At 34.8% G+C, this 67,103-nt stretch overlaps 7 protein-coding genes and 1 pseudogene across 21 annotated transcripts; 5 read left to right on the top strand and 3 right to left on the bottom strand.

Moving 5' to 3' along the window:
* The first annotated feature begins 1,067 nt into the window (after positions 1–1,067).
* On the top strand, positions 1,068–3,115 carry LOC112325021 (uncharacterized; annotated as a pseudogene).
* A 350-nt stretch (positions 3,116–3,465) lies between these two features.
* On the bottom strand, positions 3,466–7,510 carry LOC7465391 (uncharacterized). Of its 8 annotated transcripts, XM_024590199.2 has the most exons (7): positions 7,388–7,510; positions 7,200–7,285; positions 6,996–7,036; positions 6,261–6,631; positions 6,071–6,162; positions 5,516–5,989; positions 3,466–4,594 (listed from the first exon to the last, which is right to left on the bottom strand). In XM_024590199.2, the coding sequence occupies exons 4-7, from the start codon at positions 6,621–6,623 to the stop codon at positions 3,631–3,633; spliced, it is 1,893 nt and encodes a 630-aa protein (XP_024445967.1). In that variant the 5' UTR covers positions 6,624–6,631; positions 6,996–7,036; positions 7,200–7,285; positions 7,388–7,510; the 3' UTR covers positions 3,466–3,630. The 8 variants fall into 8 exon arrangements, with proteins under 8 accessions (XP_024445967.1, XP_024445966.1, XP_006371751.1 ...); XM_024590198.2 differs by having other exon boundaries at positions 6,261–7,036; XM_006371689.3 differs by lacking the exon at positions 6,996–7,036 and having other exon boundaries at positions 7,388–7,509.
* A 6,603-nt stretch (positions 7,511–14,113) lies between these two features.
* LOC7465390 (ATP synthase subunit b', chloroplastic) lies at positions 14,114–15,120 on the bottom strand. The gene has a single exon (XM_002324265.4). The coding sequence runs from the start codon at positions 14,931–14,933 to the stop codon at positions 14,271–14,273; it is 663 nt and encodes a 220-aa protein (XP_002324301.2). The 5' UTR covers positions 14,934–15,120; the 3' UTR covers positions 14,114–14,270.
* Positions 15,121–15,758: 638 nt separating this feature from the next.
* LOC7458374 (UDP-N-acetylglucosamine transporter UGNT1) lies at positions 15,759–20,651 on the bottom strand. The gene is made up of 10 exons (XM_052448831.1): positions 20,288–20,651; positions 19,552–19,628; positions 19,228–19,389; positions 18,992–19,125; positions 18,378–18,508; positions 18,241–18,285; positions 17,996–18,093; positions 17,355–17,462; positions 16,443–16,499; positions 15,759–16,289 (listed from the first exon to the last, which is right to left on the bottom strand). The coding sequence occupies exons 1-10, from the start codon at positions 20,472–20,474 to the stop codon at positions 16,215–16,217; spliced, it is 1,074 nt and encodes a 357-aa protein (XP_052304791.1). The 5' UTR covers positions 20,475–20,651; the 3' UTR covers positions 15,759–16,214.
* A 1,524-nt stretch (positions 20,652–22,175) lies between these two features.
* Positions 22,176–27,663, top strand: LOC7458373 (uncharacterized). 5 transcript variants are annotated; one of them, XR_002978950.2, is made up of 9 exons: positions 22,176–22,368; positions 22,441–22,649; positions 22,813–23,042; positions 23,764–23,848; positions 24,002–24,056; positions 24,651–24,789; positions 26,177–26,329; positions 26,454–26,517; positions 26,956–27,663. XR_002978950.2 is itself a non-coding variant. In XM_024589830.2 (7 exons), exons 3-7 carry the CDS (start codon positions 22,866–22,868, stop codon positions 26,276–26,278), a joined length of 558 nt encoding a protein of 185 aa, XP_024445598.2. In that variant the 5' UTR covers positions 22,177–22,368; positions 22,441–22,649; positions 22,813–22,865; the 3' UTR covers positions 26,279–26,616. The 5 variants fall into 5 exon arrangements, 2 of the variants coding, with proteins under 2 accessions (XP_024445598.2, XP_052304771.1); XR_008057976.1 differs by having other exon boundaries at positions 22,177–22,368; positions 26,177–26,517; XM_024589830.2 differs by lacking the exon at positions 26,956–27,663 and having other exon boundaries at positions 22,177–22,368; positions 26,177–26,616.
* A 2,776-nt stretch (positions 27,664–30,439) lies between these two features.
* Positions 30,440–36,070, top strand: LOC7458372 (probable LRR receptor-like serine/threonine-protein kinase At1g56130). 3 transcript variants are annotated; one of them, XM_024589984.2, is made up of 20 exons: positions 30,440–30,675; positions 30,946–30,982; positions 31,085–31,241; positions 31,343–31,414; positions 31,499–31,570; positions 31,703–31,774; positions 31,884–31,955; positions 32,152–32,223; positions 32,320–32,391; positions 32,487–32,558; positions 33,173–33,244; positions 33,356–33,427; positions 33,504–33,575; positions 33,815–33,883; positions 34,157–34,222; positions 34,341–34,382; positions 34,588–34,652; positions 34,769–35,145; positions 35,278–35,473; positions 35,573–36,070. In XM_024589984.2, exons 1-20 carry the CDS (start codon positions 30,649–30,651, stop codon positions 35,749–35,751), a joined length of 1,935 nt encoding a protein of 644 aa, XP_024445752.1. In that variant the 5' UTR covers positions 30,440–30,648; the 3' UTR covers positions 35,752–36,070. The 3 variants fall into 3 exon arrangements, with proteins under 3 accessions (XP_024445752.1, XP_024445751.1, XP_024445753.1); XM_024589983.2 differs by lacking the exon at positions 30,440–30,675 and having other exon boundaries at positions 30,687–30,982; XM_024589985.2 differs by lacking the exons at positions 30,440–30,675; positions 33,815–33,883 and having other exon boundaries at positions 30,687–30,982.
* Positions 36,071–41,301: 5,231 nt separating this feature from the next.
* Positions 41,302–43,983, top strand: LOC7458371 (putative clathrin assembly protein At2g25430). Its single transcript, XM_002324828.4, has one exon. The coding sequence runs from the start codon at positions 41,713–41,715 to the stop codon at positions 43,726–43,728; it is 2,016 nt and encodes a 671-aa protein (XP_002324864.1). The 5' UTR covers positions 41,302–41,712; the 3' UTR covers positions 43,729–43,983.
* Positions 43,984–48,379: 4,396 nt separating this feature from the next.
* LOC7457190 (dynamin-like protein ARC5) lies at positions 48,380–56,173 on the top strand. Of its 2 annotated transcripts, XM_052449127.1 has the most exons (4): positions 48,380–48,416; positions 53,248–53,438; positions 53,863–54,020; positions 54,207–56,173. In XM_052449127.1, the coding sequence occupies exons 2-4, from the start codon at positions 53,343–53,345 to the stop codon at positions 54,388–54,390; spliced, it is 438 nt and encodes a 145-aa protein (XP_052305087.1). In that variant the 5' UTR covers positions 48,380–48,416; positions 53,248–53,342; the 3' UTR covers positions 54,391–56,173. The 2 variants fall into 2 exon arrangements, 1 of the variants encoding a protein (XP_052305087.1); XR_008058106.1 differs by lacking the exon at positions 48,380–48,416 and having other exon boundaries at positions 53,863–55,672; positions 55,773–56,173.
* The last annotated feature ends 10,930 nt before the right edge of the window (positions 56,174–67,103 follow it).

The raw sequence follows: 67,103 nt of genomic DNA on the forward strand, positions 1-67,103 counted from the left end.
GAAATTAATTAATTATTCAAAAAATAAGTCTTGCCCCCAAACAATTTGGATGTGTTGGGACTACATCAATAATTAAATTTTTTATTAAAAAAGAATATATCTTTTTATTATATATTAAATTAATTTAGTTTATGAAATCAAATTCTAGTTGTTTATCCTTTAAATCTTTGCAAGTTTATAAACAAGTTTATCTGCAAGTTTGCTCATACATCGAATTTACGAGCTTATTTGATTAGGTGATGGAATTATTGACTTCCAGGCTGAGAAAAAGTCTCAGTTTAGGCTCTAAAGAAGGTGGCATATTCATCACACCGTGGCCCATTTACTGCATGTTTTCCTGTATTCTTATATGGGTCGAGGCTTTCCTTTTCTTTTTCTAAGCCGAGGTCTTAGGCTCTCATTTCGGCCTCCATCCAGTGCATTCATGGAATTTCAATTTAGGGCAAGTTTGTTTTGCATGAAATATTTTATAAATAAAAATTATTTTACATATAAAATATTTTTTTATAAAATGCTATCCCATAAAATATTTTATATATAAAATATTTTTGAATAGTAGTGGCAAAATGATGATAATGGTGTTGAGAAGGAAGTGATAATGGAATAACGATGAAAACAACAACGATGATGAAAACAACAACGATAATATCAAGATAATAAAAAAAAAATCAAAAGAAAAGATAAAAATATAAAACAAAGGATACCTTAGGGACTATTCATGCATGGTTTTGCAGAAAAAATCCCATTTTTAACAAATCTAACATGGACTGGGCAGTCTACAGCATGTCCAGTCATATATTCCATCTATTTTAATCCTATTTTTAACCTGATTAATTCAATAATATTGGTTTATTGGTGGTGGAACTCTCTCGTACAAGGGAGATTAACCTGTAAATAAAAACATCAATATAAATTATAATATTAACCTTGAGATGATCGACTTCTTCCAAGCTAAAAGCGCAGGATTATTGATGAACAAGGCGAGATGATGTTTTCCTTCCATCACTATAATAATTTTAAGGCATTTGTAGTTAGGTCGAAGCAGGATACATACAGGGGAGGTTTATCGGTGGAAAGCCGAGGGTGATCCCTCTTGATCTTGTTGAAATTAATTAAGGGAGAAAAATAACCCTTTATCGTCAAGGTGCTGCTCCCACCCCGAATTTATTAATTATACATAGCAATAAATTACATCTCGAGCATCAACCGGCTTTCTCTATACATGTTTTCCACTCAATATCAGCCGTGTATTACAACAATCTCCATCTTGGCAAATATCCATCATTTAAGAAAAAAGAAAAAAAGAAAAAACATAATCTGAAACTCCATTTGGAACAATAAGTAGAGGTGTCTTCCATTAAGTACCTGAGATATTGATCGAGTTCAAGCAATACTTGAACTTAATTGTGGTAACAAGCTTTGCATTCTTAAAAGGAAAGACTTTCTCAATCAATAGTTCCCCAATTTCCTAATTCTATGAAACCTCAGTCTTGCATGATACACCCCGTTCTTCATCAAGTAAATGGCACTCCTACGAATCTAAGGAAATTTGAGGAAAAGAAGATAGAAGTTGCGGAGGCCAGTTTGGGGAATCGGACAAGATAATGGTTTCTAATGGTGGAAGAACTGAATGAATTGGCGAGGAAGCATCTAAACAAGTTGGAGAAACTAACAAGGCTTTAGAGGATCTTAGAAGAGTGAATAAGCTTCTTGCAGATGTGAGATCTGAACTGATTTCTTCACAAAAATCTCTAACAGAACTTGAAGAACGGAGGACAAGTATCATGTCTTACATGACTAGTTTGACTGATGCCGAAATAGAAGTGGAGAGTGAGACTCAAGCCTAGGGCCATAGAGGCTCGAAATAAGGAGCTTGGACGAGAATTATCCACGGAGAAGGAGCTCATAGAAGAGTTACAAAAGGAGTTAGAGAAGGGAGATTGTCTCTGGAGCAGGCTATCGAGAGGGCGTTTTTTCTACAGCAGGAATCGCATCAGAAAAATACTGAGTTTGGAGAAATGCAGCATCTTCTTCATGTTAAAGAATCTGAATTGGTGGAAGCTAAACTAGATATCCAGAAGTTAAAATCTGAGCATGCTTCTCTTCAGCTTGTCCTGGAGAACAAAGTTTGCAACTCATTAACGCGAGGAAGAATTTGGGGGAGAAGTAAACCAAGAGGTCGCCGAGCTGAAGACGCTAATTAGCAGTAACGAAGAACTTGTCCGAGCCACCGCCACCACGCTAAAGGATAAAGAGGAGCATGTTCAGATTATGCAAGATGAATTGAACAATACAAGGGTTAAAAGCAGAATCTATAGTGGAGAGGATCGTACAGCTTACAAACAAATTGGTTATCTCCATTACATATGAGAATGAACAAAGGCAATCTGACAAAATGACCATCGAATTAATTCAACAACCATTGAGTGAACCATGTGATGATTTTAGGTTGCAGTTTAAGCAGCTTGAAACTGAACTCAAGTTTACCATAGAGCTCAAGAGTGAAAGAAATGGAAGTTCTAGCTGCACAGAGAGCTCCCACAATCAAATACGAGGAGCTTAAAATAGTTCTTGAGAGATTGGATACAAAAGAAAAGGAACTGAAAAACTTGAAGGAAGCAGCAGTTGAAGATGCTAACGATCCGAGGAAGCTTTATTCTTTAGCACGAGAGAGAATTGGTGAGAGAAGCATTAGAAACTTGGCTATAAAGAAACTCAAATTAGAGGCCGTTCAACTTGAAGTTGAAGCTGCCACCGGTGATCCTCAAAAACTTGCAGAAACGAGTCGAGAACTTTTAAATAAAGCAAGCTTGTGCATTGAGGCTAATGCTGATAGTAGTACTTCCATGAAAAACGGCTCTGATCCTGACCTTGTTCTGTTAGAGAACAACTATGTTTCAAGGAGGTTAAAACAAAGTCATCGTTGACGAACAGCTGTTGAAAGATGCTGGTATTACTGCTGGTGCAGACTGATAGATTGTAAAGCTAGTGAAAAGATTGATAAATAGGCATCTAACTAGATTTTGTGTAGAGAACACTGAGAGCGTGTTTCTGTTACAAAGTTTTTGACACGATAAATAAGAGATTGCCTCTATAATTCGCTGCATATTGAATCTGGGCAACATGTCTTAGCTTGGTAACCAGCCTCTATTGGACAACATAGTAATTGCAAGCATGTATGGTTTTGGCTCATGCCATCAACATGATCCTAATTTGGGTTTTCTATGTTTCGAGTTCTTTTTTAAATTCTATAATTGGTATTAAATGGCTGGCATGGTCACCGACTTCTTCCATGAACGGGTGTCCTAATTGTGTTTCCATTAGCTTGCAAGCCATGCGGAGATAACACAGGAATACTGAGCAAAGACAGGTGCTTTTGATCCTCTTCGTAAAGGAGTTTCTTAAGTTCAAACAGATATTCAAGTCTAAAAGTAAATACTGCACAAGCATATATGCACCTTTGCATTACATTCATCAACAACCGGCTTTACTCCATTGAAAGTAAATAACCACCAGCAGTAGTGCCAGTTCCTATTACAACTTGGAAGAGAACGTTAAAAAGGTTCTATACAGGCTATAGATTAGTTAAGATGAATATGTACAGGTTTTTGTGAACTTAAAAAAGCTCCACTACCGGGCAGCAGCAGGGCTAACACCAAGGATATTTTTCACGGATGGTGGAAACCATGCTTGGTTGCTACCATCGCCGCTAGTCTGACCATCCGTATATTGGCCATTACTTTGCACTGCATTACCCCGCGGCCTGTTCACTCTTGATCTCCGTATTTTCTTCCCAGTGAAAAATCCAACCTTCATGGCTGTAAATATACCCAAAGCTATCACAAGAGGTCGTACAGCCCAGTGAAAATCCTCAAGGTGTTGATATTTTTTGACGACCCCAGGACAAGTATTAAAAGAAACTACTTCCACTTCAGCTGGATCAGCCAAGAAACTGCTATTTTCTTGTCCAATTGTAAATCTTCCAGGGAACTTGACAATGAGGCAACCATTAGGTAGGATCCACCAAATCTTCCCAGTAGCCCAGGCCCCACCTGTTTTACGAGGCCATTCAAATCGAGGGCTAAGAACATTAGTTTTCAGTCTCACAAACTGACCAACAAAGTATGATTCAGCCATTTGAAGCTCTGAATATTTTCCTTTCCATAGAGTTTCCACACCTATAAATCCAACAGCCACACTTCCATCACGATTTATGGAATGAAGAATGCCAACTGGCGAGTGCTTATTGTTTTCCTCCTTCAGGTGTACCCAATCCCCAGCTGCAAGGCCGAAAGAGACCTTTTCCAAGGTTGAGACAGGAAGTCTTAATGGGTCATGGATGCCATGAACACTCACCAAAACAAAACCATCTCGATCAGGGTTGCGTTCTAGACCCACTACAGTTCCTTCTGGGACATCCATATTTTCAGGTTTGCACGAATTAGGTGGCCTCCTGGAACGCACCATGTCTCCCACTTGCAGATGATCCTTTGACAGAAACCACTCTGTGTAACCAGCACCACTGGATTTCTCCAGGATTGTTCTGCTGCCAAACCCTGTCCAGCCTCCATCTACAAAAACTGCATTCTGCGAGCTGCAATTTGTGTTGCAAGGAAACACACATAAGTACAAGGTGTGAACAAGAGAGCTTCCATTCCAGTAACCAAAATAAGAAGCAGATAATCATCCTTATAACTGAAGGTGAAAATAGCAATTCAAAGGGGAAAAAAAAAACTCAAACAGGATGTAAGACCAGACACAGTGGTGCAATATCCACTAGAACAATATGCGAATATCTATGAAGGTTGAGCAAGAAAAGTAATAGTTATGTGGAAACCATAGCATATATAAAGTGAATTTATGGAAAAGGGGTGTCTAAGCAAAACAAAAGCAAAGGTCAACTGACTCGGAAAAAAATCTGCTCCCTCAAGCATAAATTGGTCTCTGAAATTTGATCACTTTGATGAGTGTGCAAACATATAAAATAAACAGCATCAGAGAGGGGGTGGGGGAGTGGCATCAGAGATTGTCCAATCCAAAGGTGTGAGAACAAGAAACAACAGAATCCCACAGAACCTGTCTCCTCTTCATATCAGAGTGATGGAAATTTATGAAAAAACAGATTCTGTCAACACAGAAGTTTGCTATCCTAAACACGGTGCCATCTAAATTGTGGCAAGGGAAGCAAAATTTTCCGTACAAACATAAAATTGAAAATATTTGAGGATGAAAGGTAATTAAAAAGAAGAAGAAAAAAGACACATATAGAATCATAGTTTGATGTCCAACAGGCTGCTAATCCAAACAGGGCATTTGTAAATCTAAAAATTAACGACAAACATATCACACAGCCCCACAACTCAATTTATCACATTCAACAGCATTTTCAAAGCAAGTGATATCTAGAAGCAAGTAATGAAAGATAGCGTTTTCATTTTACAAAAGATAGCAAAATATGCATGCCAACCCCCAACAGGATTATGCGCCAAAGAATAACATACAACATAGGACCAACCTTTTGAATACGCGTAATATGTCTGTCATCAAGGGGCGGCTCCTCAAGTCATATTCAAAACAGCCAAGAAGAATATTTTCAACTGGAGGAGGGAGGCCCTCGGGAATATGTGGTTTCTCTTGTTTCCTAACCACTGAGTCATAAATTTCTTCAATTGACTTCCCACACCAAGGTAGAACACCAGTCAACATCTCCACAATGCTGCACCCAAATCCCCACGAATCAGTCTCAGAGGATATTGGACCTCTTATTTCTGGCTGCCACTGTTCTGGAGCCATGTAGTTTGGGGTTCCAAGCCTCCAAGGCATATCTGAGCTTGTCAATGGAATTCCGAATAGCAGGTAAGGAATACCAATATCTCCCAGAACTGCTTGATCATTTTCATTAAGAAGGAAGCTACAAGGTTTAAGGTTAAGAACTAGGATTTCTTTTGCATGCAACTCTGCAATTCCCTGTGCCAACTCTATCCCATACCTGGAAATAAGTAAGCACTGAGGCTAGCTTGCCTTCGCCAATTCAATCACTTGGATTTTAATGAAAAATTAATAAATTCACCTCAACACATCGGGTAATGTGAGCTTCCCTCCTTTTAGGAGAGCCATTTTGTCCCCAATTGATCCCTCATAAAACTTCATAACAATGCATATCTACAATGACATACAGGCATTAGTCTTTCAAGATCGAAGGATTATTGAGAAAACGTATCCTCATTATAATATATATCAAGCATAAAGGCATCACTCACCTTTCCATTCATAACTGAAATTCCATGTAGAAAACACACATTTTCTACACCTTGACACTTTGAAAACAAACCATCAAACTTATCCAACACAAGCCTCATATGTTCCTCCTTAAGAGGTTGCAACATCTTGACAGCCACTTCATGATACTCATCGTAATCTTCAGTGGATTGATGATGAGTAGCCAACCAAACATCACCAAAAGGTCCCCTCCCAATTCTATGTCTAAGTTTCAATTTCGCAGGATCAATCCTGTGAGTTGACTGATTCGACGAGGCCATCACAGTTCTAAGGTGATCAGGATCCTCATAAAGCTCAAACTCGAAAGGAGTCACGGGTTGAGCAGGAACAACTTTGCTGGCCATTCTATCCCCTACAGAAAAAAACATCAGGTTGATTTAGAAAAGAAGGCAACTTGACAAAAACCCATCAAATAAAAATAATTGAACAGCAATAGTATGAACTCAAAACAGTAGAGTCTTTGATATTCCTACATACAAAACAACTAAATGCAACAAACATCTCATCAAACAATTACCACAAGAAGATTTAGGATCATAAATTATATCTTTGATTACGCAACCAGTAGCTGACTTTATACCAATTCACAAACTTTATGCTGTCTATGATTGCTAGCAAATTGATCACTAAAAAAATACCTCTTTTTTCTCAGAATCAAAACAGTTTCTTAAGGACCCTTTTGGCTTCCATTAAAGGAAAGGCAAAAAAGATCTAACCTTTGAATATCCTGCTTTCACCCTTTTACTTTTTGCTTCGCCTGACCAACAAAAGAACATGAAAAAAGCCCGAAACCCAGAATTCATACTTTGACTCTCTCATTAATTCTTAACAGTTTCCAAGCAACCAAGCAAAGTTTCTAGCTTTAACAAAATTACTCTTAAATTTAAAAACATACAAGGAAGAAGAAGAAGAATACTTACTCTTGAGGAACTGATTAAAGAGAGGCCTGAAGAGAATATATAGAAAAGCTTAAAAAAGCCTAAGAAATTTCGACGAATTGATCAAACTGAATTAGAAAAAGGTAAACTTGTTAACAAGAACAACAATAATAATATTGACAATCTAATAGAGAAGAAGAAAGAAATATCGAAAGTAAGAGGGAGAGCACCAGAGAAACAAAATTGCTGTCTGCAAAGAGAAGCAAATTATGAGACCAACAACAGACATAAGAGGGACTAGACTCTGTCTATGTCCTAGTTGATGTTGTGGAGATATTATAGTGGGAGAAGATCCACTGGTCATGCTATCTATTCTATGTGGGGCCTGGATTTGAGTACTCTTGATTATGATTGGGATATATATTACCCCTTTAAATGACCATTCAGTCCCACATCTGGGGCAACCGCCAAATCGCCTCTTCTCTCTCCCTCCCCCCCTCTTTCTTCTTTCCTTTTTCTTTTAATATATTTTTTAGTTGATTCATCTGAGTTATAATGAATTATACGCATATTTTTTATATAGCATTGAATTATGATCGAGTTTAAAATAATTTATTTATATTTAAAGGTTTTATTTGGGATTGGATTCGTAATTGGGTCATGGGTTTTTCCTTTCAAATAAATAAATAATGTTGAATTCATTGGACAGTATTTTGGAAGTATATCTACTGTAGTTAGAAATTATGATAATGGTTATAATTTAAAATGTTTTTTTATTTATAAATATATTAAAATAATATTTTTTTATTTTTAAAAATTATTTTTGATATTATTATATTAAAACGATTTAAAAATATAAAAAAATTATTTTTAATAAAAAAATCCAAATTTTCAGAATACAATTTTCACTCCCTTACTCAAATTATTTTGGAATCTGACTTTGCATTGAAGGCTCTTCCATGCTTATCGTCTGACATTAGGTTCTTTTCGTCCTCATTATTTTCTCATCTAGGACATTCTCTCTTTGTGTTCGTGTTGGACGGACCATTCAGTTTATTCATATCATTCGAAAAGAAAATCAATGTGCAGATTTCACGGCCAAGCTGGGTTCTTCTCAAAAAAGCAGGGCAGAACTAAGATAATTTTTTAAGGGAAAAAATTAATATAACAAGATATATATATTTTTTAAAATCTAACATACATGAATTGTAAACATAAAAACACCATATTAATTAGTTTTATGCAAAGAAAAACATAAATTTATTACAAACAATATAAGAAATGTAAAAACTTATTACAAATATAAAACAATCTTTGTATGGGTTAAGAGGCTAAGAGCAATACCAAATTAAATCAAAGCTATGAAATTAATTTCATCTTCATAATAGATTCACCGTTTTAATTTTATTGGTCTTCGTACCTATCAAATATAAATATACAAAGTTTTTAGGAAACATTAGCTAAAACGAAGCATTATTTTTGTTTTAACAAAAAAAATCATCCTTCATCCGATTACGAAATCTTGTTTTAATATTTTTCATTGCTGAAAAAGCTTGTTTAGTGGTTGCCGTCGAAACAAGAAGAGTCAAAATAAGCCTAATCAATCTATAAATTAATGGATAAATTGTTGATTTTCCAGTTTCTATCAATCGTTGGCATAAATCAGCGATCAATGATAAATTTTTTAACTCTGGATGACTGGGTATATTTATCTCATAATGTTGTAACTGGAATCTCAACTAATTTTTTTCCTGGTAAGAAAAATCTTCAGGATAGATGTTATCAACAAGCCTGCATATATCTTCAACACTGAATAATGTGTAGATATTTTTTGGATCCAAAGTTGCGCTTAACATAAAAATCTCAATTGCTTGCTCATTAAATCTATTATTTAGCTCTTGTAATTGTTGATCAATGGTAACTCGGTAGTGATGCTCAACTATTACTATTTTTTTTCCGGTGATATCATCCTATATTAAAAATACAAACTTTCATATTAGAAACTTCAATGTCTTGATGCTTACAAAATGATATCACTTTTTTTAAAAGAATTTTTTAACCATCATCTTTTAACTTCTGAATCAATGTATGTGGTAGACACCAAATGCATAGCATTTAAAATATCTTGAGATTTTTATTGCGAGACTTGACAAAGCAAATCAATAATCAAATGACATTAGCAATTTAACTGCAAAAACTGCATCACCATATGAGGTTATAAATGCTTTTCAAATTGAGGTTATAAAATAATTTTAAAAAATACATATTAATATTGATGGTTTTTAATTTAAATATTGTAGATGTAACTACTGCTATTACATCATGAAATAAATAATATTTTATATAAACTAATTTTTATTGTTCCATTAAACAATCTACAATTACATCACGTATGAAATACATCCAACAATGACTACAATTTTCTTGGTTTCTTAAGCGCGCAACAACATCAGGTAAAATATAATTAGGAACAAAATTGGGATTGCGATCATATTTTGCAAATGTTACGTCATCAAGCGATCTCCGTCTAATTTATGTAGTGATACTTTATAATGTTAAACACTAGTTTTTCGAATAAAACACAATTACAAATAAAAAATTTAATTTAATTTTTTTAAACACTAGTTTTTCGAATAAAACACAATTAAAAATAAAAAATATTTTTTTTATTTTACTGGGTTGGACCCCGGTTCAATGCATTTAGCTCTGTACCGGACCGATTAACACTAGTTTTTCGAATAAAACACAATTACAAAAATAAAAAATATTTTTTTTATTTTACTGGGTCGGATCCGGTTCAATGCATTTAGCTCTGCACCGGACCCGGTCCCGGTCCGACTGGAACAGTGGAGAATGACTCCACTGTTCACGTGAACAGTGGAGTCACTCTCCACGGGAAGAAGAGGAAAGCAACATTGAGCTGCTTTTAACGACCCTGCGTTGTAAACATAATTAATGGCGGGGTCCATGAACAGTAAATCAAGTTTCACTTATTACTAAACAATGATTTTCCCGCATTTGCTTCAACAGCAAACGCAATCACGGAAACAGACGGTCACTAAGAATAAGTAGATTCATCTGAGTAATTTTTTAAAGAATCAAGCAAGTTGCTTCTTATATTTTTTTCATACTGGAGATTGATTTGAAGTGTGAACTTTATCTACTATTTCCGGGTCACTACAAACCACCTACTTAATTAGCTAATTTGCTCGTTTTAATTTCACTAATAACAATTAAATGTTCAATTTAAGCTGATTTAAAAGCCTATAATTCACTATAACGCTTGCAAGAAGCACCAATAATATTGATAATAAAAATCAAATTCTGAAAAAAAAAGTATGAACATTAGATACTTCTGTAGCTAATTATAATTGATGAGCTAAACAATGTATATAACATGTATATGGATAATCTTTAATGAATAAAGCTTGCAAGTCATTCCACTCTCCACGCATATTAATAGCACTGTCACTCTTAACTTCTAATATTTTAAATATCAAAATTATGATGAGATAAAACATAGAAAATCTCTTCCTTAAAAGTTAAAGCACTTGTATCTTTAACATGCATTATATCAAAAAAATATTCTCGTATAAATCCACTTTTATAAAAAAAACTAATAACAAGAATGATTTTATCTCTTCTGAATTTATCCCGAGTTTTATTAATAATTAAATAAAATTTTACATCGTTAATTAAAAGATGAATATTTCTAACAAATATATGTAAAATTTAAGCGTTATTTTGTTCTTTGCGATGATTCGAAGTCTCTTAAACGGGTTATTGTGGTGTTCCTTAAGAGTCAAGGCATGGTAGGAGTTGACCACGAGATTATAAGCTCTAACCTTTATTTAATTACTCAAATTAGTTCTAACACAACTTGATTAAAAAATCAAATGGCGACGCTACGAAGCTAAAATATTTGCAATAGAAATCTAAAATAACAGTCAATGTCCTTATTACAAGACATTACTGAAAGATGCAATTAAACAAGTTTAAGAAACTTAGCAACAAGGCCATAGACATGTGCAAGCAGCCTCTAGCCTTGGTTTTTACAAGTTTAATATTATTATGGTAGATTTTGTTTCTTTTTTTTAACTTATAAATTTTTGTTTGATTGGGTAAAGAGTTTTTGTTTTTTTGCACAGGATTCGCAAATAATCAAGTTTTAAATCTTGGTTTTATAAAAACTAAAATAAGTTGATTTTTATTCATGGAAACTTGTTTTTCATATATTTTTCATGTAAAAATTCATTTCACAATAGTTTTAATAAACATGTTCTTTTTAAAACCACAATTAAAAATGTTTTTTAAAACCTATTTTTTTAAATGGTATAGAATTAAATTGAATTTATTGATTATAATATACAATTCCATTAATATACTATATGAAAATACTTCTTTTATTTTTTTAAAGGATTTTTTTGTTTGATGATTTTAAAGTTTTTTTGTCTACTTAACTCTATTTTATATCAATTTACAATCATTTTTATATGAATATTAATAACTCAATCAAAATACAATTACCTTTAAGAATAAAAACCACAATGACAAAAACACAAACTCAATTGTCATAAGAGGTGTTTAGTATAGTTATAGATATTACTTTTCAGAGTAGTTTTCGTTTAGAAATGCATTAAAATATATTTTTTATTTTTTAAAATTTATTTTTAACATTAACATACTAAAACGATATAAAAACACACAAAAAATTAAATTGCAGTAATTCTTTTTTAAAAAATTTAACAAAACAATGATTATACCACTACGCCAAACGAACCCGTAAAGCAATCCTTGTCCAAATTCCAATCCCCTCAAAGAATGAAAGCAACCCTTGTTGAGAAAATGAAATGTTAAGCAGTCCAACTTTTGCTCCGCTTGCTTACCCCTCAATTATTGGCAGTGGCAAACTTATTCAAGGAAGCTCTAGTTGTGAACCACAAGTAACCATGACCATCATGGCTAATTCTACACAAGTGTTTAGTCACCGTAGCGGGAGTTCCAAAGAGCTTGAATAAGTTTGCTACTTGCAGTTCTCAACCACATGTTTATGAACACTTCCACAACTTGGGTGCATCCACGTAGCTGGCTGACTGCTTTGATTGTTTGGTTTAGATGACAGTGACCCTTGGCTTCAAGTTCTGGATTTCATTGATGACTTTTTAGCATATTCCCAAAGGCACAACCACGGTGCCTTGTGCATGCAACCGGATCCATTCATAGTTTAATTGGCTGCTGATGAAATCCACTTGTGATCCAGAGTCGATCTTGGTGGATGCACACTTCTGGATCATTCTCCATCGTCACCGTACAACTAGGGTGAGGTGAAGGGAACAACAACAACAGGAGGAGAATCCAACATGACATGGCCCGGAATCAGCAGACAGGTAAAAAGATGGGCAAAAGATATTCTTCGGGGGCATTACTATTCCATTTCTGATAAACTGAATAGATTTTGAGTCCCATTGGTTTTAAATTGGTGACAAGAAATGGGCATGAAAGAAACGAAAGCAGATATTATAGACAAATTCACCATCCTCTTATAAGCCCTGTGACACCTGAACTAAAGATCAATATTTCCAAATTACCTTTTATATTTGTTTCAGTTTCACCATTGGCAATCAGCATTTAGCCAAATAAATGTTGGTTTAATGGTGTGAAATTCACACCATAAAACAAAACACAGGCATCGTATCATCATCTTTAGAGGCCAAGGCACCAAAACAGATACAGATGATCACAAGAAGCTTCCAGATACTTGTATCCTTTTAAGTTTCATGAATGACATACCTATGCTTTAAGTTCTGAAGATCTCTCTACCCCTGGAAAAACAAATTAGCACGGCCAGCATGCTTTGAATTCCAGTTCTCAAGGGAAGTTAACCCAATTTTTCCGTTGTTCACATACCCTCTTCATTGAAGCCTGCTATGTACTAAACGCCGGATTTTTCTTCATCACCTCAACCCTCATCACTCTAGGTTTACCTCTCCCAGTTCTTAAAAGCCCCAAGTTTTCATTACCTTACATATTTGCTTAAAAATAGCTGCGGCATTCCACATAATGTCAGATAAAATTATGGGTTAATAGTGGCAAATGGCAACAAAGCACAAGAAGAAATCACAAGCATCCCTTTAGCCTTCGAGGCCAAGTGACAAAAAACATGATGGTCAAAAGAGGCTACAATACAGTTTACATCCTTCTGTGAATGATAGCACACCTATTCCTTTTGTGTTGAAGATCTCTATAAACTTCAATTCTAATCTCTGAAACACAACTTTATACAGCAAGTTGGCTACAAATTCAAGTCTATAGAGCAATTCAACGCGGTCACCAGACTTTCATTAAAACATGATCAAGAACAAACCTAAGAAACATTGCATTAAAGGATTCAGCAAGTTAACCCAGTTTTCATTGCCTGATCTTGCCTCAATCCTAAGCTAGCCAGCTTGTTTACAAGAACCTACATTCTTCATTAATACCGGTACCAATTAAACTCATTTTTTTTTGTGATGCCTGGATCTCTCTTTATAATTTCAACTAATGTCATCTTTATGTACCTCTCCCCTCCCATTCCTACAAACTATAAGTTGTGATCACCTTCTCAAGTTTAGCAATGGCAGTTCACATATTGCCAGATGACCCTTGGAGCTGAATAGTTGAAATAAGGCACCACAGAAATCCACAGGCATCAGTTTTGGAGGCAAACTGACCAGAACAGGGTGTTCACGAGAGGGGAAAAGAGCTCTCTAAACTCTATCCTAATCTCTAAAACAGAACTGCATACTTTTGTGAGTGATAGCACACCTATGCTTTTAGAGTTAAATATCTCTCTAACCTCGATCCTAATCTCTGAAACACAACTTTATACTGCTATCTCACAAAGAATTCCAGTTTACAAAGCAACTCGACCCAGTATTTCCATAAAATAAGGAGGGTGAAAAGAGCAACAGAAACTATGCAACAAGAAAGAAAGGAGAGGGAAATTTTTTTCTACAATTCACTCCTTTCATTGCATAACATCAGTATATTTCAGAAAATATAGACATTAATAAATGGAATTCATTTCCAATTTCACAAAATATAAGAAGATACTAAACCATCAAGATAACAACTTTATTGAACAGGAAGCACCTTCTTAACAATCTCATCGCTAAGAGCAGCAATTTGTGAATCAAGTGCTTTAATAGTCTCCTCTTTCTGAGTATCCAATTTAGCCAATGCTTCTTGCAACTCAGCCTCAATTTTCTTCCTTCCTTCAGCCAACTTCTGCTCTACTTCACCCTGTGTTTCCTTCTTCATTTTATTCAACGCAGCCGATATTTCCGCCCTTGCTGCTCTCATAACAGCAGCAGCCTGTTCTTCAAGTTGCTTAACTTCTTCTGAAGTATCTTTAACACTGCTTAGCTTCTCCTTTATAGCTGCATCCCTTTCATCCATGAAATTACCAAGTGGGCTGAACCAGATTTTGTCCAAGGCAACCATGAGGACCAAGAACTCAACCATGATTATTGGAAGTGTTAAGTTGAAGTCAAAGAGTGCAGCCTTTTCTATTTCTTCAGCTAAAGAAGGTGGTGCGAAGGTTAAAGAAGTGGCTGCAATGAGAGAGAGGGACTTAAGAGTGGAAGTCGAGAGAGACAGGAGTTGGGGTTTGGTGATTTTGAGGAGTTTAGGGAAGGAAAGTCGTGGGATTTGGAGTTTGGGCTTGGAGTTGGTGGGGAGGGAAGAGGATGAGAGGGTGATGAGAGGTTTGGAGGTGCCCATGATCATGTTGGCCATGGCTGATGACTGAAGACCAAAATTTGGAGTCGTAGTGTCCTTAGGAGTGTGAGAGGTGATGACTGTTGATGGTGGAATTGGTAGATTTTGTGTGGAAATGGAGAGGGGGTTTTGGGAGGAGGGGTTATCTCTCTCTTTGCCACTCAAATTGATGAGGTTTGTAATGGGCAAGAGGAAGTGGTGGAGGGGAGAGGCATTGCATTACAATGTTGTTTTTTATTTAAAAATAAATAAGGTTTAACAGGTTAATAATTAGGTTTTAACCGAGTTAGTTACCGACTCATTCTACCATCAAGTCAAGTTTTATTAATCAAGTTTTATATATATATATATATTTAAAATTATCCTGAGTTATCTTCAAATATATTTTTTTTATATAATTTAATTTTTTAATATTAAATTAATTAAAAATTATATTTAATTTTTTTAAAAAAATTATCATAATCTCGGTACCGGAGACCGGATCATAAATTAACCTGATTTCCTTAGTTTTTTTGTTTTATTTTAATAAACTTTTTTGTTTTATTTTAGTTTGTTTTTAGATGAGATTATTAGAGCAGTCTAGGCACATATATAATTAGCCGTGCTTGCATAACTAGTTTTCTTCCCCGAGAAATTAATCAGAGCAGAAGTTTACAAGTCTGGTCTTATCCCACGTCCTACCTAGTTTTTGCTTCAGCGCTGCTCCAGTGAACTGCAAAATTGCCAATGGACATATAATGGAATTCACTGACACAAGGCATTCTCTGAAGTCAAGCACCACCACATATTGCAATCACATACACTGCATTTTCTACAGGTTGAAGCCACTGGAACATGCATGGCTTTTACAAGGAAAAATGGCTGGTTAGGACAGTATTTTATTCATATTCTAATGTAATACAACAAATTGCTTGCAATGTTACCGGAAAAAAAATTAGATATAACTCTGAAAATTGTAGTCAGTTTGCCTAAGTTAATCATATAGCTTCAGCTTTTTGCACCGAACCGCACATATAGCTAAAACTTGGTTTTCATTTATTTTACAGGCAAAAATCCATCTCATAACTGTTTTAACCAAATATATTTTTTAAAATCATAAATAAAAGTAATTTTCTTAACCCATAACTGCCAAAACCACTGCAATGCGAAGTGTAATCAAGTTGGGAGCTGGTGGTTCCCGGAATATGCATATATTGTGAGCCCGTGACCTTCCACCAAACAAAAACCTCCTCGACATTGTTAAATCTCTTCCAAGAACCTGCAAAAGGCTGGAACATCCTGGGAAGTAAGTCTCTATTGTTACCTCCCTATGAGCTTATAGTACGCATACAAACCGGAGCCAACAAAACCAAGGGATTGCCCAATGACATTGAACTGTAAGGAAGCAAAATAATATTCAATAAGAGAGTGAAATCACAGATGCAGAAGAGATGTTAGTAGTACATGTAGAGAACAGTTGATAAAAAAAAAGTACATGTAGAGAAAAAAGTACATGTAGACAACAAATATAAGAAGAATTTAACTCACAATATCGAAAGGAAGCCCACCAAAAATAGCCCAGCCAAGTGCAATGGTAAATAGATCCTACACCAACATAATAACCAAAAGATCAAAAAAATGTATACATAATGGATGTTGCAAGGATGGAATCTTCAGTGCTGTGATAGATCCCTTGAAGTGTTTCATCAACTCAGGAATTATACCAATGAACTAATGAAGTTAATCTAGTTGATGTTCCTCATTGCTACTTCTTTAACTCATTATATGCAACATTATTGCCATTTCAAAGCAATTCAAAATGACAAAATTTCCAGCAGCTGACAATATTTGAAAATTTCCAAGATCCTCAAAATTAATGCAAAATCTGTAATGATGTTAACAGGGGCTGAAATACCCTTCATTTTTGCACATTTATCATCAGGGATGGAAATTTCATTTGAATCTGGTGGATTTTTTTTTAATAGTTACTTTAGCTAATGAGAAATGAGTACGATATGGATATTGTTAAATTCGACCTGAAACTAACCCAATATATTATACACCCACACACACACATATTTTATTTTATTGAATAATAAATAATACTAAGATAATAAATATTTATATAGATACCCGAAACTAGATGGACAGGTCATGACTATCTAAATTTCATATCTGTTAGGTAATGGGAAGAGTATGGATATAGTAGAAACCCGACCCATGTATACCCATTTTCATCTCTATTTATCATACACAAATTTAAATGGCCACAGAAAAACTTTTCCAGAACTTGAAAATGTGCCAAAGATGGACAAATATTCAACTCTCATCAATATTTGAAACATGGCATCTTCAGCGCACTAGAATATAACCAAGAAAGGAACAACTCTTATCATCATCAAGTTGCTCAATTCCATGCATAAAGAATAACAAGACATGAAGAGTGGTTAGTTAACTGACCTTCAAGTTACCACAAATGGTCTGTGTCAGTGCTGAATTGAGAGTTGTGTTCAGGAAGATACTGTAATTCAAGAAGAAAGCCAGGATACATGAAAAAAGCAATACAGCCTGCACAAGAGAGAAACAGAGACATCGCCACTTTTGTCAAATCCCTCTACAAATAAGTGCACCGAAACAAGAAAGGAACAGAATAAAACAGCTTTATGCTTCAAATGATTCGTGATGGCAGAAAGACAAGATTCCATAATGCTTGGAAAACCATTGTTATACTTTGATAAGCTTGGCCAAGAGGGAGAACTTTGAACTTCATTAACACCCAAATAAAATGTAAGAACTAAATTGCAGTGGGTTGTCAAAACATCCCCATCAATACTAAAAAGAAATTTTAAAACAGGCTCATGCAAAGACACGCATGACCACTGGTTCCTAAAAAAGTGTAGACCTTTTTCACTCATTTCCTAACTTATTCAGTATAGATTTCTACAGATACATATCAAGCCAATACCTATTTTTACAGGGAATTACATGTCATAACAGAAGGGAAGTTACACTAAATGTACATTTAAGAATTACAAAATGCCAGTGGACTAAACTACCAAGCTTGGTTAAAAAAAGGGAGAAAATGGAACTTTAAGAATTACCAAGAAACCTGGGGAAAACAAGTAAGGGAAATTCATGGTCATCTGCAAATCACCACGAATAAAGGTCCAAAACAACAAAACTGGTCCGCATATAATTCCTGTAATAAGAAAAGCAACACAAAGTACAACTTAAGGTAAAGGACAAAAATTTCCAGAGCAAGTAAAATTAATTTCAATGTGTAGTAGTTCAGGCAAACATTAGAACAGTCAACAGATAATGAATTAATTTAAATATCTTCACCTACCATTGCACCACATAAGGCCAAAGCTATTAAGGCCACTGGATTTCCCTGAGGAAAAGAACATGTTAGCCACTATAAAAAGAGAAATGTCATGCTAATGAAGAGGAATTCCAAAAGGAAAAAACAAGTGTGAGTACTACCAATACGGCTTATGGTTGCCAGATATATAGCCGTTGTAAAATTGGCTGCGAAGACAACAGCATAGCCATAGAAGTCAAATGACAAGTCCCGTGCTCCAGCAATAAATGCACCAAGAACTATCAAGCCAACACTGATAACATCCTTAACCTTTTCAGTTAAATGAAGAAATAAAAAAATTACAATGCAATAATGGCTATTTCCAGTAGCAAAATCTACATTGACGTTTCTTGAGGACTATCAAATTAGATTTTCAATATAGTAACAAGACCATCAAAATGAATGAAGAAGTTAAGATGAAAAAAAAAGTCATTTTAAGCTGATGATATTCACTTCTGATATAATAAGTTTTTCAAGAATTCCAATTTCATGTTGCACAACAGTGTCAATGGTTGTTCTATTCCTTGAAGCTCTTTCTTCTTCTTCTTCTTCTTCACGAAATACACACATTAATCAAGCTGATGCAAGTCCATGGAGATTTTGTAGGTGTAAACAACCTTAATGGAGAAATCAGCTTAAATCTTTGGCAAAGTCATAGCACTGGATGCAGAATATAACCATTTAAATTTCCCACAAATAATATTTGCTGGAATAGCTACAAAAAAGGACCAATTACCTTCCAAAAATTGGCGGTGCATATCTCTGCCCTGCCAGAATGTACTCCATGATCATTGTAAATACCACTGTTGTCCGTCTTAGGGTGGTATACATGGGAACATTTACCCCACGGACAGACTCCATTGTAACTAGCTTTCAAGGGGAAACGGGGAAACATCAGAAGGGGTAGAAATTAATTACAAGTGAAAATTCAATAAGGAAAGAAAACCTATTCAACGTTATGCACTAGCATACCATGTAAAGCAAATAAGTAAATGCAAGAGGTAGGGTGTGAATCAATGTCTCCAGTGGTACAAAAGTAGCTTTGACATCAGAAGTAATTAGGGATCCACCATCAGTGAAAGAGATAATCCTCCAGCGTCTCAATACATACAAAAAAGAGCACGAGCACATCATCTGTGAAGAATCAAAACAATAGTGTGAAATGTGAATATAACATTGCCAAGACAGCCATTGACAATAATGGAATTTCCCCAAGTAGGAAAGACATAAATACATAACAATGCTAACTAAAATGGTGAATAATAAAATGCAGCATATTGGCTCAGGAAGATCTACCTGAAATAAAGTTATGACATTTGCACTAGGGAAGCTATAAGAAGAAAGAGCTGCTTTATTGAACAATATCAAAAGCACTGCAAAAGACATACAACAGAAACTGTAAAGAGCTGAACTTAATGTAAAACAAAAAAAAATAATCACAAATGACTGTATATTAAACTATCATTCTTCTGTTCTATAAATTTCATTTCCTTTTTTCCTTTTCAATTATTCATCTCCTCCTTATTTAAAAAAAATCCATTCCCCCCTCATCCTTGCGCTTTTCGAGTGGAATAAAGCCAAAAAGAAGGCATGATATTAAATGAATTTCACATTATGCAGACATATCAGTGTGACTTTTGCCATTACTTATATTTAAATCTCCAAAATAATCAACACATAATACGCCATCCAAATTTCGGAATAGCATCTATAAATTACACACAATCCGGTAAAATATCAGTTTTAATCACTCCAATAAACCTCAAATTAACACAATTCCTGATCACCAAAAAAAATCCACAATTCACAAAATTTAATAACACAATCCTCTCTATAACAAAAACCTAAAAATAATTCAGCTTTAAATCACAATTACAGATATGCTTTCCAAAGAAAAAAGAAAAAAGACATGTAATTAATTTAATAATAAAATTTCAACACTTGAAAATATCAAACGAATCGAATAACAAAAAGTTAAAAAAAGGTAAAGAAAAAACTGATCGCTGTAAATTGTTAGATAATTGGTTTATACCAGCACAAGACATGTAAGAGATAGCGGCATTAGCTCCTCTCTTAGTCATTGAAGATCCTCTGAAGACCTTATCATCTCCTTTAACCAATCTCTCTTTCTCTCTTTGCCTCTCTTCGCTGATTGAAGATACGAAGACTGGTAGGATTGGATTGGAAGAGGAACTTGACGCCGCCATTGAAGTCATCATCAATTAGAGAGAGAAATGGTGATTAATGAGGATTCACGGTCAACTCCACCAGGTGATTGAGTGAGTCGTCGACTCCAACTCGGACTGGACACGGTACGCGAGAGGGAAGACGAGGTTTTTTTTTGCTTGCAGGAGGGATGTTTAAAAACGTTGGGTTTCCTTAATTTCAATTTTTCAAATTTCTTTACTTTATTTAGATTTGTCAACGACTCAATGGCTCCCGGGCAGCCGGTTCAAAAGTGTTAATCAAAAGCTAATCGGACCGGATGCTTCAACCAGTGAACCTGACATTAGCGTTTAATTATTATCTCTCTGTTTAGCATTGCGATCGAGCCATATTATTAAAATTTTCTAATTTTTTTTAGTTTTAATTTTTTTTGTTTTTTTAAATAAAATAAATATTATTTTGATAAAAATTTTAAAAAAATTATTTTAAAAAATAATATTTATCGTACTTCTAAACTTGTTCTAAATATATATTTGATATTGTAGTATAGAGTATTTTTTAAAAGTGATTTTTTAAAAAAATATATCAAAATATTTTTTTTATTTTTGATATAACACATTAAAATTATTAAAAAGATATTAAAAATATTTTTTAAAAATATTTTTCTTTTAAAAATATATTAAAATATTTTTTTTTATTTTTAACATAACATATTAAAATTATTAAAAAAAAACTAAAATAAACATCAATTATTTTTAAAATCAAATATAAACTTAATGTGAAACGACCTCTACAGTCAAAGAAACATAAACAATAAATATAGAGGGACATGTCCCATGTCTTGTCTGTAAGAACGAAAACCTATTTAAAAATTATTTTACAAACAAATTTATTTTATATATTTATCTTTTTCAATTTAACTAAATACTTTGTATCTCTTTTATATTTATTTTTCCGACCAAACACTCTATGTTTCAAAGCTAAAAGGGAAAAAATATCAGTTAATGTTAGTCTGTGCCCATAAAGCCATGACATTGATTTTCTAGATAGGAAATATAGTTTTACTAAAACAATAATTTATTAACCCCTAATTGTTGGAATTTTCAGCCTTGTTTTCGTAAGGTAGGCTATACTTTTGACCATAATTTTGAAACTCGGCCCGGCCCGGCAGGTCAATTCAGGATCCGGCCGACCCGAGACTGGAACGGGGCCGGGTTGAAGAAAAAACAGGGAAATGAAAAACTCGGCGTGACCCGGCTGACCCGGCATGTTGACCTGGAAAGACCCGATTGCAAACCCGTTGACTTTTGTTTTTTTGTTTTTGTTTTTTTACTAAAACGACGTCGTTTTGATTTAAAAAAAAAAATGACCCGGCCAACCTGATGACCCGATCAAAACCCGGAACCAGGCTTTCTTGAAACTATGATTTTGAAAAGTTATGGCATCCTCGTCACATTTTATACCTATTTCTCAGGACTTGAATTTCGTTTAAATAATAATATAATATATATATATATATTGTTTTTCCATAGGACATATATATTACCTACCATCAAATTTATTTTATTTTTTTGGTTGGAGATGAGTAGGGACTTGGGTCTCATGGTTTATATATTTTTAAGATTCCAGATGGGCCTGGATTAGTTAAGCCTGCTCTGAATGCAAATTCATTTTCTCCTCCAGCAAAAGAAAACTAATTCTAAAGCGACGACTACTCATCCAGTAAGGTAACGACTCGTCAGCTAACTGACAGTCACAGGAAAGGAATTGTTATCAGAACCGGACCGGACTTTTCGGTTAAACCGAAGAACCTGCGAACCGAGCAAGTAACCGGTCCGGTTTGATTTTGTTTGCCAGCGCATCGCACCCAATCCTATTCCTTCCCCTCTTTCGTCTTTGATTCTTCATCAAAATCACACTTGAACATCTTCTTCTTGTCAAATCGAGGTAATACCGCTAACCAAGCTTCTGTTTCTTTTATTTTTAGTTTTATTAAGGCATCATATGCTGGAAATGCAGAGAACACAGTTTGCAAAGGTGCAGTGAACCGCCGGTTTAACCACTGATCCTGCACCTCCGGTGACTCACTGTCCGATAACACTGGTCGTCACAGCACTTCAATTCATCGGCAATGACACATCCTTTCTGACCGAGGAGGCATGACATGCCGTCGTTTTGAATCTCAGCCGTTGCTCAAATCCATTGATAACCACTTCTCTTCACAAAAAGTAAAGTTCAGTCTCTTAAATTTCCTTTCTTCACCTTAAAGAATGAGAAATTTAATTTTTATTTGCTTCTATTTTTCAATTTTTTTTTAAAGTAACTGAAAATGCTTGATTTTCGCTCTGTTTGTTTGTTTGGTTGGTTGTTGATGTGTTGTCGTAAATGCAGGTGGAACTGTATAACTAATCATGATTTAAATCACAAATATAAAAAATATAAAAATGACCGAGTTTTCGATTGCTAATCGGAGATATGGTTACCTACATGAACGGAAGTGGCCTTCGGAAGCAATTGATATGCACCATGTTATGGTGAGGAAGAGTAATGGAAAGGGTTTCTTCGTGTTTTTTTCAGCTCTCATCGTTCTCGCAAATGCTTCATATCTCCTCCTAGTCAAGGTAAAGGATTGACTTTCTTGCAGTTTCATTTTTCAAGGTCTAATGTAATAGATAGTCTTGATTTGGTGGTTTTGATTAACATCCATGCTTTTGTCGAGACAGCTTAATGTTTCGAGCTTTAATGTGAGACATGAAGTCTTGATTTGTTGGTTTTAATTAATAGCCATGTTTTCGTCAAGACAGCTTAATGTTTCGAGCTTTAATGAGATGCATGATGTCTTGATTTGTTGGTTTTGATTAATATACATGCATTCGTCAAGACAGCTTAATGTTTCGAGCTTTAATGTGATACATGAAGTCTTGATTTGTTGGTTTTAGTTAATATCCATGCTTTGGTTAAGACAACATGATTCTTGTAATGTTGAAGGAATGAATTAGTTGGTTGTTTTTAGTTCTTGTAAATTGTTATCTTGTTTTAGCAAATGCATGGATGCTCTTCCTGGTCGAGGTAAAGAATTGTCACAAAATTTTTGAGTTCTAGTGTGATAAGACTGATTTGCTGGTATGGAATGTTTGCATCTGTAACCTTATATAAAACCATTGGATTACTGTAAGAAAGGATACCAGGTTCATTTTAGTCATTGTAATCCTGGTCCTTCTCTTGATATCTTTGCTGGAAAGGTATATTTGGTTTCATTTATTGAGTAGATTCACTGGTTTATTGTAGCGATTTGAGTAATTTGTGAGGTGAACTGATGTGATGGCTGTCGTCAATTAACAGAATAAATCAATCAGCGTTCTTTTGTGGAGCTTTTTTTTGAGTGTTTTCCTCGTCAAACTAATGTTTTGGAAGCGTGTCATGAAAGGTAAGAACCAGTGAAGTTGGGTTATTGATTTTTTTTGATAGCATTATAGTTTGCCAACTTCCAATGGTAGAATATGATAGATTGTGTTATGTGCTTTCTAGTTGGATAATTATATTTGCTTTCTGTACTTGTTTATATCCTCGAATGACACAGAGTCTGTCATGGTTATGCCAACTTTTGGAGTTCAACTTGAAACACACTATTTGAGGTATATTTCTTCTTCTTTTATTTGAATTTTATTATGCTGGATTGTGTGTCCATATATGTGCCTATAAATTCCATTGCTGAAGCATATATGAATACATAAAAAAAATTCTAATTTTGTCTAATGTTGCAATATTAAAATTTATTACTGCTACGATTACATAAGATGCAGTTATATGTGCTACCTAAGCATACAATTGAACAGTGTTATGAAGTCTGAACTGATGGTTTACTGAAAGGAGAGGATTGTTTTCTGTAGCAATTTGTTCTGTCAGTTGGTAATATAATTGAAGAATATGCTGTGAGCTATCATCTTGATGTGATTCCAAATGGGATTTTAGGGGTATATTTAGGTTCTCAATTCAAGCTTCCTGATTTTTTCCATTTTTCATTCTCTGGGACCAAATTTCTCAAGCATTTCTTTCTCTCTAGGACCATCTATATTTCTGTGTTTCTATCATAGAAAAAAATGTTCGTTGGCCAACCTATCCTTTTCCATCGCATGCCAATTTGCAAAGTGGTTTTAAGATTGAGTTCTGCAGTTGAAAAATTTTATCGTCATTTTTCTCTTCTTCAAAACATTTTCTTGTCTATACAGTGGAAGAATTGTCCGTCGCTTTGTTCCTATTGACAAGATTTTGAAACCTGTGTTGCTGGAATGTGTGTCGCCAATTACTTGTTACTGGAGCTTGTCTCTGCTTCTGCGTGGAGAAGCAGAACTAATGTTGGTTTTTAAGGTATACTAATATCTCTCATTTGAGACTTGAATTTCGAAGAAAAAACCTGACTAGTTAAATGGCTTTAGGAGGCCTGAATTACATGAAATTGCAAAATGATGGGTCTTACATGTACAAAAGGATGAAGCCTATTATTAACAAATCACTAAAGGATGTGGCTAAATCATTAGAGCCACATCCACAAAATACTATTCACTTTCTTCTTCTTCTTTTTACCCTTTAACAACTCAATTTTTTTTAGTTTTTTTTTCTTTAAATTTTATTCTTTAATATTAAATTATTTTGAGAATTGTGCTTTATAATCTTTCTTGATTTCTTTTATGTTAGGTTATATATCAATATCATAGATTTAATTTAATTTGTTTTTCTCGATTTCAACCTTTAAATTAGATCTATTAGTAGTAGAGTTTCGTAATTTTTTTCAAATTACTTTCTACTGATTTATCTCAATCTTATTACCCAGGTCACAGATTTAATAGATTAATCCAAGTTAACTCGGGTCTTTTTTTAGGTGTTTTTTTATTTTTTTTCAATTTCATCTTTCAAAACTAGTTTGGTTGGAAATTAAGCTTCGTAATTTTTTTAATTTTCTTTTTATGAGGTTATCCTGATCTCATAACCTGGGTTATGGGTTTGACAGATTGACCTAGGTTGACTCGGTTTATTTTTTTTGTTCCTTTTTAATTGATTTTTTTTAATTTCACCCTCCAACAACTCAATCTTTATTTATTTTTTAATTTCATCTTTTAATATTAGGTTGTTTGAGAATTGAGTTTTGTAATTTTTTTCAATTTGCTTTCCGTAGAGTTATCATGGTCTCATGATTTTTTTTTTCTTGATTTCAACATTTAACATTGGATTTGTTGGAATGGAGCTTCATATTTTTTTATTTGTTTTTTATGTAGATATCTCGGTCTCATGACCTAGATCATAGGTTTAATAGGTTAACTCGAGTTGACTATAATAGTTTTTTGTGTTTAATATTTTTTTTTCAATTCTATCATTCAACATTAAGTTAATTAATAATTGACATTCATAACTTATTTTGATTTTTTTTGTTATCACAGTCTAATAATCCAGATCCATCCGACATGTCATCATTTCAATATTTGAAAGCAAATGTCATTCAATATGTTACTATATCAATATTTAAAAAAGTTGATGTTCAACATGAATCTTATTTTGAGTTTATAATTATTATTTTTATTGAAAAACATGTTAGCAATTCTTTGATATTTTTTTCAAGGAAAAAAAAAATTGATTTAGCTTGCCATGCGGGCCAATGATCTTAGTAAGAACTAAAGGTGGTTGATGATTGAGGGTTTTGTGGCACAATTTCTTAATTATGGTTGTACACTTAACTAATATGATTTCCATCCATGTTCAGGAATTACGACCTCCTGTGAAGATGTTGATCCCTATCTGGAAGGCCTTGTGTTGTGCTTCTGGCATTAAAGAAGGCTCAGACACCTTGAAGGATGTCAGCTAAAAAGATGAGATGCAAGTAGAAGTCAGCGGAGGACCATTTGCAGGAAAGCAGGTCGTAAGAGATGATGCTTTATCGTATCCTCTAACGCAGGAAAAAAAAAGACCATTAGCCATTCCTACTCACAATTTACTTCATCAATACACTATCATTTCACGAGGGCCATTTTTCACTGCAGGGAACAGATTGGTGCTCACTTTTTAAGCTACCTCAAGGAATTCTGTACATGGAGATATCATCAGGTTCAATATAGCATACTCTTTCATACTGGGTAAAGGAACATAAATTACCAAGTTTGATTGCTGAGTAATTTTAATGCTAAACAAAATCATGATGTTTCACTGGTGTCTCAACACTCACCCTTATAGGCTGTGTTTGTTTTTGTACTCAAAAAGAATTTTTGAAAGTTTTTTTCTTTAAATTAATTTTTTTCTTCAAAAACCTTTTTTAATGTGCTGATATTAAAATTTAATTTTAAAAAATAAAAAATATATATTATTTTGAGTATTTTCAAATAAAATCATTTTGAAAAGGAATCGCTATTAGAATCTATCTTAAAAAATACTATCATAGAAAATAACCTTTTGGGGCTGGTTGATTGAAACCTAGTTATTAAACATGATTATGATGGAACATATTGAATTGAACATAATCTATAGCAAGCTTGAATCTTTGCACAGGATCCATGAAAATGGTGGGTCTTCTCCGTAGACTTTTACGATCTTTGATCGTAAGTTGAGGAAGCATATGGCTGGACATCAATATGAACATAGATGACAAACTTGTCTTAGTACGATTGCCATAGAATAGACCCATCGAACGGGCAGTGCTGACCTAATATCAGAGATAATGTCCTTCAGGTGATCCCCGCTCTCTCACGTTTGCCTTGCAGACATACACACCAAGGAAATTTACAGACATCTTCCCCATCAATGTCCAGGCATGAGTGTTATCTCATTTTGTGAGAATTGAGTGTTGAACTACTGATCTTTGAGTTAATGTGACGTGAAACCACAAGGTTCTTTGAATAGAAACACGGCAGTCTCCATCTATCAACAATGTTGCCAAGGGAGAAGACAAGGCTTCCTTAAAGAGCTCTTGATGCGTAGTACGCTTTCCATCTCTCCCTCTATAGGAGACCTTATCGGGAGATGAGAACAATTTGTTCAAGTGTTAAATGGCCTAGAATAATAGAGTTTCTTTTTTACTAGCATGCACGGTGTCGATGTTTGGGACACGACAGCCAAAGCCGGCCGAAGATTTGCTGACGATCATCTCTCTTGTAACTTGTAAGCTTGCATTGGCTGGCTAGGATGTTTCTGCAGTTCATTTTCTTATATATTTCAGTCTCAACTTGGCCACGACATTCTCGTGTTCCCATTGCCCAACTTGCTGGCCAAATCTCATTTGCCTTGATCATCCCCCCCCCTCCCCCCTTACATATGACAAATACACCAGTCCAAAAAAGGTTATTTATTTAGTTTGATTCATTAATTACTGGAATTATTTGGAATCGTTTTCTTGGAAAGAAGACTTTGTAGCATAGTAATTAACTCCAGCTGGACACATGATCCGGGACCCATGACCCGGCCAAATTCATGTTATGTCAAAATCCATGTTATTGGTTGATCGAGATAACCCCGGTTAATCAAAACGATATTATTTTAATTTTTTTAAATTAAAACAATGTTATTTTAAAAAATAAAAAAGTTAACATGGGTTTTGATCAAGTCAACTCTAACTCCAACTTAACTTTTCTTGAACACCCAGGTCGGATTAGGGGACAGATTGGCCGGGTCTTAGATAGATTTGTCGGGTCAGACCGGATTCAATAATTATGCTTTATAGTCTACTAGCTATATGACTCACGCTTCGTCGCGGGTCGGATAAAAAAATTCCAAGAAAAAAAATTATGTTTAGTCAATGCAAGCGCATTTTAAAGGAAAAAAAAATCAATGTTGAATAATTAAAATAAAAAAAAACAATGGCAACTCATGTTTACCTATTAAGCCAGTGACATGAGTCATTTGACTAGAAGCAACAAATTTGAAAAAAAAACTTGAAGCCTAGTTTTTAACCAACCAAATATTAAAGGATGATTGTTTTTTTTAAAAAAAAACAAACATACAAAAGGATAAAAAAAAATAGCAATTGCAAGCAAAAAAAAACTTGAGCCCACCCGGGTTAACCTGCCAAATCCACGAGTCAAGCTATGAGATCGGGAAAATCATATAAAAAGAAAACCACGAAGTTTATTTTTGTTTAAAACATCAATGTTGAAATATGAGATGAAAAAAAAAGTTAAAAAAATATTGATAGCAACCCTTGATCGGAAACACCAAATATGAAAAAATAATTACGGCCATTATCAACAAATCAAATATTGAAGGATGAAACTAAAAAAAAAATCATTCACACAAAAACAATGATTGAAATAACCATAAAAAAAAGGAAAACAAAGAAAACCATGAAGCTTGTTTTTTTTTAAAAAAAAAAATCAACATTGAGTAATGAGATTGAAAAAGAAAATAAGTAAAAAAAATAATGTGAACTCGTGACATGAACCATCTGATTGGAAGCACCAAACCTAAAAAAACCACGAAACTCAAATTTCAATAAATAAAATGTCGAAAGGCTGAAATTAAAAAAAAATCAATCACAAAAAAATGGATTAAAAAGAAAAAAAATAGAAAATTAAAAGAATAAGGATTAAAAATAAAAATAAATAAATAAATTTGAGGATGAATAATTTTTTATTAAAAGACTAAATTGAAAAAAAAATCAGTTTCATGAAAGAATTAAAAAATAAACCATGAAGAGAATAAGGACCATATCTAAAAAAGTCAACAAATTTAAAATTTTGATTAAAGGATGAAATTGAAAACAATTGAAAGTTTATAAAAAATTCAAGAAAAAAAAAGAATCGGGAACAAATTCAAAAAACTAAAAAGTAAAAAAGTTAGATTTAAGGATTCAATTAAAAAAATACAAAAGGGAAAATGATATAAATTCAAAATTCAAAAGAATGAGGACTGATATTAAAATATTTCAAACCAAGGGCACTATGAAGTTCTCAATGTCACACTTGAATTTCAAGAGAAGAGAGAAAAAAAAAAAAAAAAAACATATCTGGCAACGATATGTTCATCACATACCAACACGCGCTGCCTCTATAGGAATAGGATGTTGCGGGAAATTGAATGACACGGTGGAAAAAAATTTCACCACTACATAACATTCCACACACCACTGAAAGTTCACGGAACCTTCAATGCGCCTCCACGCGTATGGCACGCACCTAACATGTTTGAAATTTTATTATTTTTTAATTATTGTAAAGATTAATTTACCCCTCTATCCATCCAAAAATAACCAAAAACACATGGGAAAATACAAAAATGCCCCCCAAAAAAACTAAATAAATTCTAAAACCAAGGGTAAGTTAGTAAATTCAAAGTGCTCTAGATTTTTAATGTTTTTATTTATGGAAAGATAAATTTACCCCTCTACCCATAAAAACCCAGATAAAAATAAAAAAAATACCAAAAAAAACTTAATTAATTTTAAAACCGATGGAAATGTGAAATATCAAAAAAGTCTCTAGAAATCAACTATCATTTTTTTTCTTAAGGGTAGTGAAGGTATTTTACTATTAAAAAAAAAAAGGAAAAAAACCTTTGTACCCCAAAGCAAAGTAAAAATGACAAATGAATTATGTGGAAAAGATTTTTTTTTTTAAGGGTAGTGAAGGTATTTTTTTTTTAAATAGACTTTTGTACTTTAAAGCAAACAAAAATGACAAATAAATTATATAAAAAACCTATCTTACCCCTGAGCTTAACCTTTTTATCGTTTCACTATTACAATATAGAGTAAACTCTAGTGCGGCCGTGAATTTTCCTCGCCCGGTAATTTTTTTTCCTTTCTTTGGGGGTGCGGATAATTAGATTGGATGAGAGGAGGATTTCTAAATTTATTTCATGTATGACGATTGTCCGAAATCTTCATCTATTCTGACATTTCTGTTGGCAATATGACCGATGCCTTAATGGCCTAATCTACTTATTTAATGTCTTCTAATTGACTGATTCAACCTGTTGCATGTTGTCATATCTTATCATTCCATTAAATCTAAATCATATTTAAACAAGGGACATGATGCCCAAGAAACAACCTCACTGTGCAAATATCTACCTTTGATCATGTTCGACCAAGAAATGGACGGAGAGAGGAGACAACGAAGTCATTGTCTCCTCTATAAATGTCATTAGCAAAGTGATTATTGAAGAACGAGTACATGAGTTTACTTTTGGTTGGCAATGGAAAAAACCCCTCGGAGGCTTAAAAAAGTCCGTGCATGATGCTACTTGTGTATGTTTGAATATGTAGCAGAGTCAAGAGTATACTCCTCATAATATCCTAACATGTTTAAGATATAAATTTTGATTATTTGACCCTCATGCCTTTACTTTCTGTTCTTGTTGTTACACTAGCTGGTGAATCTTTAGGGAAACAATATCTAAAATTCTCTTTACGTGGGGTTACCAAGTACTATATAAATTATGTAGCCTGTGTAGTCCCTCTCTCACTATCCCTTCCTGTGCTTGCTTTGTAGTTGCTTTGTAATGGGGGTCTTGAGCTTCTGTTTCTTTGTTTTTTGGGTGTCTCAGGTTGTTTTTGCACAACAAACTACTGATCCTAATGAAGGTCTTGATCGCTTCATTTCTGTACCTACCTGGATAGGTTTATGGTTTTGAAGAAAGTTAATTTTTGTTTCTGTTATGTGATAATTGTGCTTTTGTTGTTCAGTGGATGCTCTTAACAGATTGATAGATTACTGGAATTTGAGAGACAAGTTGAATATTACTAATGACCCTTGCATCCAGAATGCAGCATGGGCTAAAAAACAAGCAAACCCTAGAGTTGCTTGTAATTGCAGCAGCAACCCCTGCCATATCACTCATCTGTCAGTATATAATCATCATTGCTATGCCAATCACCCTCAATTCTTAGTTATAGTAGTTGCTTACTGTTGAGGGTTTTGTTTTCATTTGTATTGTGGTTCAGGAAGATTCATGCTTTGGACATTTCTGGTGAGTTACCAAGTGAATTGTTTGTCCTGAAGGAGCTGATGAACTTGTAAGAAAGTCAAATTTTATTAGAGCTTTCACTTCTCTATTCTGTTGTGGATTTAAATAGCCTGAATTATTTATTATGATGCAGGGATTTTGGTAAGAATGTACTAAATGGTGCAATCCCAGCAGAAATTGAACGGTTATCAAACATGCAATACCTGTAATTGCCTGACAAGCTCTAAAGATCTTATATTTGCAGAGCTGTTGATTTTTCTTTTAATGAAAAAAAAAACTGAATTCTCTTTGTTGAGATACTCATAATTGTTATCCCTTGTGTTTGACAATGAACCAGTAATCTAGGCATCAACAATTTCACAGGTGTAGTGCCTCAAGAACTTGGAAATCTAACCAAGTTGATTACTCTGTTAAGTACTATCGGCAAGTTTTTACATATTTTTGTTGTTTTCATGTCATGACCTCTTCTCGATTTACTGAAGCTGATACTGATTGTATGAGTTTATATCATGTCACAGAGATTTTGGCTCCAACAATTTCATTGGACCACTACCCACATCCCTTGGAAAGTTGACATCCTTGCAGGAGCTGTAAGTTGTTCGTAACTAATTGATCAGGATACATGTGGAAGGACTTTAGGCCAGTTCTTCTGGTAGTATGGTGGATGTACATGTTTAATTGATAGGGATCATTGGACTAGCTGAGTTAGGGTGTTCTCAATTGGGAACTGCAGCCTTATCTTGCTTGCTAGCTGCACAATCTGATTAAAAATTGCTCTTTTTTCAGGTATATTAATAGCAGTGGAGTCAGTGGACGGATTCCGCAAGAATTTGCAAATCTGAAATCTCTCCGAACTCTGTAACTCTCTCAGTTTCTATGTACTGTAGTGGAGAATTTTTAGATTCACATGATGGATTGCAAGGTAATTCTTGGATTTTGTACCCTTCATTTCAGCTGGGCATCTGATAACTTGTTCACTGGAAAGCTTCCGGCCTTCTTCGGAAATCTGACAAAACTCAGGAACCTGTATGCATGGTTTTCCTTCTTCTATAATGCTAATGCTTTGAAAAAAGATCTTAACTAGTTATAAAGTTTTCGTTCTTCACATTTCTCATCTGCAGGCGGCTTCAAGGGACATTGCTTGAAGGTCCAATTCCAAGCAGTTTTAGTGCTCTAAAGAAGCTGGGAGACCTGTAAGGCCTTCAAATAGGAGTTAAAATATCTTGCATCATCAAACATGCTGTTGTTTTCTAACTCTCAGAACAAGAATGTTCAGCGAAAAATGTAGCAGGCTATATACTAGCAGCAGCTGAATGTTTGCAGATCCTCATATTTTTTTCCTGCCCTCAGTCACTATAATGCGGGACAATAGAGATTTGAAGATAGAAGTAATAAGCTAAGAAAAGAAGAAGAAGAAGCTAAGAATAAAAAGCGAAAGAAAGAGAAGAAAAAAAGCTGAAGAAGAGAAGAATGGGTTGGAAAAGTTTGCAACTTTACAATTTTTATTCAATTCATTAACAACTCCCTAACATTTAGAAAAATAGAATATAAATATTAAAACCCTAATTAGAATAAAACAATTGAGCTTATACCCCACTAAATAAAATATTCAACAATAACTAAATTAAAGCCAATAAATAAACCTAAATAAAATCTAATAACACAAGGGTTGGACTATCCTCCATCATCCTAAATTATATGGACATGTAAACCATGTCTCGGGTCGATATCCCCATCACACTATTTGTGGATTACTTATCAATCACTATGCAGTAAATCAGAATGTTTTATATTAGTATGTTCTCAGGAGAATCGGTGATCTTAATGGTGAAGATTCTTCTCTTGAGTTCTTGCTAGACCAGAAAAATTTGACTATATTGTAAGTTTCTGTAAATCTCAAGTAAGAGTTTTTTTCCATCAGTTTCTTACCCCTTACTTTTGTTTTATTTTATATTCTCTAATAAGTGCATTGCCTATTATGTTTTTGCAGGATTTTGAGAAACTGTCTACTCTCGGGACAAATTCCAGACCAACTGGGAAACTTCTCCCAGTTGCAAGAACTGTAAGTCACTTAGACATCAAAATTTGTGCATTCGGAGCTTCATTTTAACCTATGCAAAACAAATTTGTCATGACAGGGATTTGAGTTTCAACAAATTAACAGGTCAAATTCCAGACTCATTTCAAGATTTAGCTTCATTACACTATCTGTAAGTTTTATACTCTACCACTTCGGTCTCCGTTTTATTATGATGCGATCAGTGAAGCTGATTCTTGTTCATCAGAACCATTCCACTTCCATACCTATGATGAATCATGTTCAGGTCATAAGATTGGAAAAAATGGAACCTGTTTTATCTGATAAGTGTATTTTGGCCAGCTGAAAAATGTGTTTGTTTCAGTTAGTCTATTTGGTTTTACTTGAAGAAATGTTGGCTATATATGTCAGGTATCTTGGAAGTAACAACTTGAGTGGGCAACTCCCTGCAAATATCATAGGTCTAAATCTAATTGCAATGTGAGTGCCACCCTGAATTTATATACAAGGAAATTAAAACACTTATATCATAATAACACAATTAAATCATTAGTTAATGCCATGATAAGTTCATCCTCTCTTTCATCCTTCGTCTGCTACAATCCGAAAACTTGCAGCAGATGAGACTAAGGAAAGGAAAGGCTCAACGAATGTCAATTAATAGGAGCATTAATCGTTTTTGTACTGTGGATACTGATAAATCGAATCATGCTTCTAGCTAAGACTAAGTTTTTAGTGGACACTTCATGGCAGAGATGTCTCATTCAATCCCCTTTCTGGAAATTTGCCACAAAACTCTATGAGGGTTGGATTATCAATGTAAGTTGAACTTTGTTTCCTTCTCATTCAATCATTTCTGGAAGTAATCTTTACAAGTTTTTGTCAAGTGGTCATGCTGTAGTTAAGCAAGATGCAACATTTTCTTTTTCTTTTTCAGGAATGCTGTTGGAACTTCCATTAATGCAAACAATTTACAGGGGTAAGCTTTTCTGGAGATTACTATGTCATTGAAAATCTTTTGCTCTATATAGGAAAACATCAGATTCTGATTAAAAATATTTACAATAGGAAAACATCTATCGCCACAGTTTTGATTGACACCCTCATAAATTTTCTCTAATCACAGTTGTGGTTGAGAAACCCTCATGAATTTTCTCTAATCAAGTGAACAAAAATGTACACAGAAAAGCTTCTGGGATGTTGCAGTGCCTCAAAGCTGATTTCAAGTGCAGCAACAAAGTTCCATCAAGTATAGCTTTCGAATTTCGGCATGCTTAAAACTGCTTTGTACATCATAGATTTTTGAGGATTGTTTATGACACAAGTTCATCTTCCAAACCTACTTGCATTCTATTTCCATTGCAGAAACATTTTCTGTCAAATGTGGAGGTACGGCCAAGACATCTGCATCTGGGATAGAATATGAGGGTGATTTTGAATCAATGGGAGCTGCTTCACTGTACACAAGCTCAGACAATCTGTGGGCAGTAAGCAATACTGGGAATTTCATTTCGAACCCAAACGGACCACAATATTTAACACAAACAGGTTCTCAAATCACTGGAACTTTGGACTCTGAGCTATATAAGACAGCAAGGATTTCACCGAGCTCGCTGAGGTACTATGGCCTTGGTCTAAAGAATGGAAGATACAGTGTTGAGCTTCACTTTGCAGAGATAGGAATGGATGACTCTCATTCTTGGAAAGGCCTCGGAAGGCGCTTATTCGACATTTACATACAGGTATGCTGAAAAAGTCCCATTTACACGTAGAAATATCGATAAACCTATACAGGAGAAAGAGACAGAGACAGCTTTCGCTGTAAGACATCTATGTGCATGCTTGATGATCATTAATGTCATGACTGGCTTTAGGGAGAAATAGTTCTTAAGGACTTCAACATTAAAAACGAAGCTGGTGGATCCAAAAAAGCGTTGATTAAAACATTTGAAGCAAATGTGACCAACACAATCATGGACATTCACTTCTTCTGGGCTGGAAAAGGCACTTGCTGCATTCCATATCAAGGAACATATGGACCTTTAGTATCAGCCATTCATGTTTCTCAAGGTAGATCCATCCTCACATTTTCTTTCTCAAGCATGCAAATATCCATTTGCAAACTTCCTTTGCATTTCTAACTTGCTCTACCGTGCTTAATTTATGCAGTATCTGATGGTGCTGGCTCTTCCAAGAGGGACAAGAAACGTGTAGGAAAACTTGTTGGGATATCAATGGCATGTGTAGCTGGGCTTGTGATCATCTCTTCTGTATTTTATCTATGGTGGATAAAAGAGGATTCATCTCAGCACATGAGAATTTACACTGGTCACCCAGGTAATGATTAATGAGAGAAACTTAATGACCCCACAAGGGTTGCTGCAAAAATGCTATGTGGCTAATTACCTTTCCGGTAAACGTTCCTCTGTAAAATAATTGTAAAATAGCCGACTGTTTTCCAACAAGAAAGAATTTATCTCTACATGCAAAAACCAGCAATAGGAATTAGGTTCCCCATTCGATGTCAATGGGAAACAGGGAATCAGTCATCGTGTGATTGTTTTTTTTTCTTTTCTTTTTGCACCACATGTTTAGAACTGTTGATGGGCCTAGAAAGAATGGTGATTCAAGGGAAAGAACCCTAAATGGGGTTTTATTGCTCTGAAAGTGAAAGCACTATTATATGCTTGTCGGTCGAGAAATCTGAAGATTGTAGTAAAATAAGATTATCAATCATTTCATGCTTGAAATTATGCAAATTCGACATGAACAGTAACTAAAGATTTGCCAACTTCTGAGTGCTCTAACCCCTCCATTACAGGGTAACCCTCCAAAAGTTATAAAAGAAAAGGAGGAATCTAGTGGATGCTTCTCTGTGCTCTAGATTTGTTTAATCATCTTCAACAAGAAGGAATGAATTATTAATTGTCAATCAAACAAGAACACATTTGGGGAAAAACACATTTTTTAGGCATCCAATGTTAAAAGAGAACCAAATTGATCAGCTCCACCATCCCAAGGAAACCCAGCCCTACTTTAATCCATACCTTTTGCTAGTTCCCTTTCATCTTCTACTTTGAAAGGGCTTTGTTTGGATGTAGTCATGAGATTCACAACAAATCAAATCGACTAGTTGACATGATTGAAAAGAAGTATAATGCTTCAAACACTTCCTCATCGAAAAGGGTTCCTTGATGCCATGGCATCTTTCACCTTCGTTGCTTTTGTTGGATCATATGAGTAATCTGCGTTGAAATCTCATATAGAGACGCATCAAAAGTGTTTTGTATTGTTTATATAGAAAGTCTCCGTAGATGTTACTGTTATTGTTATTTTATGAGCAGCCCTTTCTGGTTTGGTTTTAACTTTTAAGTGGAGGTTTGTGGATGCAGTTTAATCTGTTTTTTTATTAAAAAATATTATTTTATTTTAATATATTAATATTAAAAATAAATTTTAAAAAATAATAAAAATATTATCTTAATATTATGTCCGCCAAACACTTATACAGAAAATATTTGGAAATTGAATAGGATTAACTCTCCAAAAAAAGAAAACAAGCTTTAAAAAAAAAAACATAAAATAAAAGACTTATGCTTACAATCTTTCGAGCATAGTTTTAAAATCTGGCCCGACCCGACAGATCAACCCAGAATCTAGCCAACCTGGGGCTGGAATCGGGCCAGATTTAAGAAAAAATAGAGAAAGAAAAAACACGGGGTGGCCTGGCTGACCCGACAAGACTTGGTTAGAAACTCAATTGCAACCCGTTGGCTTTTGTTTTGTTTTTATTAAAACGATGTTATTTTGATTTTAAAAAAAAATTGACCCAGGCGATCAGGTGACCCGGTCAAAACCCGGAACTCAGGCCTTGAACCGGACCGGATTTAAAAACTATGCTTCAGAATAATATTAAATACTAAAAAAAAATTAAAAAATTACTATTAATAGTGATTAGCGATCATGGTAGTAATTAAGATATTAATAACGAAGGAAATAGTTTATATACAATAAATAAAAATAATATATTATTTTTCTATAAAAAATATATTATAATTCCTTATTTTTATTCTAACATCTTATAGCAATCAAACTATGTTTAATTTTCATTTTTATTCCCACTCTTCTTTTTTATTGCCAATTTAATTTAGTTAATTTCAACTAAATGCCTACAAAGTAAGAATAATTTTTTTTTATTGGCAGTCACATTATTCCATTCTTTATTCTCAAACAATAACTAAGAGTATTTCATCAAGTTACATACCTTAGTGGTACAATAATTGATTATTAAAAAAATTGATTAAAAAAAAATTAATTTTCCAGACATGGAATATGTTTTTCAACTTTTCCCATAGAAAAAGTTTTTTACCAAAAAAAATTGCTTGTTGGCAAGCAAATGGAACCGTAGATGAAAATGAAAGGTTTTGTAGTGGTGAGAGGCCAGAATTGAGACGAGAGAAAAGTAGTCAGTAGAGCCTCAAATATAAGTATTTTTTTTATTTAAAAATATTAAATTAATATTTTTTAAGTAATTATAAAAAAATTTAACGCGTTGATATTAAAAAATTATTATTTTAATATATTTAAAAAAAATATATAATACATCATAATATTAAATACACACGGACTTCATGGTTAACTCTTGGTTTTTAACAATTGAGATTACTTAAAAGCCGATGGATTTAAAGCCTACCTGAGACTGTGATAAAGATTGATTTTTAAAGAATTTTTTACTTGAAAATGTATTAAAATAATATTTTTTTTATTTAAAATTTATTTCTAATATTAATACATCAAAACAATTTAAAAACACGAAAAAATTAAAAACTAAAAAATAATTAAAAATATTTAAAAACATGATTAAATTACAATACTTAATCAGGACTAACCACCATGATATCACGATGAAATCATATAATTGAAAATTTATTCAAGTAGTGCAAAGGACATAAAGTTCCTCAAAATCGAAAAACAATAAGAAAAAAGAGAGGACATAAAGTTCATGAATTAAGTGGACTTTTTTTTTTAATTATTTTTCTTAATTTGCCACTCATCTTTAATCACTTTACTCTTTCCCCCCACATTAATTTCTTTAATATAAAGCAACTAAAGTTAGTACTGACCGTATGCTTTTCATCTTCCAATCCCTCTTCTTTTTGCATGCATCGCGTTATCCCAGCCAAAAATAACACAGCCATTGAGTAGTTTTGACTAGTTATTTTACTTGTGATTTGTTGGGGGTTGAATAATTTTTTTTCAGTAAAAGTATTAAATATATAGGTTTATTTCATGTGTTTTTAGATAGAAAATACAAAAAGAAAAGTTGAAGGAAAAAATAAAAATAAAAATACTCAATTTAAAAAAAAAAAAAAAAATCTGAGATGATTAGGGTTAACTTGTCAGGATGTGAACTAGATTATAAATCCTATTGAATTTAATTATTTTTTATTTATAAAAATATCTTTCACTTGATTATACATCATCAACTAGTACACATGACATTTTTTCTATATCAAACACCAATTTGTTTTCTTAAAAACAATAATGGTGATGCACATGACTAAAATAATAAATAGCCTAGTTTTTTAAAAGTTTGATAACAAAACAAGGTTTTTTTAAAATCAAACAAAAACGACCTGAAAAAACAAACAAATGATGAAATGATTTTTTTTTAATTTTAAAGGGTTAAAATATATCAATTTAAAAAAAAACATGTTATGCACTAAATTAAATAATATTCTATAAGAAAATCATTAAAAAATTGTTGATTTTTTTTAAAAAAAAACCAAAAAAACCAATAAGACACTGAATGGACAAAGAAACAATTTAAAATTATATCCTAAGAAAAGAGTCCCAAGCACGCAGTCCTAACCTTGGTGGCCCAACATGTCTGGACAGATGACCTGTTTTTCACCTTTCATTTTTCTTTTAAAAAAATAGCAGGTGGCATTTTGAGCAACATGATAGTTGAAAAATCAAAGGAGTGTTTTTGCTCTAAAAACTCATTTTTAACTCAAAATACAGAGAAAATACTCTTGACACTTTGATAAACCATTTTATTATCTCAAAAACTAAAAAAAAAAAAAAAACTGAAATCAACTCAAAACCAAACTTTCTAAGCTCATATAAGTTTTTTAAGGTAATTTAAATATAAGAAAACATCCAAGTGGAACTCCTCTTACTAAATAAAACTTGTTGACACCAAGATCAGCCATTTTGATGGCTAGAATCTATGTCAATAATAACTTTTTTTTTACCGATGAAATCCAATAATTTTTTCTCTCGTTAATCAAACTAAAAACCAGAAAATAAGTAAAATGAGGTTTTTGATCAAAATTTATTTGTTTTTTATTTAAAAATTAAAGGGACCTGATTTTTATATTTTGAAAAATACAAGGACTAAATCTAACAATTCAATAAAAAGTTAGTAATCCTTTCCTTTTCTTGAAGTGGGTTGGCCCAATCAGATCCGACAATTATGCTACAAACTAAGAAAGTCAAATCGGAATATAATTATATTTATTCATCCGGAAAACTCACTTTCTAAATTAATTTTCCTAACATGATCATTTATTGATGGATTAATCTTACCAATAGATAAACAAGCAACTAATAACAATTATTCCAAAGTCTGTCTATCTGTTGGTTTAATTTTGAACCTTAAATTCCTTCACTTTTTTTGCGCACAATTTTGATTGGTAGGTAATAAACAGTGAATTATACATGTTTGATATTATAATGTAGAATATTTTTTAATTGATAATATATCAAAAATTATATTTTTAACTTTAATATATTAAAATTATCTAAAAAATATTAGATAAAAAAAATTCAAAAAAATATTGAAATGAAAAATAAAAACACTTAGAGAAAATATATTTTGGTGCCATCGAGTAAAAAAAAAGGCACAATACCTTGTCGTGCTATACGCAGCATTATCTGTTTGTACTTATCCCCTTGTTTGGACACAGGCAACCCTTTAATGGCGAGTTGGCAACCAAATTCTCCATTACATAAATTACCATTCGCCTAATCCCACCTCTAATCCTAAAATTATTTAGTTATTCACCGCCAGCAATTTATCTTCTGGGACCTTTTTGCCCTTTAGACCCGTTCATTAAATTGTTAATTAATACTTTAATCACAGTTAGAATCTAATTAGTACTTCCAAAGGCAAATGTCTCCAAACTTGACATCAATCATCAATGAGCAGTGACTGTGGGACCAGGCAACCGGATCAGCCGCCACGTCAATAATCCCGAAACTCTAAAATCCACAAAATGAGAAAATCGACATCACCGTTTACCGTACGCATAGTCTTTGGTGTGATGGTGTCTTCATGTATCATAAAATCATCTAGACCACTCAAGATTTTGAAGATTTTGACAAAAACCCTTCTTCATCCTTAAAAAAACACTCCAAGAATCTTTTTTTTTTACCTAAAAAAATTAGGAAAATAATATTAATAATAGGCATGATTATTGTTTTATATATTAAGAAATATAATTTAATTATTTTTTTTTATTTTTTAAACATTTTCTCTAATTACTCAGGATTTTTTAATCTAACTACCTTTTCTTTAAAATGATAATTAAAGAAATCTTGGACATCAAAAGAGTTTAAGTCGAATTCTAATATTTTATATATACATAAAAAAAAAGTTACTGTAATTCCTCCTAAATTACATACAACAAAAAAAAAATCATTACATAAATATTATTAATGCTAGTAAGAATTTCTTTATATAATTTTTCTATATGTAAATATAGAAAGTCCATTAAATCTTCAATTTTACCGTTCAAAAAAAAAAAAAAAAAAAAAAACCTCTTTGAACAGAAGAAAACAAATCAATCGAGTGGCCTCTTCTATTCTCTTTTCTTCAAGTATTTATTTACTCCGTTCCGACAAACAAACACACACAGCCCGGAGACATGCTTCTTTCAGACAAAAGCTCCCCCACCCTCAAGACACTTCCGCTACTATAGCTGTCCTCCTCCACATCTTTGATCAAATCAACGCCTCTCCTTCCTCCACGTCCTCTCCGGACCCCAACTTCCTCTTTAAATCTACCTTTTTTTATTTTATTATTACAGCTTATTGCAAACTCACACCCAAAAACACTTTCCATCTTTCTCTCCCCCCCCCCCCCCCCCCCCCCCCCGGCACCGGGATTGTCATTAGATCCGACGCCGTTGTCAACAGATCCCAGATCCAGCAACCTCAAAATACGACACACCGGTAATCACTTCTATTAACCAAATAAACTAAATCCTCATTTATAGTCTACTTCTGCCAGCTCAACGGTCAAGATGGCGCCGAGCACGATTCGAAAAGCGATTGGGACCGTTAAAGATCAAACAAGCATAGGTATAGCGAAAGTAGCGAGTAACATGGCGCCAGAGCTTGAAGTGGCAATCGTGAAAGCAACGAGCCACGACGATGATCCGCCGAATCAGAAATATATTCACGAGATCTTGAATCTAACTTCGTATTCTCGCGGTTACGTTCATGCTTGTGTGTCTTTCGTTTCGAAAAGGTTAGGGAAAACGCGGGATTGGATCGTGGCGTTGAAAACATTGATGCTTATTCATAGGTTATTGAACGAAGGAGATCCGTTATTTCAAGAGGAGATTTTGTATGCCACTAGGAAAGGTACTCGGCTGTTGAATATGAGTGATTTTAGAGATGAAGCGCATTCGAGTTCCTGGGACCATTCGGCTTTTGTTAGGACTTTCGCGATGTATTTGGATCAAAGACTTGAATTGATCTTGTTTGAACGGAAAGGAGGTGATGGTGGCCGTGTCGGTGGGAGTCGTGGTGCGGGGAGTGCTCATGGTGGTGAAATTGAGAGATATTATGGAGGCAGGGGTGGTTTTGGCAGGGAAGATTCGGGTAGAGGTGATTTCAGGTCGCCGCCGCCAAGAGCTTATGAGTATAGTGATCAGTATAATGGGGATTATAATAGGGGGGAGAGTGGGTATGGGATGCCGAGGAGGACGAGGTCGTATGGGGATATGAGTGAGATGGGGGGCGGAGAAGGAAGGGAAGAGAAGAAGACAGCAACGCCGTTGAGGGAAATGAAGCCGGAGAGGATTTTTGGGAAGATGGGACATTTACAGAGGTTGCTGGATAGATTCTTGTCATGTAGGCCGACGGGGTTGGCCAAGAATAATAGGATGATATTGATTGCGTTGTATCCGGTTGTGAAAGAGAGTTTTCAGTTATACGCGGATATATGTGAGGTTTTGGCTGTTTTGCTCGATAAGTTTTTTGATATGGAGTATCCGGATTGTGTTAAGGCCTTTGATGCTTATGCTAGTGCGGCGAAGCAGATTGACGAGCTGATTGCGTTTTATAATTGGTGTAAGGATACTGGAGTGGCGAGATCGTCCGAGTACCCTGAAGTGCAGAGGATTACAGGCAAGTTGTTGGAGACTTTGGAGGAGTTTGTGAGGGATAGAGCTAAGAGACCTAAGAGTCCGGAGAGGAAAGAGGAGGCACCCCCTGTGCCTCAAGAGGAGGAGCCTGTGCCTGATATGAATGAAATCAAGGCCCTGCCTGCACCGGAGGATTTTACTCCTCCCCCACCTCCGGAGACGGAGCCCAGGCCTCAGAAACCACAGGTTACTGAGGATTTGGTGAATTTGAGGGATGATGCTGTCACGGCTGACGATCAAGGGAATAGGTTGGCTTTGGCTTTGTTTGCTGGTCCAGCAGCCAATAGTGGGAACGGATCATGGGAAGCATTCCAATCTAACGGAGAGCCCCAAGTGACCTCAGCATGGCAGACTCCAGCTGCTGAAGCTGGCAAGGCAGATTGGGAATTGGCATTGGTTGAGACAGCTAGTAATTTATCGAAGCAGAAAGCAACTTTGGGAGGTGGGTTTGATCCATTGTTGTTAAATGGAATGTATGATCAGGGAATGGTGAGGCAACATGTTGGCACTGCTCAACTGAGTGGAGGTAGTGCTAGTAGCGTGGCGTTACCAGGGCCTGGGAATGGTACAACACCTGTTTTAGCTCTGCCAGCTCCAGATGGAACAGTCCAGGCAGTTAATCAGGACCCTTTCGCCGCATCTCTGTGTGTTCCACCTCCCTCATACGTCCAAATGGCAGATATGGAGAAGAAACAACAATTGCTTGTTCAGGAGCAGGTGACATGGCAGCAATATGCCAGGGATGGGATGCAAGGTCAAACTAGTTTGGCCAAGATCAGCGGTGGTGGTTACTACAATGCAGGTCCTATGCCAACGATGCCTTATGGAATGCCACCTGTCAATGGAATGGGGCCACCACCGGCCGGGTATTACTACACTCCTTACTGATTTGAATGTCATTTATCTATAGATTTTGTTCATGTTCACGTCTATCGTTTTAGTGTTTTGTTTCTCTTAAAAATACATGATGTCATGTTGTTCCTGCAATCTGTGCGCAAAATGGGAGTGACTGGGAGAGGGGGACGCCGAGCTCAAGAGATTAATGATGCTGGGGAATTTTGATGTTTGGGAGACCTGTAATTGGAACTGCGATGTCTCTTTGTGCTTTGTAATATTAGAATCTTCTGACGTTTTTATTCTTTATTTCTTTACCTTTTATCATTGGTTTGAAACAGCAGAAAACTACTTTTAACACAATCTAAACCGCTGCTTCTTGCTATTGATTGTAAAAACTGTTCCTTTTTATTGCTGGTCGTGATGAACCATGTATCTGCATCGTTACCAGCTAGGTATTTGGCATGGAGGCTTCTGCATTACCTGTTGTTTATTCTATATGCATTGTGATCAAAGATTAAAACTTTAGTTCCCAAGTTCCTAGCAGTGCTTGTTCCCTTTCTCCCTTGTAACTTTAAGAGCTGGGAAAATGATCGATGTTTATTCTGGAAGAATAGTTGCTCCACCAAATTTGGTGAGGAGAGGTTTTCCCCCACCAGATGATTGGTCTATATTTTCTGTAAGCTGGTATGACTTTGATTACTTGACCCACTGCCGTGATTTTAGCTCGGGAGATGACTGTAGCATTTCCATCATCTTAATATCGTATCAGTCAGAGTTATCGATGCATCCCATAATGGTAACATTTTGCTGAAATCTATCTTTGTTATTAACTCGGAGAACTATATCTACTAGGAAGCAGTACTTTGTTATCATCTAACAGGTAGATAATGACCTGCTTAATACGACAATTAATCCAGTCGTGCATTTTAGACAGAGTGCCTTGAATTCTAATTCTTCCTTGGATTTGGATGTTTAGCGAGGTAAATGGTCTGTGTCAGGAGGCCAATCCTTAATTAACTTTTAAATATTGAGAGGATTCTGTGTCTTTGACAACGTGGCTTGATAAAATTGAATCCAAGCTTGGACACATTATCCCTGATATTCCACGTCATTTGTGATGGAGTATAATTCAATGCATGTTGAAAGGTTCAACGTTGACAAGTTAGCTAACCAAAAATATGATCTGGATTTGATAATTTATTTGCTTTTCCTATTAAGGTTCCTATAATTATACAAATCCGAGTCAACTGACAGTAGATATCCGAGAAAAAATGACTTTGTCAATCGAAAGTTAAATATTCCAGCTGTTCAGGATCTGTTAGCGTCGAGCTAGGAACCAAGAATCCATGGTCCTGAAATGACTTCACCTTGCTGGTATCAAGAGATTGGTATTGGATTCCATGTTTCTGTGAACCCTGCCTGTAATTTCTTATTCCTGGTCATGATTAAGCACTCATATTCTGTGGTGGTTTGCCTGGAAGTCGGTGGCCGCATGGACCACCGCCATCAAGATTCAAGGCCATGGTTTCTACTGGTAACATGAGAGCCAAGAGATCCATGGAGTGGTGGTGCGTAGATCATAAATCCACTGTTTGGTTGAAATTAAAGGTTTAATATCAACCCTAGCATATGATATGATTAATGGCAAGTCGGTTTCTAGTGGTGGTCAATTTATGTTTGCTGGGGGCATGGATGCCTCTGAAAAGAACTTTATTGTCTTCTTTAAGCGAGTGGGTGTGCCTGTGTGGGCTCGTTGATAGCAACTTTACATGAAACTTTGTCCACAGATTTCTCACAAGGAGTTCTCGACACCCATGTCCCGCATCTCTTTTTGCGTTGCTGGAGTACAAAGCTAAAGTTTTTGCACCATATTCTTGCCATCGTTTTCTTTTGTTTTTATTGGGTGGACCTTCTAGACAGTCACTACCACTCATGTCCTGGCATCGCTATTCGAGGCAGAATTATGGGAGAGCTCCGTCTCCCTTTACCATGCCAAGACTGTTTCAGAACTGAAGGACATGACAACCTCACACCCATGGTGTACTCTGCCTGACTGGTCTGTTGCTGCCAGAGCCACCGTTGTCGTTGACTCTTTTCGCCAGTCCTGGGTGGTTTGGGTGGGTGGGTTAAGCTGTTAATACAACATCATTAGCAGAAGATCAGCAATAATCTGGTTTAAGTAAGGCGGTAGGCTGGTAACATCAAGGACAGATTGGGTGATAATTAGGCATATAGTCTCATGTACATTATGGGGAAACTGTAGTGAAGATCACCTAACACGTTTGTTGAAAATGAGAATTGAGATGCCAACCGCTGCCATGCCATGCCATGCCAGGCTAGCTGTGTGTGTGTGTGTGTGTGCAAGAAAAAACTGTTACCGGTGTGGGTCCTTCTGGACGGAGGCAGGTCATCAATCCCACCGTTCCACTTCGTGTTCCGACTTGCAACATTTTCAATCTTTCTTGTTACACACACAAGCATTTACATAAGAAATTGAACAAATATACGATTTTTGTAAGAAAATTAACACTACATTAATGGGTTTGTACTCGCAAATGATCTCAAACTGAATATTAAAAAATATTGTGAAAAATAAATTTAATATAGATACAATAATTTAAGGATAAATGATCAATTTTAATACCATGATGTTTCTGAGAGAAAATTATAAGCTTCACATAGAGAAATTTATTAATACATTCGAATAATTTGGTTTTTTCTTTTGAAACATTAACTCTATAGTTTTTAGACTCGGCTTGGTCTAAGGTCTAGGTTCTGGATCACCGAGTCGTTCGGATCAATTCTATTTTTAAAAAAATCAAAACGATGTCGTTTTAGTAAAAAAAAGTTAACGAGTTGCAACCGGGTTTTTGATCGGGTGTTGCCGGGTCAACCGAGTTTTTTCTTTTCTTGTTTTTTCTTCAACCCGGTCCGATTCTAGTCCCGAATCGACCCAGACGGAACAGGATTTCAAAACTATAATTAACTCCATGAAGTAAGAGATTACAAGGAAAATCCTTTAGTTGATAAAACTTTCTTTTTCAGTCAAGCTCAAGCCTCTCCTTTGAATAAAGGATGAATCTTGAAAAAGGAAGCACATTCCTTGTGTTTGGTATTTTATTGTTTAAATAAAAATATATTAAAATAATATTTTTTTAATTTTTTAATTTTAATATTAACACATCAAAATTATCCAAATACATATAAAAAAATAAAAAAAAATTATAACACAAAAATAAACACTTCAAATCAATTCCAAACTGTTGAGGAAAATGGTCTTGGCCCAATGGACATATATATTTTTTTCTAAGTCCGAGGATTACAAAATGGTCTTTTGATATCTTCCCAATAAGGAACGTTGTCCAAATAATATTTCCCACATTAAAGGGTAGAAAACTAAAGGGACTATTTAATTAATTCTTATAATATAGGGACCAATTAATATGTTTCGATAAACTAGAGCTACTAATTTATAATTAACTCAACGAGACAGAACAGTGAACTGAAGTCACCGAACCGTTGACAAAAACCCAAAACCCCGAAAAAAGTGGATAGAGGAGCGAAAACAGTCAGATAGCCAAAATCTTCAGTTTCAGTTTGGAAAAAAACAATAAATGGAGACTGTGCGAAGCTTATAATGAGCTACACGGGCTAGCACCGGAGCTAAAGACTCCATTTGACGCACCGGCGGTGTTACTGGTTGGCCAGCAGACCGATGGAAAGAGGTCACGCACTGGTGGAAGGTCTCATGAGTTGGCGGTGGCACCAAATCTCGTCGCCCCATTATTCTCCATATGAAATATGATCCTGAATGCGAGGTCCCTTCTTGCTATCTTGTCTCTGATGATGACGCCACTTTTGCCCAGGAGAAATCTCTCCATGAAATTCAGGTTTTACTTTTAACTTCGATTTTTTATTAATTTTTTGGAATTTTCTTATCAAGGTAGGAATGATAAATTTGTCTAGGCATACATTGAATATGAAAATATGAGGTTGGAGAAGGAGTCGTTTCAATTTTCATCTAAGGAATTAATCATAAGAGTGGAATACAAGCATTACCTAATCTCACTATTATTGATGCTCCTGGACCTATTGCTGCTGCACCAGGTCGAAAAATCATGCATTACAGGTTTGAAAAGGGAGTTTAACAATTTGGCTTTGATATTGTGATGTGGGATTCTGATGATGAGATGTATGCATGTTTATTTGTTTAGTCAGAGTCAAGCTCGGGCAGTGGAGGCGCTTGTGCTAGCAAAAATGCAGCATAAAGAATTTATCATATAGCGTCTTGAAGATTGTAGTGACCGGAGTAATGAAACTACTCGGAGACTTGTGATGCAAGTTTTTTTTTTTTTTACTCGAGTGTGTTAGTGTTTTTGTTCGATTTAAGGAACTATAGTGCTTCTTTTTGTGGGAACGGTAGGAGGGAAATGATCTTTCTTGAGATTGCAGTTGGGGTAAATTTTAGGAGAAGCTTTGGATAGCATCAAAGCTAATTTATTTTTGTTTGATGCTCCAGGTGTTTGATAAATTTCTATACCTGGGTGGGAACAAATATTTTTGCTTTAATTATCCTTACAAACTGGAGTGAAGTTTCAAGTTATTAATTTGATTCATAGTGATTGGAAGTCTGTCCTAGGAATGACTGTTTGCTTTTAAATCTTTACTGCTATCTGTAAAACATCAATACCTTTTTGATTGCTAACATATTGATCCTGAGCTCTCAAAGACTGTTGTTGGCTCTGTTAAATAATATTTATATAGTCTTATTTATTAAGGGTAGAATAGTACTTTCAGTTTGACCTATATATACTTTATTTGTATTTAGGTTAAGACTATGCATTCATAATAAACAGATTATTCAGAATTGTAGCCTCCTTTTTGTATTTGATCTCAATTATTTTAACATGGTATCAGAGCTGGTTTTATGGAACGAGGCTTAATCCCGAACACAACTTCGCGGATCCAACTTTTTGGAGTGAGATTTTGTCTTCCGCTTCTGCAAAATTTGGTATTTCGTCAGTTTCTGCAATTATTTTGGTATTTCGTCTTCCCTTCAGCTTTTGCAATTTGGTATTTCCGTTCAGTTTCTGCAAATTTGTTTTGTGTTTTGGAGTAATCGTATAAGTTTGAGAAGATATTTGTTTAGTTTCTGCAATCTCTGTTCAGTTTCTGCAATTTGGTATTTTGTTTTCCGCTGCTTTTGCATTCTGGTTCTCTGTGATTGTTGATTATGGCTACTGAAAGAGATGATTCGCTTCAGTCTGTGAGTGTGAGGTTGGATGGGAAGAACTATTCGTATTGGAGCTATGTAATGAGAAATTTTCTTAAGGGTAAGAAGATGTGGGGATATGTTAGTGGAACTTATGTGGTACCTAAAAATACTGAAGAGGGAGATACTGCTTCGATAGATACATGGGAAGCAAACAATGCAAAGATCATTACTTGGATCAACAATTCTGTTGAGCATTCTATAGGTACACAGTTGGCAAAGTATGAGACAGCAAATGAGGTTTGGGATCATCTGCAACGGTTATTCACGCAATCAAATTTTACAAAACAGTATCAGTTAGAGAATGACATACGAGCTCTTCACCAGAAGAATATGAGTATTCAGGAGTTCTATTTTGCCATGACAGATCTTTGGGATCAATTGGCTCTTACAGAATCAGCAGAATTAAAAGCATGTGGTGCTTATATTGAACGTAGAGAGCAGCAACGATTGGTACAATTTTTAACAGCACTTCGCAGTGATTTCGAAGGACTTAGAGGTTCAATTCTGCATCATTCTCCACTGCCTTCTGTTGACTCTGTTGTCAGTGAGTTATTGGCTAAAGAAATACGTCTTCAGTCTTATTCTGAAAAGGGAATTCTTTCTGCTTCGAATCCTTCTGTACTAGCAGTACCTTCTAAGCCATTCTCTAATCATCAGAACAAGCCTTACACAAGGGTTGGCTTCGATGAGTGCAGTTTCTGTAAGCAGAAAGGTCATTGGAAGGCTCAGTGTCCTAAGTTGAGACAGCAGAATCAAGCTTGGAAGTCTGGCAGTCAGTCACAATCTAATGCTCATCGATCACCTCAGGGTTATAAACCACCACACCACAATACTGCAGCAGTAGCTTCCCCAGGCTCTATTACCGATCCTAATACTTTAGCTGAGCAATTTCAGAAGTTTCTCTCCTTGCAGCCACAAGCAATGTCCGCTTCTTCCATAGGTCAGTTGCCTCATAGTTCCTCAGGTATGTCACACTCTGAATGGGTCTTGGATTCTGGTGCTTCCCATCATATGTCTCCAGATTCCTCATCTTTTACCTCAGTGTCCCCTTTGTCCTCCATTCCTGTTATGACTGCTGATGGCACTCCTATGCCCTTAGCAGGTGTTGGTTCTGTTGTCACACCTCACTTATCTCTCCGTAATGTTTATCTTATTCCAAAACTCAAATTGAATCTTGCGTCTGTTGGTCAAATATGTGATTCTGGTGATTATTTAGTTATGTTTTCTGGTTCTTTTTGTTGTGTACAGGATCTGCAGTCTCAGAAGCTGATTGGGACAGGCCGTAGGGAGAATGGGCTATATATTTTGGATGAGTTAAAAGTGCCAGTTGCCGCTGCTACCGCTGCTGCTACTACTGCTGATTTGTCTTCCTTTCGTTTGAGTCTTTCATCTTCTAGTTTTTATTTATGGCATTCTCGTCTAGGTCATGTTTCATCTTCTCGTTTGAGATTTTTGGCATCCACAGGAGCTTTAGGAAATTTGAAAACTTGTGACATTTCTGATTGTAGTGGATGTAAACTGGCAAAATTTTCAGCTTTACCTTTTAATCGAAGTATTTCTGTTTTATCTTCACCATTTGATTTGATTCATTCTGATGTATGGGGACCTTCTCCTGTTTCCACAAAAGGAGGGTCTCGATATTATGTCTCTTTTATTGATGATCATACTCGTTATTGTTGGGTTTATTTAATGAAACATCGTTCTGAATTCTTTGAGATATATGCAGCTTTTCGAGCTCTTATCAAAACTCAACATTCTACTGTGATCAAATGCTTTAGGTGTGATTTTGGTGGGGAATACACCTCTAACAAATTTTGTCAAATGCTTGCCTTAGATGGAACCATCCACCAAACTTCATGTACAGATACTCCTGAACAAAATGGTGTAGCTGAAAGAAAACATAGGCACATTGTCGAAACTGCTCGTTCTCTCTTGTTGTCTGCTTTTGTTCCTAGTGAATTTTGGGGAGAAGCTGTTCTTACTGCTGTAAGTTTGATTAATACAATTCCATCTTCTCATAGTTCGGGTCTATCTTCTTTTGAAAAGTTATATGGGTATGTCCCTGATTATTCCTCATTTAAAGTCTTTGGTTGTACTTGTTTTGTTCTTCGTCTTCATGTAGAACGCAATAAGCTATCCTCTCGATCCGCTATTTGTGTCTTTCTGGGTTATGGTGAAGGTAAAAAGGGGTATCGTTGTTTTGATCCAATAACTCAGAAACTTTATGTGTCTCGTCATGTTGTCTTCCTTGAGCATATACCTTTCTTTTCTATTCCATCCACTACTCATAGCTTGACAAAATCTGATCTTATTCATATAGATCCTTTTTCTGAGGATTCTAGTAATGATACCTCTCCCTATGTTCGATCAATTTGTACTCATAACTCTGCAGGTACTGGTACTTTACTCTCTGGCACACCTGAAGCTCCATTCTCATCTACAGCCCCTCAAGCTTTATCTGAGATTGTGGATCCACCTCCACGTCAGTCCATCCGCATTCGTAAGTCCACAAAACTACCAGATTTTGCTTATTCTTGTTATTCTTCATCATTTACTTCCTTTTTAGTTTCTATTCATTGTCTCTTTGAGCCCTCTTCCTATAAAGAGGCAATTCTTGATCCGCTTTGGCAGCAAGCTATGGATGAGGAACTTTCTGCTTTGCATAAGACAGATACTTGGGATCTGGTTCCTCTACCTCCTGGTAAGAGTGTTGTTGGTTGTCGTTGGGTGTATAAGATCAAGACTAATTCTGACGGGTCTATTGAGCGATACAAAGCTAGGCTGGTTGCAAAAGGATACTCTCAACAGTATGGTATGGACTATGAGGAGACATTTGCCCCGGTTGCAAAAATGACTACTATTCGTACTCTTATTGTCGTAGCTTCGATTCGTCAGTGGCATATTTCTCAGCTTGATGTTAAAAATGCATTCTTTAATGGAGATCTTCAAGAAGAAGTTTATATGGCACCCCCTCCTGGTATTTCACATGACTCTGGATATGTTTGTAAGCTTAAGAAAGCATTATATGGTCTCAAACAAGCACCTCGTGCTTGGTTTGAGAAATTCTCTATTGTGATCTCGTCTCTTGGATTTGTTTCTAGCAGTCATGATTCTGCTCTTTTTATTAAGTGCACTGATGCAGGTCGTATCATTCTGTCTTTATATGTTGATGACATGATTATTACTGGTGATGATATTGATGGTATTTCAGTTTTGAAGACAGAGTTGGCTAGACGATTTGAAATGAAGGATTTGGGTTATCTTCGATATTTCCTGGGTATTGAGGTAGCATACTCACCTAGAGGTTACCTTCTTTCTCAGTCGAAATATGTTGCAGATATTCTTGAGCGGGCTAGACTTACTGATAACAAGACTGTAGATACTCCTATTGAGGTCAACGCGAGGTACTCTTCTTCTGATGGTTTACCTTTGATAGATCCTACTTTATACCACACTATTGTTGGGAGTTTGGTATATCTAACCATTACTCGTCTAGATATTGCATATGTTGTTCATGTTGTTAGTCAGTTTGTTGCTTCTCCTACTACTGTTCACTGGGCAGCTGTTCTTCGTATTTTGCGATATCTTCGGGGTACAGTTTTTCAGAGTCTGTTACTTTCATCCACCTCTTCCTTGGAGTTGCGTGCATACTCTGATGCTGATCATGGTAGTGATCCCATAGATCGCAAGTCTGTTACCGGGTTCTGTATCTTTTTAGGTGATTCTCTTATTTCTTGGAAGAGCAAGAAACAATCTATTGTTTCTCAATCATCCACCGAAGCAGAATATCGTGCCATGGCATCTACTACCAAAGAGATTGTTTGGTTACGTTGGTTACTTGCTGATATGGGAATTTCCTTTTCTCATCCTACTCCTATGTATTGTGACAACCAGAGTTCTATTCAGATTGCTCATAACTCGGTTTTTCATGAGCGCACTAAACACATTGAGATCGATTGTCATCTTACTCATCATCATCTCAAACATGGCACCATTGCTTTGCCTTTTGTTCCTTCTTCCTTGCAGATTGCAGATTTCTTTACCAAGGCGCATTCCATCTCTCGTTTTCGTTTTCTGGTTGGCAAACTCTCGATGCTTGTAGCTGCCGCATCGTGACTTTGAGGGGAGATGTTAAATAATATTTATGTAGTCTTATTTATTAAGGGTAGAATAGTACTTTCAGTTTGACCTATATATACTTTATTTGTATTTAGGTTAAGACTATGCATTTATAATAAACAGATTATTCAGAATTGTAGCCTCCTTTTTGTATTTGATCTCAATTATTTTAACAGGCTCAACAAAGCGTGACACGAGAATACCCTAGTTTGCTCGCTCATCTGACGTTGAAGTATTCCTTTCACTGCCAGTTCATACACTTGATGGCTTCATGGTGGGCGGGTCTCCCTTCTTTACAACTGTTCCTTCTGGAAGAGTTGGTTCTGCCCATGATTCAGTTTATAGCTCCAATGATGAATTTAAGCAGGTTTGGTTTCAGTTTGTGAGAATATTGTATTCTTTACTTCTGTATTTTTCCTTATTCTCGTTGCCTTCCGCACGTGTTGCATTATGTGTAGATCCTAGATTTACAGGCTTGATGCTGGATGTTTTTCCTTTCCTCTTTTAAGTCATTAAGTGTCTTAATAATTTCTTGTCTGTAAGTTGTGTTCCATATTTGTTTGACCTGTATTGATAAGAGGGGATTCTTTTTTGTATTCCATATTTGTCTTAATAATTTCTTGTCTGTAAGTTGTGTTTCATATGCATGATACGAGGGGATTCTTTTTTAATGATTAGTATTAGGACACAGATAAAAAAACATGAGCCAATTGCCATACCCAACTGATATTAAATATTGAACAGTTCGGTAATCTCAATGAAAGGTTGACAATTTTGCAATTTATATGTAGAATGCAGGGATGCGCTTTTATGGGGGTGCACTATGTCATCATGCAATGGCAGAATTCTGTTTTGTTGCTGGGGGAATCAACTGTCCTCAAATTACAGGTGAAGAAATTGCGAATGCATGTGGAGTTGAAGATATCCGTGATGGAACTAACTACTCTAGGTATCCTTGAGATTGTTTGCTCTTTACCCGGTGGGATCACATGGAATGTATCTTTATAAATGATTTATATGACAAATTTTGGGATTAATTCCAAATTATTTTCTTTTGCTGCTTTCAAGTGCATCCTGTCTATTAGTGAACCAGCTTCATGCAGCTTTTCTTTCTCCTTACATCTACATCTTTAAGCCTTGCAACAAAAATTTGGAGTAAATACACTGGGGTTTCATCAAAGACCATGTCCAAGCAAAAGCCAGCTTCTAAAGAAGCATGTCTCTTAACAGGGAGAATCTATCCACTTGTTGCTTTCAAGCTATCAACAAAAGTTTTAACTGAAAATCTGGCATTCCTAGAGCCTCTCTTGCATTCATGATTTTGGCTTGCCTCTCCTTTTGCTTAATGAATGAGAGTCAATTCAACGTGTTTCAATTTAAGATATTAATGCTAAATGTATCTCATGATAATGTCAGTGATTATCTCATAATTTTGGAAAACAGGTTGCTATATGTTTGCTAAAGTTTTTAGGGATTGTGTAGTTAGTGTCCCACTCAAGAAGAAATCTAGAAGGGAAGTTACAAGAAAATATACTTTAAAGTTACTAGTTTGTTTATGAAAAATGAAATCTGAATGATATTTTGCAAGAGAAATGATGAATGCTATATCATGTTCTTAATGATAAAGCTGTCCCATTTTCTTAAACATGGGGAGAATGATGACAGAGACGTATGTCATCATTTTCTATGGGAGGTAATCGTATATCTGCTGGTCTACAGTCCACCATGGGTCAGCTGCCAATGAGAAGCATGGCAATCAACCAAGTGCAGATGTCAAGCTCGGTCATTTGGCTTCAGGCATTGACTCAAGCTCAGCAGTTCAGATAACAGAGACGCACCTTGCAGATCTTCTAGACTGCACCCCTTGGAAATCGGAGACCTGCCCTATCATCTGAAAGAATTGTTTGTGCCCTGGTTCAACAGATATTCCTTGGCATAAGAGAGTATTTCTTAGCCCTTTGGAATCGGAGACCTGCCCTATCATCTGAAAGAATTGTTTGTGCCCTGGTTCAACAGATATTCCTTGGCATAAGAGAGTATTTCTTAGCCTCTGCTTGAAGGTTTGACATCCTCTCCATTTTCAGTTTGGTCGAAAATGATGTTATGTGGTTGATAGGCTCCACCTGCATTTTCCATACTCCCTCCGAGAAATTTGGAAAGGAAAAGAACAAAACTTACTGCGAACATAAACTTCAATAAATTTTTTTTTTAAAAAAAACAGCAAGTGAATAATATATTTCGAATTCTAAATTCAAAAAAAAAAAAAATTGTTTTCTGAACATAAACATATTTTGACATGGAGGGAATAGCAAATACTCTATTATCTATTTCATACCACAACATTGTTTCCTCCTTTTTAATCAAAATTTTTGTTTCTATTGCTTTGACAAAATTGTTCCAACTTTGTTGGCAGTAGCTTTTTGTCTGAGAGTTTTTCACAGTTGTTTGCATGTGTCCTTTGCGATGACAAGTTGCCAGCAGTTCTCCGGCAGGACATAGATTTGGCATTTGTAGATGATTTGGATTAACGTTTTTGACAGCATCAACTTACGACACTCCTTCAGCCAACGGAAGCTAGAAAAAGAGATGGGCCTGTAAAGGGTTTTTATTTTATTTATTTCCATTTCTTTTTTTTTATGTAAGAAAACTCATCTTGACATTCTCTGGTTTGCTTGTTCAACCTGGTGACATTTTTTTGCAGATCAAGACTTAAGAGGCTCAAAGAGAAATTTAGGCTGATAAGTGCGAACCTTGCTTTGAATCAATTCAAGGCCGTCTCCATTGAATGAGTCCTAAGCCAGAGTGACACTTACAGCAATCGTGGATGCATGAACTAATTAAGTTATTTTACTCCATTGAATGAGCACCTTGCATTTCTTTTCTTTCTACAGACCCCTTTTATCAGCACGTTACTCTTGTGCTGCACGGTGAATCTTGGGTGTGATTGCATTGTAATAACTATAGAAGATACAGCATAAGATTCTTTGTTTAATATTTCATATCAGGTGTGTATTGTAATCCAATTTATTTTGTGTTTATAGTCTTTTCTTTCTTATGATTGATGACAAAGAGAGAATTTATACTAATTACTGAATTCTTGTTTCCCATGTGCCTATGACAAATTCAAACCTCTCGATCTCCTGCATGGATCACTAAGCGTTCATCCAAAATCTTTGATATGATTTTTGAAGGAGAGAGTATGAAGAATGCTAACATTTAGCTTCAAAAATGGGGTTAACTGTTAATCTTGGAGAGGTTTCAAATGTGAAAATTATTGAACGCTTGTTCATACTGAACTCCATTCAATAGTGTCATTTCTGCAAACTTAGTGTCTGTTTGGCGCTGCGGCTTTACTGTAAAACGTAATTAATAAGTGTTTGGTTATACATTAACCATACTTTTATTATTGTGGGTCTCACCCGAAATTGAGGCTGGAACTCATTTTCTTGAAAAGCAATTTAAATTTGCTTTTCGAGGACGTGTTCTCCTTTCTCCTTCACTGACAGTGCACTAGCTGGTCATCGTCATTTTGCTTCAGTTAAAAAACTTCCTAGAACTGCCGCGCAGGGTAGCCTCCTTCTTCTGCGTAGAAGCTTTCTCCACTGTTCACGTGAACAGTGAGCAAAGAGTGTCTTCATTGTTCATGGTCGGACCGGGTCCGGTCCAAACCAAAATGTATTGGACCGAGTCCGACCCAATAAAATAAAAAAATATCAAAAATAATCATGCACACTCATCGCTACGTAATGTGATAAAATGTTTTTTTGAAGTATGGAAATAGAGGTGAAGGGTTTTACAAAACATGTATGCTTATCTATACAAAACGCAAGTTAAAATTATAGTGACATTAATGACACCATATAATTACATTAGAAGAAAATCGCATGATGAAGAAGCATTTGCAGAATTTGATCACAATTCCAATTTTATTCCTGATGATATTTTACATGATATTGTTGCACGCTCAGGAAGCCATGGAAACTGAAGTCTTTGTCGGATGGATTTCATACGTGATGGAATTGCAGATAGTTTAATGGAACAATAAAAAACACTTTATGTAAAGTATTGTTTATTTCATGATATAATAGCAGTAAAATCTACATTATTTTAATTAAAAACCATCAATATTAATATATGTTTTTTTTAGTTATTTTATAATCTCAGTTTGAAAAACATTCTTAAAGAAACACATTAAACTAATTTTTTTTCAATCTCAATTTCAACCATAAATTTAACACAATATCAAAGACAATCTTGCATAATTGCTTGCATGATAATCCAACAGTCAGTCGATGCAATCCAAACATAAATCTGGTAAAAAAGCCCACGCTGACTTGTGTTTCTTTGTTTATATTTGTACAACTAGGCCCGTAAGATCAGCTGCAAAAATTCTCATCTTTTCAACATCTCTGTTCATGACATATTTATAAATGTGGCAGGTATTATTTTTAAAAGTATTTTTTATTTAAAAATATATTAAAATAATATATTTAATATATTAGATAAGGTGCAGCAGCGATTAACTTCCCATATGGTTAGTAGAGGCAAGGATGGAACGCCAAAAGTTAGCTGAAAATTTTGATCCGTGCAAAGAATGTAATGTTAATTTTTGATGGGACAACTCCACCTATGACCGCTTTTAATTACTATTTTAAAATAATGAAAATGAAAATGATGCGAAATATATATATATATATATATATATATATATATATATATTATTTATAAAAATATCAGGTATTGCTGGGCTAACAAGTCAGACAATCCATCTAACTTATTTTAATATTACCCACATAACCGAGCTCTTTTTTTATGTTTTTGTATCTTGTATTTACCAATTGTTTTTGAAAAAAAAGTTTAAATGTGTTGTCTGTATTATCTAATTTATAGCCATTATGATATGATGATATTTTTAGTGTTTTTAAATATTTTTGATGTTATAATATAAAAAATAAATTCTAAAAATAAAAAAAAATATTTCAATAAAAATTTTTAAAAATATTTTTACTTCGAACACGCTGGTATTGTAATTTTTAAAAACCACTGGGTGGTTTCCCAGCTTATCTTCATACAATTGCCTGTAAGAACAGCTAATTTTACAACACTGCCATCACTAGTCTTGAAAGATGACAGCCTTTGCTATACTGATCAACGGCTGGATTGAACCGGGAGAAAAATTGACGTGAACAAGAATAATGAAAAAATTCGTTGATTAGAATCAAATTTTATCTTTTAAAAACCGTACATGCACCTTTTAATGCATATGATTCATAAAAAATAATGAAAAAAAAAATCAATACTTAAATCCCATTTAAGTAACCTTTCATCAGGATCCAATTAATGGACTTCGAAAAAAAAACTTTCTAATATTATAAAAAGATTATTATACTATTATTCGAAACCAAAGTAAAAATTAAATGATATTTGATAAATAACATCTAAAATAAATTATTAACTAATTTAATAAATTAATATACTAATTATATTTTAAATTTATTTATTTAAAAAAATGTAAATTTGAATGAATTAAAAAACAAACAAAAAATAAAACATGTTAGGTGCGTGAGTCTAGGGGTGAGAAAAAAACCGGAAAACCGATTAAACCGAGAAAACTGAAAAAAAAATAACCGAAAAAACCGAACCGATTAAACCGATTAAATTTTTGAAAAAACCGGCCGGTTCGGTTTTATAAGAAAAAAACTGAAAAAACCGAACCGAACCGAAACCGACAAAAAACCAGAAAAAAAACGAGCCAAACCGGTTTGAACCGGTTTTTGCCCTAAAAAAACGAACCGAACCAAAACCGGTCGGTTTGACCCGGTTTCGGTTCGGTTTCGGTTTTTTTTCAAAAAAAAATTTCGGTTTGGTTACTTTTTTTGATAAAAACCGAACCGAACCGAAAATGATCACCCCTACGTGAGTCTAACCTGAATTAAAAGGCCTAAACATAAATTCTTAACTTAAACACGTGCAAGTAGTACTTAATAATTCTTAATTCTCATACTGTTTAATTTCTTTACATCTTTCTTTTTAACTTTTAATGGTTGTAATCTTGTATCGGGTTTATCAAATATAAGGTAATGCTAGTAGTAGTTTGAATTTACTATATTTTGGTCATGCAATTAAGGTTAAGTTTTATAATAAATATTTCATTAATGAACATGTCTCTCATATCGAAGAGTATGGTCATTGTAATAGCTCGGACCAACCTGCTGTATATTGTCCGCTTTGGGCCTTACGCTCTCACGGTTTTGTCCATGGTGACGTGAGCCCACTTCTAAGCCTAACTCCCCAAAACACGTACAACAGGTCAGCGACCAGCACTACTCATAAAGCTCTGGCTCTGGACGCTCGCTTCCGATGTGGGATATCACAATCCCCTAACCTTAAGACGAGTCATCCTCGGCTCTGATATCAAATGTAATAGCCCGGCCCCAACCTGTTGTATATGTTCATTTTGGGCCTTACCGCCCTCACGGTTTTGTTCCTGGTGACGCGAGCCTACTTATGAGCCTCACGCCCCAAAACGCGTACAATAAGTTAACGACCAACACTACTCATAAAGCCCTGGCTCTGGACGCTCGCTTTCGATGTGGGATATCACAATCCCCCACCTTAAGACGAGCTATCCTCGGCTCTGATACCAAATGTAATAGCCCGGCCCAACCTGTTGTATATTGTCCGTTTTGGGCCTTACGCCCTCACGGTTTTGTTCATAGTGACGCGAGCTCACTTCTGAGCCTAACTTCCCAAAACGCGTACAATAGATCAGCGACCAGCACTACTCATAAAGCTCTGGCTCTGGACGCTCGCTTCCAATGTGGGATATCACAATCCCCTCACCTTAAGACGAGTCGTCCTCGGCTCTGATATCAAATGTAATAGCCCGACCCAACCTGCTGTATATGTCCATTTTGGGCCTTACCGCCCTCACGGTTTTGTTCCTGGTGACGCGAGCCCACTTCTGAGCCTCACGCCCCAAAACGCGTACAATAAGTTAACGACCAGCACTACTCATAAAGCCCTGGCTCTGGACGCTCGCTTCCGATGTGGGATATCACAATCCCCCACCTTAAGACGAGCTATCCTCGGCTCTGATACCAAATGTAATAGCCCGGCCCAACCTATTGTATATTGTCCGTTTTGGGCCTTACGCCCTCACGGTTTTGTTCATAGTGACGCGAGCTCACTTCTGAGCCTAACTTCCCAAAACGCGTACAATAGGTCAGCGACCAGCACTACTCATAAAGCTCTGGCTCTGGACGCTCGCTTCCAATGTGGGATATCACAATCCCCTCACCTTAAGACGAGTCGTCCTCGACTCTGATATCAAATATAATAGCCCGACCCAACCTGTTGTATATGTCCGTTTTGGGCCTTACTGCCCTCACGGTTTTGTTCCTGGTGACGCGAGCCCACTTCTGAGCCTCACGCCCCAAAACGCGTACAATAAGTTAACGACCAGCACTACTCATAAAGCCCTGGCTCTGGACGCTCGCTTCCGATGTGGGATATCACAATCCCCCACCTTAAGACGAGCTATCCTCGGCTCCGATACCAAATGTAATAGCCCAACCCAACCTGTTGTATATTGTTCGTTTTGGGCCTTACGCCCTCACAGTTTTGTTCATAGTGACGCAAGTTCACTTCTGAGCCTAACTTCCCAAAACGCGTACAATAGGTCAGCGACCAGCACTACTCATAAAGCTCTGGCTCTGAACGCTCGCTTCCAATGTGGGATATCACAATCCCCTCACCTTAAGACGAGTCGTCCTCGGCTCTGATATCAAATATAATAGCCCGACCCAACCTGCTGTATATGTCCGTTTTGGGCCTTACCGCCCTCACGGTTTTGTTCCTGGTGACGCGAGCCCACTTCTGAGCCTCACACCCCAAAACGCGTACAATAAGTTAACGACCAGCACTACTCATAAAGCCCTGACTCTGGACGCTCGCTTCCGATGTGGGATATCATAATCCCCCACCTTAAGACGAGCTATCCTCGGCTCTGATACCAAATGTAACCCGGTCCAACCTGTTGTATATTGTGTGTTTTGGGCCTTACCGCCCTCGCGGTTTTGTTCATGGTGACGCAAGCCCACTTCTGAGTCTGACGCCCTAAAATGCATACAACAGGTTAGCGACCAGTACTACTCATAAAGCCCTGGCTCTGGACGCTCGCTTCCAATATGGGATATCACAGTCATGGTAGAAAAAACTGTAATAGTGGAGTTTATGTTAAGGGATCAACTTCTAATAAGTTTGAAGTTGATTATTATTGAAATTTAGAAAAGGTGATTGAATTACAATATCATAGCGAATATAATAAAGTATTTTTATTCAAATATTATTGTCATGATATCATCGATAGAGGAATCAAAGTAGATCTCCACCATGATTTTGTCAAAATTAATGCAAAAGCTAGACTTCGTAACGTCGATGAAGTCTTTGTTTTTGCCAAGCAATGACAACAAGTTTGTTACACATATACTTCTTCCTTTAGAAAAGATTGTTTTAGGGTTGATTGATTATCTATTGTGAAAATCAACCCCTGAGTTGTGTCCAAGTTATTCAGGACGATAATAATAAAGTAACTGTGTGAGACGATATATTTCAACTTGATGAGTTAGTTGATCCATATCGAATTGCTTCATTTACCAACTAGAAAAAAATTCAAATATTTGTGTAGCTAAAAATATTTTTTTTTTATGGTCTTGCTGAGAGGTTAATTGATATATTGAGAACCGGTGGAGTTACAAAAGTCGATGAAGATTATGAGATCGACGAGCTTTAATTTAATGAAGAAGATTATGATAGACATGACAGTGATAAAATTGAAGAGGAAGAAGAAGACAATCTTGATTACAAAGATTTTGAACGAATTTTATATGTAAAACATCAATTCGTAATAAAATTGACTTTAATGTAATTTTTCTTATGTTGTTTCTTTATGATGATCTTTTGTTAATATAATTATAAAGTTTATTGTTGTGATTTTATTATCATGATATTGAAAATAATTGGTGTTACTATGTTGTGATTTTACTGTATTTAAAGGTTGGATAGATACGAAATACAAAAAAATAGGGAAAAAGATATTGTGTTTATAATAATGGAATGTCAAATACCAACAGAATTACTGACAGACTAATTCCTCAAAGAGTTATAGAGTGTTGAAAAAAAGCTACATGACTGTGTCACTAAACTTTACTGACAAATTTGTCGATGGACTAATTCTCTCGAAGAGTTCCAGATGAAAAAAGTGACATGACTTTGCCACTGAAAACTATAGACAAAATTACCAATAAACTAATTCCCTCGGAGAGTTTCAAAGAGTTGAAAAAAAATTACACGACTTTGCCACTAAAAATTACTGACGGACTACGTGCCTCAGAGAGTTCCGAAGAGTTGAGAAGAAATTACATGATTTTGCCACTGAAAATTACAAATAGAATTACCAATAGAAAAAAATTTTGTCGGAAAAATTTGGGAGGTTTTGGAAAATCTTAGGGGTTTTAAAAAATATTCAGTGTTAATTACCAATGTAATTACCTATGGTCTTTAAAAATTAATAAATATTTAATTATTATCGGTAATTCTATTTGTAAAAAAAAACTTTAATAGAAGAACAAAATCCCTAATTCCTAAAAAAATACCATCTTCCTCTCTCTTATACTAATCTCCTGAACCATCATCCATTCTCCCTTTCTTTAGACTAATCTCCACCATCATCCTCTTTCCTTCTCTTCCCCTCTCCCTTCATTGTCTTCACTCTTTCTCTTCTCCTCTCCCTCTAAGACTGTAACTTTCTTTTTCAGTATGTATATTGCTTCCATCTATTAGTTTTTCCTTTTGTTGTTATTTTGTTTGTTGTACGAGATTAGTGTTGATTGTTGGATTGCTTATAATTATAGTGCTTCAAAGTGAATGTTTTTTATGTTGTTAATGTTTGCTTTTATGCATATATGTGTGTGATTTAAATTGGAGTTTGATTTACTTCTTTGATTTTGAATTCATTTATCATGATCACTTCCTTTTTTTTATTTACTTGTGTGGTTTAAATTTTTATGAATAAATCAAATGTATTATGCTATTTTTTTTAAGGAAGAGTTAAGATGTATTATTGTTCTAAAGATTTTTTCAATCATACTAATTATTCAATTAATGGTATAATTTGATTTTATTTTGACCAATTTCTTCGAGGAGTTGAACTTTTAAGGTACCTATAGTAGCAATGCATTCAAAATCAAACACCCTAATAATTTCTAGTCATCCCCAACCACATTAAAGGGTATGTTTCATGTCGTACTGATGTCAAAATCCATTATGCAATGCATGGTTTTTTATGATTTGTAAGCTTAATTTTGAAGGGTATGTTTAATATGTAAGGATCTTTACTGATGTTATCGTGTATGAAATTTTTTTTACTACCTAGAAATGAGTAAGGAATAGTTAAAATAAGTATAGCATTATGTGTAATGGTCATTCTATAGTCAATTTATATCCAGCACGTGACGCTGAGCATTTCTTGCGTTGATCGCAATCCGATGCAGAGAATCGAACCAAGAAGATTCATGGTCTTATTACCACGCACACCGACAGATCAATTCCATTCGTTTCACATGGAAAATGGATGGTAAGATTCTGTATTATAAGATAATTTATTTTGGAAAATTGTTGTTTTATATGAAAATATTTAATTAACAGTAGCTTCCTTTCGGGAGCTGTTGTGCATGGACACGATCCAAGATCGATGGAGCTTTTTGTTGAAACCCACGTGAGAAGTGAGGATGTCGAAAAGGAGTGCAACAGCTTGTGGATAGCCGAGCTCAGAAATTCATGGTAAGTTAGATTTCAACATTTTTTTTCTTAAGTTATTATTATTATTAATTTGTTGACTTTTTTTTCAGGAAACATATAAGCTACTGATGGACCCGATAGGAATCGAGTTTACGATATCTCGAACACTACAATCGAGGATATGCGGGGGAGGGGGTGTAGTGTGTTAACCGTTGGTTCCTCTCAATCAAGATCAAGCCACCAATCTTCGATCGTCCAAGCAATTGTAAGAGAACAAATTGAATCTCAGACGACCCAACTTAATCCGAAGACAGTCGGCCTGAGGATAAAGTGAATGTTCTCGAGCAGTTGTTGGCAACCCTCACTAGTACATGTGGTTAACCTCGTTGCCATCCTAGTTCCGGCAAAGATCTGTCTCCGCCTCCTCCTCCGAATTTTGTCCATTAGATAAATTTTATTCAATAATATTTTTTAAATTAATAATAAAAATTTGGTTTTTAATTTTAATTTATTTTTTTGTATTGTTTATTTTATTTTATTTTATTTAAATATTAAATACAACACTAACGAAATAAGTCTCTCGAAAAGTTTCAGGGAGTTGGAAAAAAATTACAGAACTTGTCATTGTTAGATGTAATTCTTCAACGGTTTAATTCCGTCGATAATATGCACAAGATCAGTAATGAATTTACTGACAAAATTAATGCCAATAATTTTTTTTGCTTGGCTCGCTATTTTTGTTTGCAAATCTATTTATGGTTATATTACTAGTGGATTGGCCGACATAATATAAATCACCGATGATGTTAGGTGATTTGCTCGTACCTTGTTACACAAACCAACAACCATTTGATAATAAAACGAGGAAAACAGGGCAATGGAATTTTTGTGTTAACTATTATTTTTTAAAATATTTTTTATTTAAAAATATATTAAAATAATATTTTTAATATATATCATCGTTGTTTGTATTCTGAAACCAAATAACTGCGAATCTAAATGGGAATTGAAAAAAATAAAGAAATACATGCATATATTCTATACAGTAAACCTATGTTATTTTTAAATGATTTGACATTATTTATGAAAAAATATAATGATTTTCGATAAAAGAGTATAATAGTCGATGAAAATTATAATTTTTAGACCTTTGAAAACCCAGTTAAAGCATGTTATTTCTTAGAGACTCCATTGAGATAATTTATACAATATTTAAAAACTTATAATTAGAGGGCTGTCCAACTGTCCACTTAATGCATGTTGTTGGGCTAATATAATATAACATGGCTCGAACCAAAAAGATATGAGTAAAATATATTTAAAATATTTTTATTTTTAATATTAGTATATTAAAATTATAAAACAAATCACTGAAAAAACAAAATTTCAACAACAAAACTTTAAGTTATGATATTTACATAATGAACCCATTTCACAAGATCTTGTGTTGCGATTGCGTCCGTAGTAATTTTTCCTCTGACATGTATTGAGTATCACAGCTTCCTTCTCAGGTTACCAGATGCATGAACTTAATTTCAACAGAGCAGAGATGCAGATTGATGGCTGATTTTTCAAGCCTGCATGTAAGGTCTCATTCATACATACAATCCAACCATCCATATAAAGCAAAAAGCTTAGAAAAAAACCAAAAACAAAACAGCTTTTGCCTTGCTTTTGTTATCTTTCCTCTAAAACCCATCTTCAACATCATATCAGAATTCAGAACTTAATCATGACTGTGCACATTCAGTGATTCAAACTGTGCCAAGCTTCATAGCTGATGACACCACTGCACTGACAAACACATGCACACACTGCCCACCAAACCCTGTCATCGAGGGATCGAATATCATGCGTGTATGGTTCCTGTAGTTCTTGATGTGGGAGCACTGGGCTGTTTTCTCCTACTTTCTTTCCTTTTCTTATGAACAATGCATTCAAGCCACTTTCTTTCCCGAGTCACGTGTCTTTTTCTTCCTTCTTACTGTGATCAATCTCTTATACGAGCATGCATAGTATATTAAGAGATTGATCCATCGCATGTCGAAGAGAAACTAGATAATCATGTTCAATCCTTCAGATTTATTTCCAAAAAATAAAAACCCTTTTTTTCTACTGTTTTAATAACAATCACAGTAATTTTGGATTAGTTTTTTGGCTACGAGATTAAGTTATTTCTTGACTGCATGTTAAGGAAATTATATTACTCTTTTGAGGTAAAAAAAAAATAAAAATAGTGATAATAAAAATTATTATAAAGATAAATTTATTTGTTTTTTTCTGTTTTTTTTTTTCAATTAAACACATCTTTTTTATCCTAGAACTCAAACACAACCATGTATAAGTGAGGGGGGGAATTCTTATGACCTCACTTTACATTAAAATGAGTAATAGTAAAACAATGTATATAATATTAACTTCAAAGGAGTACTATGTAATTGTTGTTAAGATTATTTTTTAAAATATTTTTTTTTGCTGAAAAATATATTAAAATAATATATATATATATTAATATTAATTTTAAAAAAATTAAATTTAATAAAAAAAATGATTCAAGCTTAAAAAAAGGATAGTATTGCTTTCAAAGCAACCCTGTTTGTTTTTGTGTTTTAAAAATGTTTTTAAAAAAAATTGAATTTTTTTTATTTTTTTCTTTACTTCAAATTAATATTTTTTGGTGTATTTAAATCATTTTAATGCGTTGATGTTAAAAATAATTTTTAAAAAATAAAATAATATTATTTTAATACATTTCTAAATAAAAAAACACTTTAAAAAACAAACATTCTCAAACACGCTTAACTCTCACCCCGATAATATTTTTATTTTTATTTTTTTCTCTCCGAAGCATATGTACGTTTGGGTCAGGGTTTATATTAAAAAAACTCAAAGTAGGTGGACTTGCTTTCAAAGATAATTTTTTTGTGGATTTTCTTTCTGTAAATCCCAAAGAAAGAAAGCACAAGAAATTAAGTAATTTCTCACCATTATACTTTAGAGGTCTAACTTAGCTGGTAACTGATTTACTTGTCGTGTTATCATTTAAAGTTTTAATTTTTAAATAGCTACTATAAAAATAATTTTATAAAACTGCACTAATTTGGATATATTTAATAATTACAACTTTATCAAGAAAAAAAATGTATTTCTGATTTGTAAACTTTCTTTAATAACACCCTTGTTACCAAGACCCAGACAAAAGAAAGTATTTTTCTTGAATATGAAAATTCAA

This window comes from Populus trichocarpa, chromosome 18, assembly GCF_000002775.5.
Source record: "Populus trichocarpa isolate Nisqually-1 chromosome 18, P.trichocarpa_v4.1, whole genome shotgun sequence".
NCBI lineage: Eukaryota > Viridiplantae > Streptophyta > Magnoliopsida > Malpighiales > Salicaceae > Populus > Populus trichocarpa.

Coding starts and splice junctions, on each gene's coding strand:
- LOC7465391 (XM_024590198.2), bottom strand. CDS start 6,647: ATGTTTTTTTCTGTAGGGGATAGAATGGCCAGCAAAGTTGTTCCTGCT. Junction 6,163..6,260: donor TTTCAGTTATGAATGGAAAG/GTGAGTGATGCC, acceptor ATGTCATTGTAG/ATATGCATTGTTATGAAGTT. Junction 5,990..6,070: donor ACATTACCCGATGTGTTGAG/GTGAATTTATTA, acceptor ACTTATTTCCAG/GTATGGGATAGAGTTGGCAC.
- LOC7465390 (XM_002324265.4), bottom strand. CDS start 14,933: ATGGCCAACATGATCATGGGCACCTCCAAACCTCTCATCACCCTCTCA.
- LOC7458374 (XM_052448831.1), bottom strand. CDS start 20,474: ATGATGACTTCAATGGCGGCGTCAAGTTCCTCTTCCAATCCAATCCTA. Junction 19,390..19,551: donor ATGTCATAACTTTATTTCAG/GTAGATCTTCCT, acceptor GATTCTTCACAG/ATGATGTGCTCGTGCTCTTT. Junction 18,094..18,240: donor TGGCCTTATGTGGTGCAATG/GTAGGTGAAGAT, acceptor TTCTTATTACAG/GAATTATATGCGGACCAGTT.
- LOC7458373 (XM_024589830.2), top strand. CDS start 22,866: ATGACCGAGTTTTCGATTGCTAATCGGAGATATGGTTACCTACATGAA. Junction 23,849..24,001: donor TTGGAAGCGTGTCATGAAAG/GTAAGAACCAGT, acceptor CGAATGACACAG/AGTCTGTCATGGTTATGCCA. Junction 24,790..26,176: donor AACTAATGTTGGTTTTTAAG/GTATACTAATAT, acceptor ATCCATGTTCAG/GAATTACGACCTCCTGTGAA.
- LOC7458372 (XM_024589983.2), top strand. CDS start 30,901: ATGGGGGTCTTGAGCTTCTGTTTCTTTGTTTTTTGGGTGTCTCAGGTT. Junction 32,224..32,319: donor CTGAAATCTCTCCGAACTCT/GTAACTCTCTCA, acceptor CCTTCATTTCAG/CTGGGCATCTGATAACTTGT. Junction 34,383..34,587: donor AATGCAAACAATTTACAGGG/GTAAGCTTTTCT, acceptor AAATGTACACAG/AAAAGCTTCTGGGATGTTGC.
- LOC7458371 (XM_002324828.4), top strand. CDS start 41,713: ATGGCGCCGAGCACGATTCGAAAAGCGATTGGGACCGTTAAAGATCAA.
- LOC7457190 (XM_052449127.1), top strand. CDS start 53,343: ATGGTGGGCGGGTCTCCCTTCTTTACAACTGTTCCTTCTGGAAGAGTT. Junction 53,439..53,862: donor CCAATGATGAATTTAAGCAG/GTTTGGTTTCAG, acceptor ATTTATATGTAG/AATGCAGGGATGCGCTTTTA. Junction 54,021..54,206: donor GATGGAACTAACTACTCTAG/GTATCCTTGAGA, acceptor TACATCTTTAAG/CCTTGCAACAAAAATTTGGA.